This window comes from Dromiciops gliroides, chromosome 1 (genome assembly GCF_019393635.1).
Source record: "Dromiciops gliroides isolate mDroGli1 chromosome 1, mDroGli1.pri, whole genome shotgun sequence".
In the NCBI taxonomy this organism is placed as follows: domain Eukaryota; kingdom Metazoa; phylum Chordata; class Mammalia; order Microbiotheria; family Microbiotheriidae; genus Dromiciops; species Dromiciops gliroides.
In genome coordinates, this window is record NC_057861.1 from 427,369,107 (window position 1) to 427,441,150 (window position 72,044).

At 37.6% G+C, this 72,044-nt stretch overlaps 1 protein-coding gene across 1 annotated transcript; it reads left to right on the forward strand.

The window, feature by feature from the left end:
• Positions 1-3,211: 3,211 nt before the first annotated feature.
• On the forward strand, positions 3,212-53,517 carry SLC30A5 (solute carrier family 30 member 5). The gene is made up of 16 exons (XM_043975651.1): positions 3,212-3,351; positions 19,382-19,504; positions 20,080-20,146; positions 22,303-22,388; positions 23,406-23,493; positions 28,730-28,817; positions 30,478-30,554; positions 31,323-31,493; positions 32,058-32,346; positions 32,768-32,976; positions 36,138-36,295; positions 38,203-38,332; positions 42,114-42,345; positions 44,700-44,926; positions 46,390-46,518; positions 52,644-53,517. Exons 1-16 carry the CDS (start codon positions 3,278-3,280, stop codon positions 52,812-52,814), a joined length of 2,319 nt encoding a protein of 772 aa, XP_043831586.1. The 5' UTR covers positions 3,212-3,277; the 3' UTR covers positions 52,815-53,517.
• The last annotated feature ends 18,527 nt before the right edge of the window (positions 53,518-72,044 follow it).

Genomic DNA, 72,044 nt, shown 5'->3' on the forward strand with positions numbered 1-72,044 from the left:
TAAAAGGCTTTTGTACTAACAGATTTGAACTCAGGTCCTCCCAATTTCAGGGTCAGTGCTCTATCTACTTCAACATCCAGCTGCCCCTGTTTAATTTTTTTTCTAATGTTTTTAGTTGTGAGCTCAATTCATTGTTCTGCTCTTTCTCTATTTTATTGATGTAAGAGTTTAGAGATATAAATTTTTCCAAATACTTCTTTGACTATACCCCATGAATTTTGATATGTTTGTTGTCTCATCGTTGTCATTCTCTTTAATGAAATTATTTCTATGATTTGTTCTTTGACCTACCCATTCTTTAGGATTGTTTAGTTTCCAATTAATTTTTATTCTCTATGATTTGTTCTTTGGACCACTCATTCTATAGGATGTTTCCAATTAATTTTCATTTATCTTTCCACTGTTCTTTATTGAATGTAATTTTTATTACATTATGATCTGAAAAGGATGCATTTAATAATTCTGACTTTTCTGCATTTGATTAATGTCCTAATACATGGTCAATTTTTGCGTAGGTTCCACGTACCACTGAGAAAAAGGTATATTCCTTCCTATTCCCTTAATTTTCTCCAGAGGTCTATCATATCTAACTTTTCTAAAATTCTATTCACTTCTTTAACTTCTTTCTTGTTTATTTTTGTGATTAGTTATATCTAGTTCTGAGAGGGGGAAGTTGAGGTCCCTCACTCATATAATTTTAGTGTCCATTTCCTTCTGTATTTTAATTTCTCCTTTATGAATCTGGATGCTATACCATTTGGTACATATGTTTACCTTATTAAAACAAAACAAAAAAAGATATTATCTTATTGTCTACGGTACCTTTTAGCAAGATGTAGTTTCTTTCCTTATCTCGTTTAGATCTATTTTAGCTATTTCTTTGTCTGAGATGATTGCTACCCCTGCTTTTTTTTCACTTCTGCTGAAGAATAATATTTTCCTCCATCTCCATACCTTTATTTTGTGTCTCTCTGCTTCAAGTGTGTTTCTTCTAAACAACATATTGTAGGATTCTGGTTTGTTTGTTTTTTTAATTTTTTGGTGGGGCAGTGAGGGTTAAGTGACTTGCCCAGGGTCACACAGCTAGAATGTGTCAAGGGTCTGAGGCTGGATTTGAACTCAGGTGCTCCTGCATCCAGGACCGGTGCTTTATCCACTGTGCCATCCAGCTGCCCCCAGGATTCTGGTTTTTAATCCACTCTGCTACCCACTTCTATTTTATGGTTGAGTTTTTACCAATCGCATTCACAGTTATGATTAAATATGTATTTCCTTCCATCCTTTTCCTCCCCCCTGCCCCTGTCATCAGTGGTTTTCTTCTGACCACTGCCTTCCCCAATCTGCCCTCCCTTCTATCAGTCCCCCCTTTTCTGATCTCCCTCCCCTCTTAGTTCTCCATAGGGTAAGATATATTCTATGTCCAGCTGAGTGTGTATGCTATTCCCTCTTTAAACCAATTCTGATGAGAGTAAGGTTCAAGCAATGCCCACCATTCCCATCTTTCTCTCCACAGTAATAGGTCTTTTGCACCTCTTCATGTGAGATAATTTATCCTTCCTCTTCTTCCAGTGTAATCCTCTTTCTCACCCTTTAATTTTGTTAGTTGGGGGGTTTTTTATACCATTCAGTCAAAGTCAAATTATACCTGCACCCTGTGTTTAGGTATACTCCTTTGAATTGCCCTAACAGTGATACAGTTCTTAAGAATTAAAAATATCATCTTCCAGTGTAGGGATGTAAACTGTTTAACTTTATTGAATCCCTTTTGTTTTCTCTTTCCTATTTACTTTTTTATGCTTCTCTTGAGTCTTGTATTTGAAGATCAGATTTTCTGTTTGGCTCTGATCATCAGGGATGTTTGAAAGTCCTGGATAAAGAAAAACAAAAAGCAAAAAAGTCCTGGATAACAAATAAACCTTACCCAAATCCAGAGCACAGGGACCTCCTTAGAGGAGAAAGGAGGTGGCACAATCCCCGAGTCCCTTGAGCTCAGGAGCTATTTTTAATGTTAGAGAAATATCCTTTATCTTATAGTTTTGCACCAATTTCATTCACAAGAGTATCTGAGTTTCAATCTTACCTTCATTTCAGCTAAGCCAATGTTTACATTGCCAGCATTCATCTGATAATTACTGCCTCTATGTTTTGTGTTGTTTTAATTCCCTTACCTGAAATGCTCTTCTACCCCCTTCCATTTTTCTACGGGCGTAACTTCCTCCAGGATTCCGCTCCTTTTTTCTCCTCCACAAAGGGAGGACAAGGAATGGAGGCTAAGAAGTCACTGCACAAATATGGTGTATTAAATTCACCATCCCAGGCTGGGTACAGAGGGAGAGAGGTTGTTTAGTTGTGGCTTGGATTAGATGGCATCTGAAGGGCAGCTATCTAGCACAGCGGCTAGAGTGTTGCACCTGGAATCATCTCAGATACTAGCTGTGTGACCCTGGGCCAAATCACTTAACCTCTATCAGCTCCAGTTTCCTCAAATGTCAAATCGGGATGATAATAGCACGTACCTCCCAGGGCTGTTGTGAAGATCAAATAATATAATAATCGTAAAGTACTTAGAGCAGTGCCTGGCACCTAATAAGCGCTTTATAAATGTTAGCTATAATTATTATCACCATCATTATCATAGAACTGCTAGTCACACCATCATCATAGAAATACTAGCTACTATTGTTGTTATTTTGAAAGTCCTTCCAACTCAGAGATGCGTGATTCTACAGTTCCTCTCCAGTCATCACGTCATCAATCATCCATCGATCCCTCCATCTCTCCCGGTCCTCTGCTCACATATTCCTTGACAAGAACAGAGGGAAAGTAACAGGAGAGAGGCGGGGCGGGGCCGGGAGGGGCGCGGCAGGTAACTAGCTCCTCTCCAAAGAGGGGGAGGGGGGAGGTGTAAGGGGCGGTGAAGGAGGAAGGGCTGAGAGAGACAGCGGGGAAAGTAGATGGTCCTCCGCGCAGACGCACTGGTATGAGGCCGCCCAGGTCGGGCCCGATGACGTGGCTTGGCAACGTTCACGCCGCCGCGGCCTCGGGGTAACCCCGCGCCTCCTGAGCCGGGAGCCGGGAGCCGGAGCCGGAGGCGGATCCACCGCTCGGGGCCTAGCGAGCCCGGCCTCTGAGGGCGCGCGCGGGGAGGGCCTGCCTGCGAGACCTCGGCCTGCTGCCATGGACGAGTAAAGGGCCGGGCCCGGCGGCGGTGCGGCGGGAGATGACGAGAGGCCGCGGCGGGGCCGGCGGCGGCGGCGGCTCCTGAGACACTCGCGCGATGGAGGAGAAATACAGCAGCCACGCGCTCGCCGGCGGCGGGAGCCTCGGGCCGGTGGACGTGCCCAGTGCTCGGTAAGTGCTGCCTCGGCCCGGGCCGCCCCTGGAGACCGTCCAGCTCACCCTGCGGCCGCGGAACCCCTGGGAGGAGAACCCCTCCCCCTCCTTTCCCTGGGCTTTGGCGGCCGCGAATATTAAAACCCGTAGGGAACCCCCTATGCCGCCCCCACCCCCATTCCCGCCTTCCCCCGGAAGCCGCCGTGAGAGCTGTGGACCCCGCCTCTGCCGACCAGGGTTTCACTTTCGTCCCGCCGAGATTTTATTTTGTGATATTACATCTGCACAGCATTATTCCCTCTCCTTGTACCGTGACTCGCTCACCCATTCCCAAACTAGTGGCCATCCCCGCCATTCCCAGAGCCTGGCCACTGCAAAAAACAAAACCAGCATTTAAATTATTCTTGTACGTTTCGACCTTTTCCCCCTCCTTTGATCTCTTTGGGGGTAAAGACCTAATAGTGATATTGCTGGGTCACAGGGTATGTACAGAGTAATAATTTACGGGTCATAGTCCCAAATTGCCTTCCACGTGAGTTAGACACATCCACGACTCTTCTCACAACATTCCCCTCCACCCCCTCCAGCCTTTGGCATTTTCCTTTTTTGGGGTCAGTTGACCAGGCAGGCATTTAACCTGGACACTGGGGCAGCCAATCCACCTGTTAGCATAGTTACTCCTTAAGTACTGTATAATATTTCTGCACTTGCATATCAAAGCGTTACATGGACAAATATTTATATAATCTAATCCTCATAGAACTTCTTGAAAGGAGATTTGGGAAAAGCTATGATTATCCTCATTCAGGTAAACAATTTGATTGACTTCCCCAAGGCCATAAAACCAGGACAGTTTTGGCAACAATTCATTAGTTATAGTCATATGATTATATGGTGGAGTTAGTTTGTGCTGAATCCCTTTTATATAGAACTCTTGCAAAAAAAAAAAAAGCTCTTTGCATAAATTAATCCATTCTCCAGTAGTTTTTATGTATGGTACAAATAATTGCCCCATTAAAGCCCTATTTCCGTGCATCCTTTCAGAATAGAGGTAATCCTAGATTTTCTGAAGCTAAGTGCAAGTTCTTTTAAATCCTATGACGCTTGGAACCAACTTTGAGTCTGTCAGAAGAGCTTCCTACCTAATTTCAGAACTACCAAAAATTGGTGTGAGGAGTGGCACACAGCAACTCATGAAGATGTCTGTAACATTTTTGACAATAAAATTTTTAAGTCATCTCTACTTCATGAGATTTTTAATTCGGTGAGGACTTTGTAACTATTATTATGGAAAATATAGTACAAAATAAGCAAACAAATAATATAGTATGATAAGTACCTGATGTTTACAGTCACCTGTATAAAGGTGTAAATTAAGCCCTTAGACTGCTAAGAAATTGAGTGAGTGTGTGCAAAGAGACAAAGTACTTCGAAACTGCCCAGGAAATGGGAAGAGAGTGAAAAACCAGAGAATGAAACAAAAGGAGTGATTACAAAAAGAGAACCAGGAGTATCTAATAAATCTGAAGTTGAAGGAAAACAGCAGAAATTATCAGAAGTTGCAGCAAAGTCAGTAAGGACTGGGCAAAGGCCATTGGATTTGACTTATAGTTGGGTTTGGTAGAACAATTAAGACAGAAACATAAGAGATTGAACATTAGGGGCATTGAGAAGATAGAGGCATCAAGAATGGAGATATTTTTTCCCAAGAAATGTAACAGCAAAGAAGAGGTTAGGATAGAGATGGGAAGTGGTATGCATGTCATGAATACCTTAGGCATTAGGCTCTGACATACTAACTTTATATGAGAGACAGTAAGAGACATGCCAATCCCAGACAATATTCCCTTCAAAAATCCTACCAAACCTTCAAGCTGGAGCTTCAGCCACAGCCCTTAGCCTATAATCTCTTAAGGGACTTTGGGATCTGCCTACATTCTTACTTCATCTGAAGAACTCCCAGATCTCCCACCATACTAAGTGGCCACAACATATTTGGGGCTATAGGAATCAGGCAGAGGATTCCTGTTATCTCAGGGAGAATGCATTTGGAGGAGGGGGGAACAACTCCACAGTCTTCCCATAAGATTGATGGGAATTGAACATGGTAGATGGTTTAGAGAGGACCATCAATTTGCCTTTCTCCCGTCACCTCCAGATTTTCTTTATTCCATTTCTATCATCCCTCTTCCCAGCCATTTCCAAATTATGCCCATGTTTCCCCTATTTTTACCAAATACTTTATCCATATTTCTCCTACCTTTTGTGGCTAAACTCCTTTGGGCCATCTACAGTAGGAGCCTCTAAACTCCTATTGGCCATATACAGTAGGAACCTTCACTTCCTTTCTTTTCACCCTCTTCTTTAGGCTTTTTATCTGACTTCTGACTTCATTCAACTGAAACTACTGTATCTAGAGTTACCAATGATCTATTAATTTCCAAATCTAATGACCTTTTCTCAATACCCATTCTTCTTGACCTCTATGCAGCCTCTAACAGTCAGTCACCTCCATATTATCTTCTCTCTAAATAATCTTCTCTGTTTGTTCTCCTACCTATCTGACCCACTCAGTCCAGATCTGTACTGGATCTTCATCCAGTCCACTAACCATGAGTGTCCCCCAAGAATCTGTCTTGTGCCTACCTTTTCTACTGTTTTGCTTGATATCATCAACCACCATGAATTCAATTATCTTTATGTAGATGATTCTCAAATCTACTGTTAGCCCTTTTTTCTTGGCCTCAAGTTTTGCATCTCCAGCTTCTTGTTGGACATCGAAAACTGGATGTCCCATAAACATCTTAAACTCATCTTGTTCAAAACTGTACTCATTATCCTTAGCAAACTCTGGAAGTTAGGAAAAGTTAGGAAGGATCCTAACTTTTCTGTTACTGTCATAGGCATCACATATACAGTTGTCAAGTCCATCAGTTTTACATCTCTTACATATACCTTCTTCTCTCCTTTGATACTGCCACCAACACCTTTTTGCCTGCCTGTATCATCTCTTGGCTGGAATATTGTAATTGCTTTCTGGTTGGTCTTCCTGCCTCAAGTCTCTTCCACCCTCAGCTATCAGAATGATGCTGGTCCTGGATAAGAAGGTGGGAACAGAAGGGATCAGGGGAGCCAGGAGGAGGGGATTATTAGACTTACCGAGTAGTGAGGATCTCTCCCTTCACTTTCTCTTCAGTCACAGGTGAGAAAAAATGGGCATGCTCAGAAGTTATATGGAGTGGAAGAGGAGAGCTGTGAAATTCATACAGTCTTTCTTTTTTTGGTTGGGGCAATGAGGGTTAAGTGACTTGCCCAGGGTCACACAGCTAGTAAGTGTCAAGTGTCTGAGGTCGGATTTGAACTCAGGTCCTCCTGAATCCAGGGCCGGTGCTTTATTCACTGCTCCACCTAGCTGCCCCCTCATGCAGTCTTAGTGGTGCAGAAAAGTAGGTAGGTTTTCTATTAGGTGGTAGTACAGGTAGCAAGAGCAAAGACGGGGGAAAATCATTGTTAGGAATGAGATAGTTTAAATGAAATCAATTTGATTTTTTTTTTTCAGCAGTTCTCAGCAACCCAGGGAAAGGAGCAGAGAATTCAAACTGCAGGGTTAGAGTTGCTCCAGAAATAAAAATTTGTGGGTTGATGACAGAGGGATATCAGGCAGAAGATTTTAGAAGGGTAGTGAGTAAAGCGTTAAAATGGCCGGCCACTGTGCTGAAGCCAGTTATGGAGACTAGTGAAGCCAAAGTGAGAAAAGGAAGTGGTGAGAGTGAAGTAACCTGCCCAAGGTCACATAGCAAGTAGGTGGAGAAACTGGGACTTTACTCCAGGTTTGTTTTTTTTACCATAATACTTAAGTGAGTATTGGATCTGAGCTAACAAGGTTCTCATGCCAGTTCTGGTGGTAACTATCTGTGTGACCTTAGGTTCCAGCCTATTTTCCAGATTTATTTCACATCATTCCTCTTCACACAGTCCAGGCCAAACTGGCCTACTTGTTCTCTAAACTCAGCATTCCACCCTTCCACTCAGCATTCAGCCCCTTTGCCTTTGGAAAAACTTGCCATTTGCAAACACTGTCCATCATGTCTGTAATGCATTTCTTCTCTACTTCTGCCTCCTGGAATCTTTAGCTTCCTTTAAAACTCAGCTCTAGAGGCAGCTAGGTGGCCCAGTGGATAAAGCACAGGTCTTGGATTCAGGAGGACCTGAATTCAAATCCAACCTCAGACACTTGACACTTACTAGCTGTGTGACCCTGGGCAAGTCACTTAACCCTCATTGCCCCACAAAAAAACAAACAAAAACCTCAGCTCTAATGCTATCTCCTATTCAAATCCTTTACCAGTTCTCCCTCTCCCCATTTGTTAGTGCTCTCTTCTTGCTTAAATTAGCCTGTTTATGTTTTGTACTTCCTAGTTCCATAAATGCAGTATCATTTTCTTTTTTGACTTTGTTTTTCCAGCATTTCACATTGTGTCTTACACATAATTCAGTGGGGATGTTATCTTATTGATGTATTCCAGACAGAAATGAAGATAATTCACCCATACCATTTCTTCCCATGCAACTGTGACCTGTAAATCCTCCATAGGGATTTCACCCAATGTGCCATGGGCCTTCCTCAAATTCTTTAACATTGCATAGATACCAATGAGCATATAGGTTGTCTTCTAGTTATCCTTCATTCTTGACTCTTTTCCATTCATATCTTTTTTGATGACATTACTTACACCACTACTTTGGTAATATGTTGCAGTGTGCTCAAGCCCACCATTGACATTTCAGTGATCTTCATCTTTAATTCCTCAAAGACTAGTATTCAATGATTCATAGCCATTTAGCATCACAAGAAGAATATATGATTTGGGGAAATGCTTTTTGGGAGAAGAGCCTTTAAGGAAACTTCACGCACCTCAAACAAATAGTCAAATGATAATCACAGTGAGTTCTTGTACCTTCTGCAATGTTAAATTAGTTTTGTGACTGGAAAGATGTCTCCTCCAGAATATAATTTGCCAAAGCTTATGTGTTCCTTTTATCTTCCTCCACTACTCTTTCTAGCCCTTTTACCTAATGTAAACACTTAATAAGTACGTGTGGGACTGCTTAACTGAAATCAGGAAAGTGTGGATGAAATAACTTTGTATTTATGAATTGTATAGTACTCTACTGGTATAGAAGCAGGATGTTACAGAATCCTGAAGGTATAGAAGTATTTAGGGAATAATGGAAAAGGAAGATTCGCTCGTTCATATCATACTTCCTAGAATATAAGGTTAAAGTTAAACCAGGAAAGATGATGTGAACTGACAGAAAATTATTATAGAAATTAGTCTTTTGTAATGGAGTAGAAAAGACTTGAGATAAGCTTGAAGGGCTATTGGATCTAAAAAAAAAAAGAGCTATTGGAGGCTGTCCATCCAGCCCCTCCCTCATTTTAAAGATAAGAGGTGCCCAAAGTCACATAAGTAGTGTCAGGATGGGATTTAAACCCAGTTCCTCTGTCTCTGCACCATACGCTGCAGCTTGCAATCTAGAACTGAATGGAACCTCAAAAGCCATCATTAGACATCTTCATCGTACAAGGGAGGAAGCTGAAGCCCAAGGAGCTACATGACTTGCTCAAGGTCACACAAATAATAAGACAGATTTTTTAATTTTTAAAATTAATTTCTTAGGAATTTGTTGCTGAAAGGGATCTTGGAAGATCATGTATAGAATTCCCCTCATTAGATTGTCAACTCCTTGCAGATGAGGACAATTATTGTTTTATCTTGGTAGCCCTAAAGCACAGTGTTTGTCTAATTAAATTGAAAATGCCTAAGTAATGATAACTTTTTTTCCCTCTGAAGTTTTAAGATCATAGAGTTAGAACTAGTATTGTCCAGTCCAGTCTTCATGTTGTAAAAATGAGGAAACTTGAAACTTACAACCTAGGTCAAAACGGACACCCACTTTGGATCTAGAAACCTTGGACCAATCGTTTTTTGAGTGGGTGTTTGAACCCAAGTCCTCTGACCCCAAATTCAATACTCTTTCCACTGATGAAAAACTCCAATAATAGGACTATTTTTCATCACTCTTGTTATGTATGGCCAGATTGCTCCCCCCCAAAATCCTATCAACTCAGAATATTACCAATAGTATAAGCACTGAGTTAACACTTTGTTATTTTTGCCAATTTGATGGATGGCAGATATTACTTCAAACTTTAACTTGTATTTCTTTGATTTTTAGTGAGAATGGCTATTTTTTCAAGCAACTGATTATGAGGGTCTGATTTTATAAATTACTTTATTCATATACTTTGACTATCCCTTGCCTTTGAATATTTATAAAAGCTTGTAGACTTCAGGTAGTTCATCTGTTATCTCTTATATTTGCTGGAAATAATTTTTTGTACCCATTCTGTGGTTTCTTGATTATATTATAACCAACTGTGTTTTTTGAAATTTAATTGCTATTGTTATAGATATCAGTTTTGGTGGTGCACATATTATTACTTATTATGCATTATTTCTTAATTAATATTTACACTAGCCTTGTAGAATTTTAAAATTTTTATATATATGTAACTAGAAGGTAGATAAGGAGTAGAAAGATTATTTCCCTGGTTTTACAGAATGGAAAATTGAAGTTTAGAGAAGTTAGTGACTTACCTTGATGTCACAGTGAGAGCCTTTCCAAAGGAGCACCCATCATCACTTAATTTTCACTTTATAGTGTGCCTTGGTGAATAGACACATCAATAATTATCACAGAGAAGTGAGAGAAGAGTCAGATGCAAGGATGACTATGAAATTTTGCTATTTATTTGCTTAAGCTTCTTCATTCATAATTATATTTCAAGCAAATTTCTGCAAAAGATTAGTTTAATTTTTAATTGAATCCAGTAATATGCTTAAGCTAAAGACTAAATGAGTGCATGGGACAAAGAGGGACACCAAGTATGTGAATTTTGCAGAATCAGGACTTCCCATTCATAGCTTTTGGAAAAAAATCTCTAAATGTACTAGCTGTGGTGAGAATAGGGGGCTCCACTGTGTGGTATAAAATGTCCACTCAGGTTCCTAATACCCATAAGAAATTTTGAAAAAAGAAAAATTGCATACAGGCTGTCCTTCAGTTATCCTTCATTCTTGCTACATGATTAGCCCATGATTTTTTTTCTAGTCATATATTTCTCTGATGCCATCTCTATGTCACTTTTGCATGATACTTAGTTATATGTTGTAGCCTTGCACCAGCCATACACCTTCTTATTGCCCTTTGAGTGATCCTCAGCTTGACTTATTTGGAGACTGTCATATTCCATAACTTGTATGCATGCAGTATCACCAGGAGCATTTGGGGGTCTTTAAACAGAGAATGAACCTGTAATTTTATTCACATAGAGAATTCCTGGTGAGGAACTTCCTCCACCAAAGCTAATCAGCACTTTGAAGTCACAGCTTTCGAGTTTCTTAGGACGTTAAGTTGAAGTGACTTGCCTAGAATCATAACCAATATGTGTCAGAGGCAGGACTTAAACCCAGCTCTCCTGAATCTTGTTTCAGGAAAGGCTTGTGGTCATTAAAGGTCTGTACAGTTCCTCAAGAGCAATCCAGTCTGCCCTCCAGTATAGTTCTAAGCTCAGCTTATTGTTTAGTGTCTATCCAAGACATACATACTAATGCATCCTACTGAGTGCTGTAGGCTCAACAATAGACATGCTTCATTTGCTTGTTTTTTTCAGGGTAGATAGTTAAGTCAAAGTCTTTTGAGTGAAGAAGAATCTGTAGAGTTCTGGAAATTGATACAGTCAATAAATATAACATCATGGGCCCCCCCCCCCAAAAAAGGAACATCTGGAGGACTTCACCATCTAGAGGAAATTCTTCTTTCAGTTGGACTTTGTGCTAGTCTAGTCTCTATGACAATTATCAAACACCATAGGCAAGCTTACATCTCCCTATTTCATACCTGGCTAAATACCAATAACAATAACTAATGATGAGGGACTATCAGTGTTACCTCTGTTACATCTTTTATGGAATTTTATACATGAGAAATATGCATGAGACACTTTGAAGATAACATCTTTCTCTGCTAAATCAAATGCACTTCTATAGTCAACAAACAGTAAACACATAGGATCTTGTATCTTCTATTCCCTTTCAGTCATTTGTAGGATGATAAACTTATGGTCTGCTGTATTGTTTGTGAAAGCTTTCCAGTTCCCTTCTCATACTTTTATCAAGGAAATCCTCAATACATGTGTAGATTATTCTCATAAAAATCTTGTGTACCGGTTTCTCATTGGTAAAGGCAGTTCCTAACCAGGATAAAATCACAGGTCCAGTCTTTACCTAAAGATCCCCAAGTTCTCCTGGTGTTATTGTATGGATAAAAGTAGGCATGTGGATCGTTAGTCTTTTTATGATGATATTAAAGTCCAAGTTTTTCCCACATCTTTCCTTTCTTCCCATTTTAAAGATACATTGAGAATCAGTAAATCAACACTTTCAGAATTGTCACTGCCAGCATGGACCTACACTGTTTATGATTGGTCTTACCTGTTTTCCCAGGCTTTGTCTTCTTTAGTGCCATTTCCGTGTCCTTATGCAGAACATTCAAGTCTAACAGTTTAGCAACAAAATGTGGTAGCTCCTCTCCCTTTGATGATGTTAAATAAATCTCTATGGGTCTTTTTATAAGTTTTGTTGTCTTTTTCCAATTTTGTCCTTAAATGCCCTTGAGATGACTTGCTTAATTGAATCTCTCACTAAGCTTTCTGTACACTTTTTTCATCCACTGCTTTTTACTGTTTATGTATCAGTACTATTCATAATCTTGCCATCCTCCATATTTTATACATGAATTGATATTGTAAATCGCCTTTAGCTTTCCTTTGCTTCCATTTGGTAAGTAGATTGTGTTTGGTGTTGGACATGGTTCCTGGGCTCTTTTGGCCTTGTTAATGACTGTTGGTGTATATCCATTAAACTTCTTCAGGAAATTATCATAATTGGCATCTGTATTTGTTCCTCCAAACATTTCCCACTTTTTTGGCATCAGCAGCTCATTTAAATAGATCAGATTAGATTTGTTTTACTTTCATGTCATATCTTTTCGTTTTTATTTCTTTAATTGTATATATTTTGATCTTTGTCTCTAATAAGTTAATGGTCTAGCCATATACAGATAGCTTATTCAGGAATGATTCCCACATTAGTAGCAGTAATTTCTTTATCAAATCCTAAAATATAGAAATGGATGTATTTATTGAGTTCCCTTCAACAATGCCAAATGCAACCCATCCATTCCGTCCCTCTCAGTGTGACTCTTGTCTATATTCGGTCACAGAGGTTCCATCTAACATGTTGGCAGCCTTCTCGGTTTTCTTCTGACATCTCAAGGATACCAGTGGAGCAGGCTGGTTGACTGTTATCCCTTGTTCTTGCCGCATGACAAGCTCATCTTTTCATTATCTTGATGTTTTGTAATACCTTTTCCTCAGAATTTTTCATTGTTTTACATCGCAACCCACTTAGAACTACCACGTGTCTCTCCATTGCCTGCTGTTCAATACTCATTTTTCTTATTTAGGGGCAGTTTTATCCCACATCTTTCTGCCATTTAGCATTACCAGTAAACTGTTAATATTAGGAAGATTGACCTTTGCTTTCACAGGAAACTTGGGGTCCGAAAAGAGCTTGGCATTTTCCTAAAAACAAATCATCTTCCTTTTCTGTTCAACTCTGGGCTTAACTTGTCAGTCTGTACTTTCTATCCCAGATATACACACTGATGAGCAAATTTTGTAAGGTAGCTGTGCAAAAGATGTTGAAATCTGAGCAATAAACATCCTTCCTTTATTTGGTTATTCCTGTGTGGATGGATAGGCCAGACTAATTTTGGAGATTTGTTTTTCCTTCCCCTGATGTTCACTGAACAGAGGTATTTCTGCTGTTACATTTTCAAATGAATCCCAAATGAATGTGATGACTGGATGAGGGGCACCTTGTAAAAGAACTTATAAGGTGGTATTTTGTTCTGTAAAATAAATGATTTTTTATAATCACTAAGTGATAAGCACAATGAGATCTTATATTCTCTACATCTTTCAGTTGTTAAATAATCAAACTATGATTCATTGTTAAATATTGTTTGTGAATATGCCCCCTAAATACCCTCATTAAAGATGTCTTCAATTCATGTATATATGACACTTTAAAAGTTTTGTATAAATGAAAGAGTAGGCATATAGATGGGCTATTTCTAATGTTTTCTCAGGTTCTTTTTTGTTGTTATTAATAAGTTCTCAGACTTCTTTGGTGTCTTCACCTCATTCAGATACTTTTTATTTCTGAATATGCTCAAAACTGTCACCTCCAACACAGATCTCCTCTGTATACCTATTGTCCATTACAGATGATTTCTCCATTGTTGTCTCTAGTACCATTTCTAATTCCTATAAGCATATTCACTACTATGGTTTTAGGGTTTAAGTCCATGATGGAGAAAAGAAAATATTAACATCATTTTTATAAATATTTTCCATTTTTATTCTATTTATATAATCCTTTCATTTTTATCCTTGAATGCCCTTGGGTTGGTTTTGTTGAGTTGGATATCTTGCCAAGTTTTCTGTTTTTAATAGTATTTTATTTTTTCCAATTGCATAGTTTTCAACATTTTTTGTTGTAAGGTCTTGAATTCCAAATTTTTCTCGCTCACCAAGTTTTCGTTAAACAAGCTGGAGATGGGGGTACAGGAAGGTACCTGCCATGGGAGTATGATGGAGAAATCCAAAGGCTGTGGCTGGGTGGAAAATGAAGGGATGACTGGCCTGAGCACTCTCCTTAAATAGAGATTTGGGGAACTCTCTACCTTCCAGTCAAAGGGATGAAGGTATCCCCCAGAGGCAGAGGGTATTGGGCATTTGAGTTCCAGGGCTAATTCTGCAGGACAAAGAGGTTTCTGGGGCTTAATGGACAAGTACAAAGGACTGAAGGAAAAAAAGTAGTTTTGTAAAGCTTTGACAAGTAGTAGAAGCAATTACAAAAGATAAAGTAGACAACTTGTATTATATTAAGCTAAAAAAACTTCTGCTCAAACATATTACATAGTCAAATTTCTCTGTTTATCTAAGGTACATAATTTTATTTACACACACACCCCAAAAGCCAATCGATAAGTGGTCAAAGGATATGAACAAAGAGTTCTCAAGAGAATTGTAAACTATTAACAACCAAATGAAAGAATGCTCTGTCACCAATAAGAGAAATGCAAATCAAAATAACCCTGAGGTTTTACCTCATATGCTGCAAATTGGCAAAGATGAGTGGGATTGTTGGTGCATCTGTGTATCACTACAGCTATTTGGAAAGCAGCTGAGAATTATGTAAATACAGTCACTAAAATATGCATACCTTTTGACCAAGAGAGTCCACTACTATAGACCCAAGTAGACCATTGATAAGAAGAAAGTCTGCATATACACTAAAATATTTATAGCCACACTTTTTGTGATAACAAAGTATTAGGGGGAAGAAATAAATGCCTTTTAACTGGGGAGTTGCTGAACAAATTTTGCTACATGATTATAATGGGATTTTACTGTTGTAAAAAATGATGGATATTCAGTCACCTGCTGTGTGGCAAAAACTGTACTAAACAATGAGGATACAGATCATGACCAAAAAACAGTCCCTGCTTTCATGGAACTTACAGTCTAATGGGTTAGACAACATGCAAACATTCTTTCCTACTTCAAAGAAGGCTACCATAAATATTTTAGTATATTTGGGACCTTTTTTTTTTTTTTTTCCCTTCCTCGGGGTATATACCTAGCAATGGAATCACTCGGTATTAAGATTTCAGATATTTTCTACTTATGATTCTAAATTGCTTTCCAAAAACAGAAGGAAATACATACAATCTGTACAGCTTTGAAAGTGTGTTAAATTTATTTAAGAAAAATGCTATTTAAAAAATTTTTAATACTAATGAAGTGGGAATGTCACATGGCCTTAGTGCCAGAGAGAAGGGCCCCACTACCAGCTTTCTAGTACCTACCTCAGTTCTCTGCTTGGTTTTCACTGTCACAACTGATCTTAGCTTTCTGGAATTTCCTAAACCCCAAACCCTGCTGTCCTATCACCACCACCTCCATCATAAGAGGAAGATTAGATTCTTCTTTCACAACATGACTAATGTAGAAATATGTTTAATGTGATTGTACATATTTAACCTATATCAGATTGCTTTCTGTCTTGGGGAGGAAGAAGGGGAGAGAAGGGAGGGAGGGAGAAAAATTTGGAACCAAAAATCTTATGAAAACAAATGTTGCGAACTATCTTTGCATGTAACTAGAAAATAATAAAATACTTTTATGATTTTTTTAAAAAGAGGAAGATCAGAGATTCCTCACCCTTTCCTCACTTAACAGTGCACCAACTTGTTATGTATTTTGATGAGAATTTAAGATTTACTACAAAGGACTATCAAAAAACATGGAGTTTTTATGGGGGTGGGGGCTTGACAAGCATTTATGTCGTATCTACTTTGTGCCTGGCACTGTGCTAAATGCTTTTACAAATAATATTTCATTTGATCTTCACAACAACCTTGCAAGTTAGATGCTGTCATTATTCCCATTTGAAGAAACTGAGGCAAACAGAAGCTAAGTGCCTTGCCCAAGGCCCTAAAGCTAGGAAGTGCGTGGGGTCGAATTTGAACTCAGGTCCTCCTGACCTCTAGTTCCAGTGCAGTTATGGGAAGGAATGGACAATTAGAGTAACAAATGTAAAAAGTAACTAACACAAACCACAAAATTTGCTATAGTTTAATCTTGGTCTTCTGTGACAACTAAAAGCTATTTACTCACTCGTCTAGGCCTATTAAAGAAGGAGCAAAATATAAAGTAGACCCCCTCCTTGCTCAGATTAGCAAATCAAAATGTTCATTTCCCATCTCCCTTCACTGGAGAGATGAGAGACTGTCAGTGAAATACTGTCATATGTGGTTTATGTGTCATTTGGCATTGAGTAATTTATTGTTTCTTGTTTGTTAAACAAGAATAATGCCTGGGAAAGGGGAGGGGAGTTATTCAGAAATTGATATAAAATTAAACAAAATCATCAATAAATTTTTATTTTAAAAAGCAAAAAGCGGTCAAACTATAACCATCTGCGGCTCTTCTCTCAGAAGTAGCTTACTCATTTCAGTACCCTGACTTGGTACTTTGAGTATGTCTGGCCTAATAGCTACCATTAAGTGGCCTTTAATATTCTGAAATCATGTCTGTTTTCTCTGCTTCCCTGTATTGACAAGGTACCACATCTCTCAGGAAACTTCTTGAGAGAAATTTCTAATTTGCTACTGACTTGGACACTAGCCTGTCTTAAATATATGCTGCCCCCCCACCCATGCTTTCCTAACAGCCATCATATTGTTGGTGCTTGTGGCCAGGCTATTATTGACCTGCTCTGTACCCCTCTCAAAGAGGAATGAAAAAGCGGGGCAGCTAGGTGGCACAGTGGATAAAGCACTGGCCCTGGATTCAGGAGGACCTGAGTTCAAGTCCAGCCTCAGACAATTGACACTTCCTAGCTGTGTGACCTTGGGCAGGTCACTTAACCCTTATTGCCCCACAAAAAGTAAAATTTAAAAAAAAAAAAAGAGGAATGAAAAGAGTTTGGATACTGTAGGCCAAGCTAACCCCCGCTTCAAGAGAAAGGTGCTGCCTTTTCATAGTGAGCTTCATTTTCTTATTCTTCTGATTCATCATGGTGATTTCTGTCTCACACATCCCACAATATGGCTTCTCATCTTACAAACCTGCCTTTCGGGACCCAGAATGTACTCGCTTCATCCCCTGGACTAGATTTGCCAGCAGGCTTCTTAACAACCTCCTAAGGTCACCATCTTGCCACTTATGGTTAAAACAGCCTACTCTGCTTAGATTTCTTTTTGTCTATTTTCTTTAGCAGCCTTGGTCTTGATATTAACTTAGTGGTTTCTTTGACATAGATTTTGCTGCCGTATTTCATCCCACCAAAATCTGTTTCTTTATTATAGGTGGTAGGAGTCTGGGATGTTTTCTGTTTTACAGCTCTCTAGCTCAGTGGTTCTCAGAATAGCTCACATTGACTTCCTGAGTATGACCTAGGAGAGTTGCCTACGGTCACCTCAGAGTCCTACTATACTATACTGTACTATACTATACTATACGGTCACCTCAGAGTCCTACTATACTATACTGTACTATTTGTTATATGGGATGGCTCCAGCTGGGGCAGGCAAGGAGAGAAGATGCTGGGGAAAACAATGATGATGTTTTAAAAAGACATGAATAAGAACTTATTTTTTTTTAATCTATTCAAAAAAGAAATGCTCGGGGGCAGCTAGGTGGTGCAGTGGATAGAGCACTGGCCCTGGATTCAGGTGGACCCGAGTTCAAATCCAACCTCGGACACTTGACACTTACTAGTTGTATGACCCTGGGCAAGTCACTTAACCCCAATTGCCTCACCAAAAAAAAAAAAATTTAGTAAGGGGCAGCTAGATGGCGCAGTGGTTAAAGCACCAGCCCTGAATTCAGGAGTATCTGAGTTCAAATCCGGCCTCAGACATTTGACACTTACTAGCTGTGTGACCCTGGGCAAGTCACTTAACCCCCATTGCCTGCAAAAAAGAAAAAAGAAATGCTCTGAACTAGGCCTCAAAGCTACTTCTACCTTAAGTTATGTATGGCTTTGTCCACCTTATCCCTTTGGAATCACTGTTATTATCTGCTTATCTCATCTCCCTTTTGGCTGGTCCTCTCAAGCAAATTCTATATCAAGATTTTTAGATCATTTCACCTCCCTTCTTCCCTACTATCATTCAAAGTGCTTCTTCCATCTAACCCTTGAAAGGATACCTGACTTAGGGCCTCTGTGAACCTGAAACTCTCTGTTCTCAGTGCATGGATCTTGGATCTAGATTAACCCTTGTTTTGAACCCTAAACCTTCCTGCTCCAATTTACCCAATAAAATAGGTTCTTATTATTTAAGTGATTATACTATTGATCCTTTGATAATAGTACCCAGGTTTTCATTTTTAGAATCTTGTTGACAAGGTATTGTTATGGAAATCTCATCTTTTAATGAAATTTTCTCCTTAAAATAGACTGACAAAGACCTAACTTATTAAATGTCATAATATTAAAAACACTTATCTTAGTCTGGTATTCTTTAATTAATGTAAGACAACTAAAGCTTGATTCTCTGGAACTCTTATTTAGTAGAATGGATTTCTGGACTCAATTTAGTCATTTTAGAAGAAAATCTTTCTAAACAGTGTATACACTTTGCTTCCACTTTAAAATATACTAACCTGCAGTTGAATTTGTTCTTAGTGATAAAGGGTCATAAATGCTACAATACAAATGCTACCTATAAATGCCTTAAGGGACAGTTTGGTTTGTTGGGCTATTTGAACCTCTGCTAAATGCCTACAGATTACAGTTTCTGTTTAATTGTTCTTGCTGCGCTTTGTGTACCTGCCCATAACAATCCCTTTGCATCCTTCTGATTTGCAGCTTTTAATTTCTTATGAGGTTGAAAACCTGATACATTGTTTTTGCTGCCTAAAGGCTTTTTAAAAACTCATTTGTTCTCACCTGTGTGTTCTGGATCACTCAAAATCGACCAGCATTTATTAAGTGCCTTTGATATACCTGGCTAGATGATAGGAATACAAGGACAAAAATAAAATTGTCCCTGTCATTAAGGGGCTTACATTCTATCCAATAAATAAGATGCCTCTAATCCCTTTTTTATAATGGGAAGGAATTTGGGATTTTGCTTTTGAAATTTCATATTTTTAAAATATTTAAAAAGATGCTGAGATGAAATAGGTACATTTTTAATGTATCAGAAAATTATGAAATTACATTGCAGCTTTGATTTATTGGCAAAATGCCCTTTTATTGATTTCTCAGAATATCATTCTAAAACTATATATGCTAGTGACTTTAGTAACACTAAAACATATGTATCCCTCATTCTTTTTCAGATTCACTAAATACATTGTATTGCTATGTTTCACTAAGTTTCTAAAGGCTTTGGGACTTTTTGAATCATATGATCTCTTGAAAGTAGTTCACATTGTACAGTTCATCTTTATATTAAAACTTGGGTAAGTATTCAGAGTTTTCTCCATGTTTTTCATTTGATGGGAGATTCAGAATAGACTATATTAGTTTGGTAAACAGTTGGATACCTCTTAAAAAGTAATTGGTAAAATTCAAAAAGTTTTATACCTGAATTAATAATTATAGGTTGAAAAGTCTCTTCCTCTCTCCCCTCCCAAAAAAAAAAAAAACCCACACTATTTTTTTGTTGTTGTTTGAGGAAAAGTGTTATTTGCTAGAGGTCTTGCCAAAATGATTGTCCTTTTGGGGCCTAAATCAAAATGTCAGGTCTATTATTGCTACTGATGATAGAATTCATAAGGGTATGTGGTATTATTATAAAGTAGTGGCTGATTAAACTAGTAGATTGAATAAATTATAAACTTATTTTAAGGCCATTCCAAAAAAAAAATCTTAGAATATTTTAAGCTATAATAACTGCCAGAGTCAACATCGCTTCCCATGATGACAGGTTTGAAGAATAATAATACTTTTATTTATGTTTGTTTAAAACCCATTCTCATTTTTTCTGATACCTTCATATCTACTGTGCTCATTGTTTTCATGTTTGCTTCAATAGGTCTGCATTTTTCATGGTTTTGTTTCAAAAACCATTTTCCTCTGGAAAAACTATTACAAAACACCAGGTGAGTTGCTTACAAAGTCATTTACCCTTGGCTGTGTTGGGAAAGCATTTCTATCTTGTCTCCCTGCCAGGTAAGTCAGAATACAACTGTGTGTTGTTTACCTTGTTTAGGGATTCCTATACCAGATGATTTCAGTGAAAAGGTAAAGATTTTAGGCTCAGCAAAATGTTGACTTATGAAATTTTCTGAGTAAATAAAGCTAAACATTTATTGACACAAAATAAATTTAATGCACTAGACCAAGAGATACTAGAAGTTAAACTGAAGTTAATGTGTAGTGATTTTTGTTGTTTTTTAATTTTCCTAATCTTCCTTTGTGGAGTCAAGTACGGTACAATGGTTGGTGCTAGAAAAAGTAATAAAAAATAGGATATATGAAAATGTAAAAAGGAGTATAAAAGTTTTAATAAGATGTGCAAACTAGCTTATTTTTCAGTTGCAGTATTTATAAATTTAAGACATACATTTGATATTTTAGAGTCCATCATAGAATGTTTTTAACCTCCTGTTATTTTTCGTTGTGTTGTTCTAGTGGAAAAATCATTTTCTTGAGGGTTTTAAAAAATCTAGTTTTAAATCCTGGTTCTTCTCCCACCTGTATGTATAACTTAGGGCAAAGAACTTAACCAGAGTGACCTTTTTTTTTTTTTTAATTTTCAAACAAAAACCATACTTCTTTCTTCCCCCCCCATGCCTCCATCCTCAAGAAAAACAAAACCTGTTACAAACCTGCATAGTCAAGGAAAACCAAGTCTTAATCTGAACTCTGAGTTTATTATCTCTCAGGTTATGTCCTCAGGAATTGTAATTGGTCATTGTGTTGCTCAGAGTTCCCGGGATTTCTGTGTGTTTGTGTGCATGCGCACATGTGCGTGTGCATGTGTGTATTTGATTTAGTCAACATTACAAGTACCTGACCTGGGTTTGGGTCTGGGCAAGAGTAGACTGTTTGAAAAACTCTGTTGGCTCAGAGTGGCAAAATTATAGGGTCCCTTTTGGTCTGAGATTTCTGTTCTGATTATTCCTCTGCAGGCTGGACTAGATGCTGCTACTTTGTTCTTAAGGTCTGAGCCACACTGCTGCTGCTGGCTTCTGAACGTTCTCATTTCTCCATACACATAGCCTCCCTGCCAGGGAATGCCACTTTCCTATGTAGGTCCCTTTCTTTCCCCACCAATAATCTATGGCCCTAGAAGTGGGTAGAGCACAATAAAGATACTAGTTCATATCTGTCCCCATTACAGTAACCCAATATCGGTTTGGCAGTACCCCACGTTGAATCTGGCACTTCCTATTGCCTTGGTAAACAACCTCTCCCTGAATGCTTATGGACTTCATTTTTAAAAAAATAACAGTAACAATAATAGCTAATGCTTATATAGTGTTTACTATATGCCAAGCTCTGTGCTAAGTTCTTTACAATTATTATCTCATTGATCCTCTCAACAGCCTTGGTAGGTAGGTGATATTGTATTATCCTATTTTACAGATGAGAAAACTGAAGCAAACAGATGTTAAGAGGTTTTCCCAAAGTTACACAAGTGTCTGAGGCTGGATTTGATTTCTTAACTTAAGGCCCAAGGATCTTGTTGAACATGCTCTAAATTCTATTAGAATTTTTTATAGGTACCTTCTGCAGCCTAGCTCAGGAGACATTTCCAACTTATAATTCACCATGATTTTAATACCATTCTTGGAATTCTTTCTCCCCTCCCTCTTTTTTCTTTCTTCTCTTCCCTCTTTCTTTTCCTCCCTTCTCCTCTTCCTCCTTCCCTGCCTCCCTTTCCTTCTTCCTCCCCTTCTTTGGACAAAATTATACTAGCATGTAGTAATCAACTAGAAAAGGAAAAAACCCTCTAGTAGAATATTAAATACTGCCACACTAACATTTGAACATTGTGAAAGTTTTAACCATTCAAAATTTATAAGTATTCAAAAGAAAACTTGAAACTAACCAAAAATTATGAAAATGAGACATTACAGAAGGCTATTTTTCCCATCTCTAAAATGTGCTAAGCAGATGATCCTAATATTTTTATTTACTTTGAGAATGTTATATTTCACACTTTTTCATTATTAACGTAAGGTTTTCTGTTATCTTAATGGTTTCTATAACTGGAATTTTTCATTTTCACCTTTTTTTTTTTTTTTTGCAGTGGGTCAAAATATTTAAACATGCTGTTGCTGGGTGTATCATTTCACTTTTATGGTTTTTTGGTCTCACTCTTTGTGGTCCATTAAGGTAAATATAGACTTTCTTTATAAGTTTATTATGTTAAACAACATTAAAACAGTTGTTTTGTGTATCAAGTTTTTGATTGTTTTGGGGGGGGGGTTGGTGAGGCAGTTGGGGTTAAGTGACTTGCCCAGGGTCACACAGCTAGTAAGTGTTAAGCATCTCAGGCTGGATTTGAACTCAGGTCCTCCTGACTCCAGGGCTGCTGCTCTATCCACTGCGCCACCTAGCTGTCCCTGTGTATCAGTTTTAACTGATTTTTATGCTAAGCATTGATAAAGAAGTTTAGTTTTACATAAAAAATTCTGATATTTTTCTTGCAGTGAGTTCAATTCAAGTATGCATGTGTACTTGATAGAGTAATACTTTATATTGGAATCATTGCTCCATTCTTAATCTGTCCATAATTGACTGTTTACCAGTTAGACTAGTTTAAAACAGTCACAAAATGCTTTTAAGCACCTCTGTCCTTACCTTTGCTAAGAAAAGATCTTCGCCACCTAGATGACCCCACCCCTCATTTAATTTTAAAAAACATTTTCCTGGGGCAGCTATGTGGCGCAGTGGATAAAGCACTGGCCTTGGATTCAGGAGGATCTGAGTTCAAATCCAGCCTCAGATACTTGACACTTACTAGCTGTGTGAACCCGGGCAAGTCACTTAACCCCAATTGCCCCGCACAAAAAAAAAAAAGAAAGAAAAAGAAAAAAATTAAATCAGGGGGGCAGCTAGGTGGCACAGTGGATAGAGCACCTGCCCTGGATTCAGGAGGTACCAAGTTAAAATCCAGCCTCAGATATTTGACAATTACTAGCTGTGTGACCCTGGGCAAGTCACTTAACCCCAATTGCCTCACCAAAACAAAAACAAAGAATCTACTTACTAATTAGTTGTGGTTTTTAGTTTTGAAAGATTCCTTTTTCTTACTATTTTATGAAAGCCAAAAAAACTACTTGAGCCCTTTTCGCAATCTAACTCAGTATAGGAAATCCATTTGAATTGCTAATTATTTTGTTTTCATAGGACTTTGCTGCTCTTTGAACACAGTGATATTGTTGTCATCTCGCTACTAAATGTTTTGTTCACTAGTTCTGGAGGAGGACCAGCAAAGGTATTTTTTTTTTCAGCTATCCTTCATTTCAAAATTGAAATGATAAATGTAAATTGTCTCATTCAAGAGTATAGAATTTGCAATCATCTTTTCACCATCTAGAAAAACTAGCATAATTTATTAATGGTTTAAGTAAATAACTGATATACATTATACAGTCACTAATACAAATCTCTCAAAGTTCATATTTTTAAATTTTCATTTTATTTTTGTCTTCAAGTTCCATATTTTCTCCCTCTGCCCCTCCCCCACTCATTGAGAAAGCAAGAAATATGATACCTGTTACACACATACGGTCATGCAAAATATTTCTGTATTAGCCTTGTCTCCCACCCCCAGCAGCCCCAAAAGGCAAGAAAAGTAGAGAAAGAAAAAAAGAGTTTAGCTTTAGTTTGCAGTCTGAATCCATCAGTTCTTTATCTGGTTGTGGATAGCATTTTATGTCTTGAGTCCTTTGGTAGATCATGGTACTTATCAGAGTTACTGAGTCTTTCACAGTTGATTGTCTTTACAGTATTGCTGTTACTGTTGAAGGTTGCATCAGTTCATATAGGTCTTACCAGGTTTTTCTAAAACCAGTCAGTCCTCTTCATCATTTCTTACAAGCACAATATTATTCAGTCACACACATAGCATAAGTTGTTCAGCCATTCCCCATTTAATTATAATTCATGTTTGAAACATATTGATAGCTTTAATACTTCAAACAAATCTAATTTATATGTAAGCAACTCTCTGCTCTCTATCAAGCTGTCATTGGAACATGTTTGTTTATGAAAATATATATCCTCTCAATCTGACAGACTTCCCAGCTCCAACAATATTATATTGTCAGTGTTCAGATTTTACAACTTTGAAGCACTAGAATAAATTCTAGAACACCTTCTAAATCATAAGGGAAATGAAATTATTTATGAAATAAGTTGTATATCATTAATATTATCTCCTTAGAATTTAATGTTTTCAAAATTGTCACTATGGAATCTATTATTTTATTGGTGTAATTCCAGTGCTACAACATAACCTGTCAAATTAAAACCTGCCAATAATCTGAAGGCTTTCTTTTTAGCATCTCAGGATTTACTGATATATTACTAAGGCTGTTGGTTTGTTGCTTCTCGATCCTGTTACTTATTCAATTCATCTCCCTCTCTGATCCTTCCTGGGTAGTGTCATTTTTGCTGCTTCTTGCTCATAGCTCATCAGGTGCTACAGTCAGCTTACACCAACCTTGTAGCTTTTCTTTGACCTTCAGATTACTTTTATCTGCACACTAGGAGAATCACACTTCTTTTGGGTTGTGTACTGGATAGTCTCCGTAACAGTGACAAAGACCTGTCAGAATGGCATCATTGAACAAATTTATCTTGAGTTGCATCTGTGAAAGAGCCTTGTATGATCTAAACATGTGCATGAGAGACACCTTATTTAGAGAAGAGTCCTTAAGTTTGCATTTTGTTTGACTGAATCAAGTGCTTGTTTTACAATTAAACACAATGGGATTTTTTTTTCCTCTGCATGTTTCAGTCATTTGTGTGGCTGAAGATGTTCTGTTGTATTACTTGTGAAATTTTTCCCAGTTCTACTCTTATATTTTCATCAAGTATACTCTCAATATATGTTTAATTTATTTTCCTCAAAATTTTATAGAAATAAAGCAGGAAGTGCTAGTAAATAGTTATTGATGTTCTCTCAGTCACCTTGTTTTAGTGGCCATTGAATATCTCATGCATATGTTAAATCCAAACAAGAGCCTTTTCTAAATGCAACTACAGAGATAGCACCATTTAAAAATCCTTTGATTGTTAACCTTAGTTGAGGCTTAAAACAGGGAAATAAATGTTTGCTTTGGCAAAGGTGAATGTGACATGGAGGATGTCCTGTGGAAAATCCAAATGTAATAACTCTTCACTATAGATATATGAAGCCTTTCAGGTCTTCCTCTTGGCAGATTAATACAGTGCTGATTACATCAAACTCCAGGATATTACAAGGCCTCCTCAGTGAGGTACATGATTATTCTAGAGCTCAACCAAAAATCCATACAGGAAAAAACTAAATGGTTACAAAATGCCTGCTGCCCAGACTTGCATAGACTTGGTACAGGCCCTGAAATTAAATGAAGAATTGGTCTCAGAATTGAATAGGAAGAAGAGCACAATGTAGATTGAATTTTGGAAATTGTACACTGCTTTTAAAACTGCTTTCTAATTCAGAAGTCCCTATTTTAAAATATATGTTCAGTTGATGCCGTGTGTTTACAGCTCTTGAAATACAGCACTCTTCAAAAAATAAATCACAAGGCACTCAAGGGGCAATGGGAAGACACATAATGAACATGGGTTGCAATCCATTTCCTGTAATGATTTACATGCAAAAAGTGGCATAAAGACATCATCCATGAAATGTATGATTGAAGAGGAAATGAGCTGTCACTTTTGTGGCAGGAGCAAAAGCAGACAACCCAAGTGTTATATGTGCACTTTTAACCATGAAATGTAAAAAGGCCTTGAGGAAGGCCTTTAGCTTATCTGTGAGAGAATATAGACCAGTGTTACGAAGACTGAGGAGATGGGGATGAGTTGTGGTCTGCTCTCATGAAGGGAATATCCTCATCAATGAAATCACAGATTTATTAAAGTAATTCTATCCACAGAGCATTTTTTCCTCCTTGTCATTCACTAACTTTTTTCCCTTTAAATATCTCGAGGTTTGACCTTTAGACATAGCAAATACCACATAATGACATTAAAATAACAAAATTGACTATAGAAAGGAAACAACTGTTTTGCTGGTGTGAAAGGAATTGGCTCACTTTTTAGTTGCTATAATTTGTTAAAACAAAAACCAACATCAAATGAAAAGAAAAGGTAAAGATGAGAAAATACATGTAGCGTGTATTTACAACAGTTCCTACTATGTAGTTTATTTTACCAAGTTGATGATGATGCTAAAAGAGGGAGGTGGGAAATGGACAAAGGAAAAAATATCAAGATGAATGACCAATTAGTATTACTGTTAAGAGTTTAGCTGTTTTTGTAGCAGTTTTTTTTTTCGGGGGGGGTGGTCATTGAAACCATTGTACAGTTTCCCAAATGCAATCCAGACCAGTGTCTTCCTCCCCAATTCTGAGTCAGATCATTGTCCATCTTTGGCTAGAGTTATACATATTGATGAACTAACACATCAGGATGCATATCCAGCTGCATGAGAGATTGTGGGCAATAGGCACTTGTCAATTTTGTTTTTCATTGTAGGCAGTTATGACCCCTTCACACTTGATATTTCACTGAGGAGGATTGTAAGTATTCTGGGGTTCAGTGGAAATTAGCACAATGTCATCCACAAACAAGCATTTGGAAAATGTTACCATTAATCAAGACTGGAAGTTTTGGTTGGACTTTACAAAGGACATCTAATCAGACAGTGTCCTTAGGTGAATACACTTCTCCCTGTTTAACACCTTGCTTGGCATCAACATCCAAGAGATCACTAAAGAACGTGGATACCCTATTTTATGATATGATATATGGCTTTGATGGAAAATCTTGTTGAACTCTTCAGAGAATTTTTCTGTTTTCATCCTTTGGATAGTGGTGTGTGTAGGCTGCAATGATCTTCATATTAGTCTGTTTATTTACATTTTTTTGTAAGCATTACAAATTTGGTAAAATTTAGGTTATATATATGGTAACTCTTAATCATATTTACTAGATTAACTTTTTATTAGAATCCAGTTGCTAGAATAATCTTGACCTAGTAGTTGGTCTTCTTGTGGTGGAACTCTAAACTTACCTGTTGGCAGCCTTGTATTGTGGGTAGAATGTTAGACTTAGAGTTAAGAAGAGTTAGATTCTCGTCTGCCTCAACACTTACTGGATTTGTGACCATGGACCAGTCACTTCAGTTCTCTGAGGCTCAGTTTCATTAACTATAAAATGAAAACAATATCTGTAGTACTTATCTTACAGAGTTATCAGGCTCCAAGGAGATAATGCACATAAAGCACTTGACAAACTTTGAAATAAAACATTTGAGAAATGCCTGTTTATAATTATCTCAGCTGGTCCTCAGTCAGACACAGTTGTTTAAGCCTGCACTTCTGAAGCCTTTATATCTCAATAGAACTTGTCTTCATGGCTCTGCTTCTAACTTTCTGGGCTTTGCTACCATGCCTCAGTTGCCATTTCACCTTGCAACTTTACTTATCACCTGGGGTCACCTCATCCTGTAACATCCATCCACCTCTGCAGCCTTTTTATCCCAAAATATCCCTCCCCTTTCTCCAATGGCAAGTTCCTTCCAAGAACTCCATTTTTGTGTAGAGGCCTAGGCCAGCCAACCTTCATTTCCTTCCTGACTCTGCTTTCTACTTTTGGATGCCCCCTTGTCAGTATTTCACCCCACTTTTCAGCTCCTCTTTTTGTATTGTCTTCCCTCTTTAGAATATAAGCTGCTTGAGGGTAGGAACTCTTTTTGCTTCTGTTTCTATCTCTAACACTTAGCACAGTGCCTGGCACATACTTAATAAATGCATCTTGCTTTTTCTTGCTTATGCATCTTTTTTTTTTTTGGCAGGGCAGTGGGGGTTAAGTTTGCCTATGCATCCTTACCATGAGTACCTCCTTGTCAAAATGAGTCTCTAGAACAGGAATAAGGAGCCAAATTATGACTAGTTGTAACTATTTCACCTCCTAATAGATGATTAAAATTGAATTTGCCTCTGAGCGAGCTACATGTTTCTTTGGTCCAGGCTTTGTGAGGAGAAACAATGTTTTTTACTATCCTATCATTATTTAAAATGTTTCAGTTACATCTTTATTTCATTTCTGTTAACTGGACTCCTTCCTTGCTTAGTAACACCTGTTAAAGTTTTTACTGGGTAAGGTAGGATTTCCAATTATCAGCTATATAACAACTAGAAATTTTAACTTATGCTAATTGAAGCATGATAGCATAATGCCATGACAACAAGGAAAAGACAATTCTTATTTTTCAGTATTATGTGTTTTTAAATGTCTCAGTATATTCTTCGGGATCTAATGGGGCCCTTTGCTTTAATAAATTACTGTTGAAGATATAATTTTAAGTCATTATGTACTTCTTTTCTTTTCAGATATTAATTTTACTTTAAAAAGATGATAGCCTCCAGTTTGTGTCTTCAAAATGTTTTTAACATTAAACTTGATAACCTTTGCACAACCTTCTAAAAACAGATAATCTTATTTCTTTTCAGACAAGAGGAGCTGCTTTTTTCATCATTGCTGTGATCTGTTTGTTGTTTTTTGATAATGATGATCTTATGGCTAAAATTGCTGAACACCGTATCCTTTCATAAAAGAGTAAAATCAAGGCTAGATATGTTTAATACCATAGTAGTAGAGTGCCAATAGTAAAGGAAGAATAGAATGTGATTCATATTCAACACATTCACAAATGCAACAGAATAAAATTGCTTAATGTTGAAAGTTGTTTCACAAAACTAATAGATTTATTTTAAAATAAATAATTTTTCCAGGATCATAAAACCTTCCTTAATGGCTAAATATTCTGAAATGGGGTGGGGGGGAGTAGGAAAGTCTATAGAAAAATGGCATTTGTTCTCAAGTAATAGAAGCTGGTAGATCTACAACTAATTGGACCCTCTCAAATTAGGCTTACAAGCACCATGTCTTCAATTTGGCAGACTTATATTAAGTGCATACTTTATCCAGGATACAGTGGGAGCTGACAAAAGCAACAAACACAAAAGCTACACAGTTCTTTCCTTGAATAAGTTTGCATTCCATAAGAAAGGATACAAGAGGTATGCAGATACGTAAAAATAATGTACAAAGTAATTTCCAGGTGTTAAAAGTAGCAATCATTGATATTGTACAGTGGAGAGAGTACTGAATTTTGAGTGAGAAAGCCTAGGTTCAATTCTTGGCTCAGACACTTAGTGGTACTCTTCACCTTGGGCAAGTTACTTAACCTCTTTGGGCCTCTGTTTCTTCAACTGTAAATATATGATCATATGATTTGATTGATAGTAGGGGTGATGTTTTATACTTATATCCTCCAAAGTATCTAGGACATACTTTGCACATGGGTCTGGGGTGTAAAATAGGTACTCATGTTTATTTGTTCTTTGGTTAAATTTTAATCCAGAGCTACATGTCAGTTCCCATAAAATAAATTGCCACATTGGGAAGTGTTAGATTTGGGAAAATTTAGTAGTTGGTAAAACTTATATTAATGAGCTTTAGCTACTGTTGAAGAAAAGATTCTTCAAACTAAATTCATCTGGAATGTGGTTATAATCTCTTCTATTGGGAAGGCTGAGGCTGGTAGACCACTTGAGTTAGGGGAGTTTTAGTGACAATAAAGCTAAAGTCAATCAGATGTCCACACTAAATCTAGCTCTTTAACAAGATGAACCTCCAGGAGTAGAAGGCTACTAGGCTGTTTAAGGAAGAATTAGCCAGCACAACTCAGAAATGGAACAGATCGATGCTGCTAGACGATGTCTGGCCTATGAGGGGCCTCTGCAGTTTATTTGCAACTTAGTTGTTTTCCTCTTAGTAACAGTGCTATAGGTGATGATTAGGTTGCAAGGAAATTTAAAAACAAAAGAAGACCCCCCCCCCAAAAAAAAATTATCAAAACCCTATTTAACTCATAATGCCACTGAGCTACTTACTTACTCCATGCCAAACTTGTTTGCTTTTGCAGACTAGTCTTGGAGTCAAAAGAACCTCCTTCTAGTGCTGATTGCTGTGATTTCTTAGGTGCTATTACCTCCATGTCTTTGACATTTCAAGACCTTTCTGAATCTAAATGTTTGAGAGAAGACTTCATCCCAAGCAGAGTAGTTGGAGAGAAGGAACAAGGTGTCTTCTGTTTCGAAACCCTTCTAGCTAAAAAGCATTAGAGCTACCACTAGTAATGAGTAAACATATGGATCGAAGATGTATTATGTTTTCTTTAACCTGACTTCTTTAGCTGAAGGACATCATGACAGTGCTCTGACACATATGCTTTACACAGTCATTGCTTTCTTAGGTGTTGCAGATCACAAGGTATGCCATTTTTCTTATACCTGAAACACTAGAAATTTTTTTAAAGATTATGGTGTCTTTAAAATGAGTACATATCAGGGCAACTAGGTGGCGCAGTAGATAGAACACCAGCCCTGGATTCAGGAGTACCTGAGTTCAAATCCGGCCTCAGACACTTAACACTTACTAGCTGTGTGACCCTGGGCAAGTCACTTAACCCCAATTGCCTCACTTAAAAAAAAAAAAATGAGTACGTATCTCTCATTGTTAATATCTAGAATTCAGTCTGCCTTTTAGTAATTTGATACCTGTTTAAATGGGTTTCTTAATAGAGATTTAGGCAATTTGATTAATATTGTTTCTCTTTTCCCTTTCATACACTACAGCCATTTCTTTACCTACAAAAGCAAATTGTATAGTCTTCAAAATGACAAAATAAGTTATGTATTGAACAGAGTTCTATATGATTAGACATTTTTAGTTTACATGTCAAGTTTGATGATAATAAATTGCTATGATATTATTAACAAGATTAATGTCCCCAATTCTATATAAGAAAACACAATTCTATTTGAATTTTTCATAAAGAAACTCCTATGCTATGATAATTTAAAACAAGGACAATCTTCTCATTTAAATGAACCTAAGAACATTTTCTTCTAAGCAGAAGATTTGGGATAGTATCCGAGTTTGCAAAAATAGCTTACCATTTCCTTTCAATATAATTGTATATAGATAAGTCTTAGATCCTGTGTACTTCTCTTAAGAATTTTATCATTTTATTAACAGGGTGGAGTTTTATTGCTCGTGTTAGCCTTGTGTTGTAAGGTTGGTTTTCATACAGCTTCCAGGAAGCTCTCTCTTGATGTGGGTGGAGCCAAACGTCTTCAAGCCTTATCTCATCTTGTTTCTGTGCTCCTTTTATGCCCATGGGTCATCATCCTTTCTGTGACAACTGAGGTAATAAAATAAAAAAATTTTAGCAGTAAGTGAAAAACTGAATTGCTATTCACTCATAAATTTGTTGTTTTAATTATATACTAGTAGTTTAAATCTTTGCTTTTCCCTGAAGTCAAGAATGCTCCTACATATAGACTTATAAGGTGCTTCACATGCAATTCTCATCTGTTTACATTATTTTCTTCTCTATACATGCCTATAATGATCAAATTCTTATTTGATTTTGTGTCTTTTTACATTTTCATATTCCTTTTAGATGGTAGGATTCTGTTGTTTTTTTCTATAAATAGAATTTGAAACTATATTCTAGAAAATGCATTAAGAATCAGCTATAGTACTTCTCTATCATATTTCTTTGGCCCAGGGGATTGTGGGATGTACTTAAATCTTGAATTTGGGGGGGAAACAAGCAAATGAGTAATGTGATGTTCATGAGGAAAATGCAAACGCCATGTTTTTTAACATTCACATTCAAGCATCTCTGTACCCAAAGAAGCATTAGCACATTAACAGATATCTGCACAATATATCCTTCAATAGGTGGAATTTCTTTCTTTTTTCTAGAGTAAAGTAGAATCTTGGTCTTCTCTCATCATGCCTTTCACAACGGTTATCTTTTTTGTTGTGGTCCTGGATTTCTATGTGGATTCCATCTGTTCAGTCAAAATGGAAGTTTCCAAGAGTGCCCGCTATGGATCTTTTCTTATTTGTGTTAGTGCTCTGCTTTTTGGAAACTTTTGGACACATCCAATAACAGACCAACTTCGAGCTATGAATAAACCAGCTCATCAAGAGAGCACTGAACATGTCCTTTCTGGAGGAGTGGTAGTGAGTGCTATATTCTTCATTTTATGTAAGCATCTTTTTTTATTCCTTAATTTTCTACTTGTTTAAGATGAGAAAGGTTAATTTGACATTGAGAAAACTAGAAGTGTGATAGCACCAATTAAAAGTATAAATCAAAATTAATAACTACTATGAAGTATTGATTTTTGCCTTTGAAAGCTCTATCAAGTGCCTTATATATAATATTGTTTTGCTTTGTAGTTGACTTTTATTGATTGTGGTGATCAAATTATTTTCTGAAGTTTCAAAAAAACTTCCATTTAGTGTTAGCAGTTGGCTTTTGTAAGCATTAGCCTTTTGAAATTTTTACTGGAGGAAAGTGATGATTAAAGAAAACAAAAAACTTCAATAAAAATTTGTATCAAACAAAGCAAAAAAGAAAATAATTGGAATTCTAAGCTGTTTTGTGATTTTTTTTTCCTTTATAGCTGCTAACATCCTAGCTTCTCCCTCGAAGAAAGGACAGAAGGGTACACTTGTTGGCTATTCTCCTGAAGGAACTCCTCTATATAACTTCATGGGTGATGCTTTACAACACAGCTCTCAATCAGTCCCTAGATTTATTAAAGAATCACTGAAACAAATACTTGAGGAGAGTGATTCTAGACACATCTTCTACTTCTTGTGCCTGAATCTGGTAAGATTTTTAAGTAGAATGATATAATTTGAAAGCTTATTAGTCTTTTAATATTAGCAGCTTTTAATATGAGTTCTTATCAGTTTTAACACATTTATGAATGTGAAGAGAAAAAATTTGATGTAAGAATTCAGTATGTGTAAAGTCTTCTAGCCTCAGTTTGACATTTCTGACTAAAGTGACTTTTATATACTTTAAAAGTTCTATTTTCTCTCACACACAAAAAAAGGCTTGGCTAAGCAGGTGAAAGAATGTAAAGAAGACTGCTGGTATATATTCGGCCTACTTTAGGGATATTCTTTGAGCTTTTTAGAATGTTAATTATAGGGGCAGCTAGGTGGTGCAGTGGATAGAGCACTGGCCCTGGATTCAGGAGTACGTGAGTTCAAATCTGGCCTTAGACACTTAACACTTACTAGCTGTGTGACCCTGGGCAAGTCGCTTAACCCCAATTGCCTCACTTAAAAAAAAAAAGAATGTTAATTATAATTTGATTTGTGTAAAAATTACAAATTATTACATTTATAACTATTCTTTAAGACAGATCACTATGACTTTCTATTTCTTTGCACTTTATTAGCCTTATCCTAAATTATATAGAATCATTGAATTTCACAACTAAAAAGCACTTGAAGCTAAATGCTTCAAGTAGAAAACCAGAAGACTTTTATTAGATACTTAGTATTTTTATTGTCTTCGAAAAGTCCCTTTTCTGAATCTGTTTGCTCATCTGTAAAATATAGTTAGTGATGTAAAAAAATAACTTCACAAGTACCTTAGTGGTCTCCTAACTCCAAGTCTTAACACTCCTTCCACTATACCAAGTTACTAATTTTGTATAATGGATTTTCTTCTCTGTGACAAGCTCTTCATTGAAATGAATATCATAAGCAAAATTTACTTCTCTTGGAATTTTTTTATACTTTTATCTTTGTCAAATAAAATCTAAATTATGCAGCACAATACTACTGCTGAGAATAATTAATTTTTATAGCACTCCAAGATTGGAAAGTGCTTTACATTATCTTATTTCATTCAACATTTTAGTATTGTGTCCTCACAAATTCAGTAAACTTTTCACTTACTCAGATTAATGAGAGGTAGGAAGAAGTCATTGTGAATTTGTGGAAGTTTGATTCATTTAATATTTTTAATTCCATTCTATTACATACAAATACATCTAGTCACACAAAATATTGACAGAGATTGTTTCAGATTAGTATCAATGTAGATGGTAAACCAAAGTGCTTAAAGAATTTGTTCTCTTAACAAAGGCTTAGACATTCTCTCTAGAATTTTTTTTCCCCATTACTTGCTAAAGAAACTCTTTTACTGGTATTGTGTAATAAGATGGTTTCATCAGAAATACTGTGTTAGCATTGATAGAGGACATCTTCTCATTTGGCAGTTCCCTATACCACCAAAACCAAAGGTCCAGTCCCAATGCCCTATCCTTATTGAATTATCAAAGTTCATATGTCCTTGGTGACCGGATTAATGTTCCATAGTGCTCAACTTTGTGCCTTGCACAGGGTAGATAGCTGAACAAATAGCATATGGACTTAGGATCATCTCCTTTTAAAATAGAGTTCATAATGCTTTGATTGAGCTTCCTTTTTTATCTTTCTGAATTAGTGAATTATACAATTATTATTGTTAGGTATGACGTACATAAGAGCGATTTAATAATAACAGTCAAATGCCTCTATGAGTACACTGATTTGTATGTTCCCTTTAATGATGGAGCTCAAAACCAATTCTGGCCTCCCTATCCTGTGCAGTTTTCATATATGTCCTTCTGTAAGTCAAAACATAGGGACATGCCCAACTTTTAGGAGTCCTGGCCTCACTTTCCCTAATCAGGTGAAGATGCTGGTGAAACAATCAGGTGGTCTACCTATTTATTACACCTTCTCACCATGTGATGAATCCCGCTTCTTTTTCAATCATTTATTTCCCTGATAACATCCTTGACTCCAGTTATTCTAGTTCATCTGTTCACACTCAGCTGTTCATTTATAATGTTACATGTTTCACAGCCATACAACAGTATTGGTAGAATTTTTAAACAGATAAGCTTTTGTTTATTTATTTGCAGTTTAAGATTTAAAGCCTAGTGGATAGAGAACTGACCCCAGAACCAAGAAGGAAGAACCAAGTTCAAGTTCTGCCTCTAATATATTATCTTGTGACCATGGACAAGTCACTTAACTGCTTGGTGTTCTGAATAACTCTTTAAGTCTATAAGCTGCAGGAAAGGTGCCAGTTTCCATTAGTAGAGGGAGTTTCCTCATTTAGAAGTCCATTATACCTATGAAATCACAAGTCCAGTTTCTATCCTTACATACTATGAGATCCTATTTGAACCTAACAAAAATCCTGTAAGATATCAGAGGGATTGTTATCCATCCCTATTTTGTTTTTTGTTTTAGTGAGGCAATTGGGGTTAAGTGACTTGCCCAGGGTCACACAGCCAGTAAGTGTTAAGTGTCTGAGGCCGGATCCAAACTCAGGTACTCCTGACTCCAGGGCCGGTGCTCCATCCACTGCGCCATCTAGCTGCCCCCATCCCTATTTTACAAATGGAAATGGGCAGCTATGCGGCACAGTAGATAAAGCACCAGCCCTGGAATCAGGAGGATGTGAGTTCAAATCCGGCCTCAGACACTTGAAATTTACTAGCTGAGTGACACTGGGCTGGTCATTTAACCCTGATTGCCTCAAGTATCCAGGGCCATCTCCAGTTGTCCTGATTCTTGCCACTGGACCCAGATACCTCTGGAGGAGAGAGTGAGGCTGGTAATTTTGCCCAGCCCTGCCTCACTTAAATCCAATTCATGCAAGTCATGACATCACCTCTGAATGTCATGTTCCTTTTCAAGAATGATAGATAAACAACAAATGAGAAAACTGACTCCTAAAGTCACACAGCTAGTAAGTGTCAGAGGTGAGGTTTGAACCTAGGTCTTTTCCTGACTCTTAAGTCCACTATACTTTACACTGTATTATGCTGCCACACATTTAAAGAAGCAAAGTTAGATCATGCTAGATAGTATCTTAAAGTAAGGGTTTTATAACTAGTCTGAAAATGCATTTCTTAATTCTAAAGAAATTACATAAAACTAATATTTTACTAACATACTCCAAATTGTTGTTTTTAGGTTTTTACCTTTGTGGAATTATTCTACGGAGTACTGACCAATAGCCTAGGTCTAATATCAGATGGATTCCATATGCTCTTTGATTGTTCTGCTTTAGTTATGGGACTTTTTGCAGCCCTCATGAGTAGGTGGAAAGCAACCCGTATTTTCTCCTATGGGTAAGTACTTTAATTTGCATTATCAGTACATTACTGAATTCAGATGAAATGATTTGGGTTTTTTTGTTGTTGTTGTTTTTTAGTGAGGCAATTGGGATTAAGTGACTTGCCCAGGGTCACACAGCTAGTAAATGTTAAGTGTCTGAGGCCAGATTTGAACTCGGGCACTCCTGACTCCAGGGCCGGTGTTCTATCCACTGCGCCACCTAGCTACCCAACATAATTGATTTTAAACACAAAATCCATCATAAAAAATGATTTTATATATCTGAGAATAAAGTAGTGATGTTTTCAGATAGCTTTTTTCTTTCACCAAAAAATAGAAGGCCATAGAATTTAAATTTTAACTGGTTGCTTTACTCTAGTTTTTAAGGGTTGCCCTATAAAGAAAGGAATGTCAGAGTGACTGTATGGAAGCATAGTAAAATAGTTTTCTTGGGTTTTTGTGGTTTTTTTTTTTAAATCAAGCATTTGTGATAGGGAAAAATGCTTAATTTTCTGGCTGCTTAAACTACTTTTAACTAATGTGTTTTCTGGAAAGTTTTTGTCTTACCTGGACATGTTAGGTCCCTCAGTAGGACCTCAGAATAGTTTTTGTGTATAGCTCCTAGTTTTACAGAATTAGTATCAATCTAAATGATGGAATCACACACACACACACAAATATGGTGGTACATAAAGGTAAAAAAATAATTGTTTTAAGCATTAAGGCAAATTTTAGAATTCTCACATAAAGTATGTACTTCTAAACAAAGAATTTGCTCTGTTGTGGCTACTGGGAGAGGATGTTTGAAATTATAACAGAGAAGGTAGGAACACCACCAGTAATTTGACCATTTTACTTTATTCCCTTTCAATGCTAAACTTTTCACCAGCATGAGAATATGAATCTGAAAAATCTCAGACTATCTTCCTCCAAATCATCTCAAATCTTATTATTCGGAAACTTGAGGATTGCTTTGGATGACCTCTGGTTTAGAGCTCACCTAAATGAAAATGAAATATGGTACTAATATTATATGTTTGACCTACTTTTGACAGGTCTGCAAAGTATTTTAATTTCTACATAGATTACACCTCAAATTGTAGACCTGTTTCATGTCTGGTGACATCTCAAACTCAACATGTCTTAATCTAAACTGTACCCATGTCTTAATCAAAATCCTCCTCATCTCTTCTCCAAAGCCTTCCCGAGCCACCCAAGTTCAAATGATTCTTCCAGAACTTGGTAAATGTGAACATTTGGACAGGAGTCTTAGTAACTCGGCAGATCTAGTTGTCTATTCCTTAAATAAGGAAATAGAAAATGAAAAAGAAAATCCTTATTGGTCAGGAGATGATAGGTTTCAAACTGCTACCCACTTTGTACCCACTTAAGAATTGGTGACTTTAGAATACAGGGTGGGTTTTTTGCCCCTTTCTCTCCCTTGGGGATCCCCGGGGTCCAGTGTTAAAACTAACTAGATATGACTTATGACAGTGATATCGTGTTTATGGTTGAATATGTTATTATGCTTGAATGCCAGTCGTCAAGTGTTTGCAATTTTACTTATTGTGTTAAAGAAGATTAAGTATTAAGCAAGAGAAAGTGCACTTGAGAGTTTGGATAGACAGGAGGACAGTCTTGATTTCCTAAGTAAATAAGAACTAGATTAGATCATCAGAAGACACTGGAATCATCCACAGAGAGTACTGAAAATAGGATCTATAACCATAACAGAAATTTGTATAAACCTGATAGTCTCCATTTTAGTTTATACATTTGTCAAAACAAGAATATTTTTATTAAAGCCTTAAAAGAAAAGTACATTAAAATGTGTTGCCATTTATTTGCATTGTTAAAATTTGTCTATCTTGTTTTTTAGTCCTTTCCTTTTTTAAAAAAGAAATGCACTATTCTCTTTCAGGTATGGAAGAATAGAAATTCTCTCTGGTTTTATTAATGGACTTTTTCTGATGGTAATAGCTTTTTTTTTGTTTGTGGAGTCAGTGGCTAGATTGATAGATCCTCCAGAATTAGACACATACATGTTAGCGGTAAGTGTTTTTAATTTATATCTGAATTCCTGTTTGTATAATCATTAATGTTTTTCCATGCTGAAGTGAAAACTTAATTAATTGATGTGAGAGTGGTGTATTTTTATTGATGTGATTTTCTGTGTTAGCATATATTCATGATTTTTTAAAGTAATCTTTCTTTGCTAAAGTATTTGAGCTGATAAAATAGTAAAAATAAATGAATCTGTAGGCAGTTCCCTATTCTCCTAACTTATCAGATCTCTATTTAAATATATTTTCAGTTTAATAATCCGTTGATCCATGATTTAATTTGAGTAAATATTCACTAGTCCCAGACATATTATTTTTGTGTCCCTCCCCATTAGTTTTCCAAAGAGAATCTAGCCAAAGATCTATCAGCTTTCCTATAGATCTTTATAACATTTTATGCTCACTAGTGCATCTTTGAGAGTATTTCTTTCTAAATCATCCAAGGAATGAGAGATAAAGAGTTTGAGTGTCATGGTGGGAAATTAAGGAATTTTGTATGACCCTCACATATGTATTAGGAGACACCTTATTGGAAGAGTATTGAAAGGCTCCATTTTACTCCTTAATCATCTGGTAAGCAACAAGCAGTAAACATTGGGGTCTTGTATTTTCTGTACCTTTCAGTCACTTATGTGACTTCGAAGATGTAGCTTTCATGAAGGATACTTTTTTTTTTTGAAGGATACTTTTAATACACTATTCTCACACAGATTTTAGAAAGACAAAAAAGCAGGCATATATGGGTTAATAATACACAGTGGTTTCTCTGAAGCTGTTGTTATAAGTGGTGTTATGGGAAGTAATGTTATATAGATCCCCCCCCCCCTGCCTTGGGGGGAGTATTTTTCCTTTCTTTGAGCTCTCTTAAAAATCACTCCCACATTATTACATATTATATATTATGTATTATATCATTATTTATTATAATTATATATTATATCATTTCTAGGACAGGTTTCTTCTGCAGATACTTGCTCAGGTTCAGTTATTTTTCCCAGTTTCATGTCCTTAAGTTTCATTCCCTCTACAAATGTTAGAGGACAAATATGGTGGGTTCCACTCTCACTAATGCTTATATTATCACTGATCATTTACCAGCTATAAAAACATTTTGCATCTACTTATCCTCCAAGTTTTATCTGTAGATGCTTTTGGAATGATCTAGCTAAGTTGAATCTTGTGTCAACCTTTCTATAGATGTCTTCAACTCTAGTGCTTTTCATCATTTTGTAAGGTAATGCCATTTGCGATCTTCTGCCAACATTTTCTACAGTGTTTTGCAAATAAACTCCTATAACTTTAAAATAAACTTTAAAAAGTGGTATTACCCTTCCGTACCAAGCCTTTCTGCTTGACATGGAGATCAGGTTTTGCTGCCTCAGGTAATTTCTGGGTTCCTTTGGCCTTCTCATTGCAACAAATATTTTCTATCTCTCAAGATTTTCTTATAAACAGTGACCCTGAGCACATAATCATTTTTTGTTTGTTTGTTTGTTTTTTAGTGAGGTAGTTGGGGTTAAGTGACTTGCCCAGGGTCACACTTGCACAGGGTCTGAGGCCGGATTTGAGCCCAGGTACTCCTGACTCCAGGGCCAGTGCTCTATCCACTGGGCCACCCAGCTGCCCCTTGCACATAATCATTTTAACCTTAGGTATCCCTAAGAATCTAAGATACAGAACAGTTGTTGATCTGCTTTGTTAGAGGGAGTTTTCTAATTAAGAGGACCCTAAATCTAACAAATTACAGGTCTAGTTTTTTAAAAAAAATTTTTTTTCAATGTCAGTATCTACTTCAATAGTGTCCAGTTCCATCTGTAGGTACCATGTTGTTGAATTGATCTGACTTAGTGAGATCTCACTCCAAGCTTTCTGTAGGCTCTCTTCTAATTTGATATTGATTTTGACCTATATGTAAGTCTGTGACTGAATTGACTGTCACTGACTGAATAGAGCTGATTCTGAAATGACTCTCATGTTAGTAATGAATCATTTACTTTCTGTTAGGGTATGGTCAATTTTGGGCTTTGTGGTAGAGTTTGATGTTCAATATATACAACACCTTTAACCCCCTTTTTTTAAAAAACATTCATGATATATAGGCATAAGGCTTCCAATAGTCTTCTAGTCTTTTCTGTCATTTTTTCTTTTTACTGGAACCATATTTTCTAATATGTTTTGCTGACCTACTCTGAACCTGCTTTCACATTGAGTTCACACTATAGCAAAGCCCATGTTTTCTTGGTTTGGAGAATATTTTCAATTCCATGGAGAACTTCTTTATTTCTTCATCCTTTATGATATATGTTAGCATGTAAATTGTGGCTACTTCTTTAATGGTCTTTTTACTCATGTTTATCATGAGTACTGTAGGACATGATGTCGAAGTGTCCCATAAAATTATTTTCTTATTTCTTTTCTCCCCCCACTTTTCCAAGAAGAACCCATGAGCCATCTTTCTCTCTTTTCTATCTTTCCATCTTTGTCTTCTTGTTTTATTTATAACAAGAAACTTGATATTGGTATAAATAATTTCTTCCTGAGGTATATTAACTCAGTGGTTATTGGACAAAGAGCTAACATTTAGAATTCTACAGTTAATGTTTGTGGATGGTTTAAAAACTATATTTTTCTGCCATCATCATTTCAAAGGAATGCTACACAGTATTAAAGCCCTTATTTAGAAATATAATTTATGTGTAAATAAATATAAGGATATTTTCCTTATTTCATGGGTTTCTATAACCCAAGAACCCATCACTTGGTAGACAGGCTGCTGGTGCTGAGCCTTCTCATGCTCAGCATTTGTCCCACCCTCTCATCATCTCTTAGCTGACAGCTCCTGAAACTGCTGCTGCTGTGGCTGCTGTTGCCACTACCACCGTGTGTGGGCTCCAGAAAGACTTTCACCCTAGTGTTACAGACTTGTCCTGTCTCCTTAAGTTTTATTAGACTGGAAAAATATTTCCCACTGACTTTTTGTTGTCTCTGCCACTCCAAAATTTGATTTGAGGCATTGTTTTAAAGTTGTTTAAAGGGGAATGTTGGGAAGAGTTCGGCTGGATGGCCGCCCCTAATCCTCCACCTCACCTCTACCCTCTACAACAAGTTTTCTAATGAATGTACAAGAAAATTTAAACAGTTCGGATTATTTATTATTCAGATACATATTTTGTTTGTTTAGAAAATAGCATAAATGACATTGCAGCAGGAAGATGTAATGTAGTTTAGGAAGCAGTATTTTAGGTCCTTTTTAGGACCGATTTAATAGCATTTATTTGTATATAAAACACTGCCAAATGTGAATTCTTTTTACCTATTCATTAAAACAGGTTCAGCAGGAGCTCTCTTCTATGACACTTTTGGGATCATTACCTTGTTACCTTATGTACTTGAAAGTAATAAAATAACATTTCATTAAAAATATTCTAGGGGCAGCTAGGTGGCACAGTGGATACAGCACCGGCCCTGGAGTCAGGAGTACCTGAGTTCAAATCCAGCCTCAGACACTTAACACTTACTAGCTGTGTGACCCTGGGCAAGCCACTTAACCCCAATTGCCTCACCAAAAAAAAAAAAAAATTCTAAAATTTAGACTTCTTGCTAATTTAGGTTAACCATCTCCAAAGTGGATTTTAGTGAGATTTTGCTGTAAATATTTTTTAAACTGTTAACCAAAAAATTGTGCATATGATAATTTTATAGTAAGATGTTTAACCATGTATGATAGGAAAAATAGTGAAGTTAGATTTTCTTTTCTCCCTTTTAATAGCCTGTCTCAATTGGAGGGCTGATAGTAAACCTTGTTGGTGTCTGTGCCTTTAGCCATGCCCATAGCCATGTCCATGGAGCTTCTCAAGGAGGCTGTCACTCACATGATCATAGCCATTCACATCATGGACACAGTCATGGACACAATCATTCTCACAGCGATCACGGGCACAGTCACGGCCATGGACACTCCCATGGATCTTCAGGAGGAGGCATGAATGCTAACATGAGAGGTAAGTTGTGGCTAGATATTATATAAATATGATGTTTTGTAATTAAGTGAATTAATTGTAGAAATGAAGGATATCTTGGGGCAGCTAGGTGGCGCAGTGGATAAAGGATCGGCCCTGGATTCAGGAGGACCTGAGTTCAAATCCGGCCTCAGACACTTGACACTTACTAGCTGTATGACCCTGGGCAAGTCACTTAACCCTCATTGCCCTGCAAAAAATAAGAAACAACAAAAAAGAAGAGAAAAGAAATAAAAGATATCTTCTAATATGCCCACCAAAACTCCCTATTCAAAAACAATGCACATTCTACCAGGAGAGAAATTCCAGACAAAGAACACAGAGGCTCTATAACTCTTTACATTGAAAAGTCCTAGTAATGACATGCAAAGTCTTTTTTTTCCTTCTTTTTTTTTTTTTTAAGTGAGGCAGTTGGGGTTAAGTGACTTGCCCAGGGTCACACAGCTAGTATGTGTTAAGTGTGTGAGGCCAGATCTGAACTCAGGTACCCCTGACTCCAGGGCCGGTGCTCTAACCACTTCTCCACCTAGCTGCCCCTTTCCTTCTTTTTTTTAATCATAAAAGTAATTTATTATTTTCCAGTTTCATGTAAAGATAGTTTTCAACATTTGTTTTCATAGAATTTTTGGTTCCAGATTTTTCTCCCACCCTCCCCAAGACAGAAAGCAATCTGATATAGGTTATATATGTACAATCACATTAAACATTTCTGCATTAGAATGACATGCGAAGTCTTGAAGCTCTTTATGAGAGATGGGTTGAAAACTTATGCTGTGCAAGATTACAAAATAATGCCCTCCTTTTCACAGGAGGAAAGAGATCATTATGCTTTCAGTAACTTTTTAAAAAAAGAGATGCCACTGTATTGGAAGTCCAATAAAAACATTAGCTATATTGAGTTAATCAGGGTATGTTATAACAAGATTCCAGTGTCTAAGAAATGTGAATAGATGTGTTTTCAAAGGAAGGGGAGGAATTTTTATTTAGCACCCATGTGCCAGGCCCTGTGCTAAGCACTTTGAACAACTTTGGGAGGAAGGTGCTGTTATTATCCCCATTTTATAGATAAGGGAAACTGAGGCAGCAACTGTTAAGTGGCTTACCCAGGGATACACAGCTATTAAACGTGGAGGGAGGGGGAGCTAGGTGGCTAAGTAGATAAAGCACTGGCCCTGCATTCAAGAGAACCTGAGTTCAAATGTGGCCTCAAACACTTGACACTAGCTGTATGACCCAGGACAAGTCACTTAATCCCCATTGCTCCCCCCACCCCACCCAAAAAAAAACAACCAAAACCCATTAGGGGGTCAGATATGAACTTAAGGCTTCCTGACTCTAAGCCTAGTACTCTATCCACTTAGCCACCTGGCTGCCTCTACAGAGGCAGAGTAGTAAGGACAAAGGCACATTTAGGGGATGGAATAAGAGAAAAAAAATGACAAAAGAATCATAGTCTTATGTCAGGGATGCCAGAGGAGAATTTCAAATTGGTTGGCCAGTGTCAGACATTGCAGAGAGGTCAAGGAGAGAACATTAAAATCAGTGTAGCTTGGAGCAGAATTTCTCAAGCCATTCCATGTGACTCTTAGTGTAATATGATTAGGAGGAATTCCATGACAGAATTATTGCTCCAAAATAACAAGAGAAATAGCTTGGTGTGTAATGGATAGAGGGCTAGCCTTGGAGTCAAGAACACCTAGGTTTAATTCCTTCTTCTGACACATAGTAGCTATGTGACCATAGACAAGTCATTTAACCTCTCCATATGCCACTCTTTAAGACTTTGAAATCATAAATGCTTTTTTCTGCTTTGTAAAGAGTTTCTGCCCTGGGAATTCATAACACCAATGAAATCACAGATGTATGTGTCTGTGATGAAGTACTTATATGGCGCTTTAAAAGTATCATAATAGACTTAATTGCCTCAGTTTTCCTTCAGGATATTTACAAGCCCTTTTTGATCCTAAGAATAATATGTGCCCTTGTCCCACATCCCACCCCCAGCATCTATATATTCTGGCATTTTATTTCAAGCATCAGAATATTCAGTGACCACCTTAGTGTAGGAAAACTATTTCTGTTAGGCTATTTTTCTGTTGTTAGATATGTGCAATTAAACTCGTAATCACATTTTGGAATTAATAAACAATTTAAGGGTAGGGGGTTTTTCCCCTCAGAGCAGTGAAATTAGGGAATCGTATAGAGAAAAAAAATGATATGGTTATTTGGGGTTTAGATGAATATATAACAGGATTGGGGAGAAGAAAGAAGTATATAAGTACATAGGTATCAGGAGATAAGTAGGAAAAATAAAGTTATTTCTGTTTTATTTGCAGGTGTGTTTTTACATATATTGGCAGACACACTTGGCAGTATTGGTGTGATCGTATCCACAATTCTTATAGAGCAATTCGGATGGTTCTTTGCTGATCCTCTCTGCTCTCTTTTTATTGCTGTATTAATTTTTCTCAGTGTTATTCCACTGATTAAAGATGCCTGTCAGGTGCTACTTCTGAGACTGCCACCAGAGAATGAGAAAGAGATAAACATTGCATTAGAAAAGGTGGGCTTTGACTTTCTACATATTGTGTGTGATTTTACTCAAATTTTTCTTTTTATTTTAACAAGGAGTACTTAAAACTGAATAAATCCTCTCTCAGTTGGAATTTTTAAAACACTGTGGTTTGTAAAAATTTGACTAAGGAATTTGATCCATATGGAAAAAACTGCTTTTTTGGATATATGTTTTTATTTCACATTTTTTTTCAAGCATTTGTCTTCTCTCCCTCTCTCCCTCCTCCTTCTCCCTAATTGGAAAGGATAGTAGGGTGAGGAGCCATTGTGATAAATATTCATAATCAAGCAAAATGCATCCCCATATTGGTTGTATCCAGTCATTCTGCATCTTGAGTCCATCACCTCTCTGTCAAGTAATAGAGAACATTTATCATTTGTTTTCTAGAATCATTATTGTTCATTGTATTGATCAGAATTCTTTAGCCTTTCAGTGGTTTTTATTTAGACTGTTGTTTTTATGTAAATTATTCTTCTAGTTTAACTCATTTCACTCTGTCTTAATCCATACAAGTCTTCCCAGGTTTCTCTGAAACTATTCCTTTAGTAGTTTTTTATGCCTCAAAGTGTTTAATCACATTCATATACCACATTCAACCATCCCCCATTTAATGAGTATCCCCTTATTTTTGTGCATAAGGTTTCTCTTCTTTCTTTGATCTGTTTGGATTATAGGTTAATAGTGGCATAGCTGAGTCAAAGAATATGCACAGTTTAGTCATTTGGGGGGCATAGTTCTAAATTGCTTTCCAGAACGCTTGGACCAATTCACAGCTCCACCAACAGTATTCTCCTTTTGCTTGGATATATAAACCAGAGCAACTTATAGTTGTGAAGTTCACTTCTGAAAGCAGAATACTTTCTCAATTTTTCTTCTTATCCAACAATCAGTGAATCTTCTACCACCATAATCTTTTGATTTGTGGATATTTGTATGTATTTAAATTTTGGGTTTTGCCTGTGTGTGCTTATATCAGAAGTGTAAAAACTGTAGATGAATGATGAATATTCCTAAATGTTTATATTATTTGCATGGAATAGTAAAGGGTGTGTGTTTGCATGTCCATATATCATTTTATATAACCGAATCTAAAGAAGGGTATGGAGGCATTAATTAGATGGAAATATATTCGCATATCCCAGTGTTTAGGACTTATGTTGGAATTTATCTTGTTGTAGGGTCTATCTTATTACCAGTATTGTGTGTTATGTTTCATGAGATAGATGCCATTGTGTGTGTGCCATCAGTGCCTCAGAAGCTTGAATGTGACAGCCCCTAAAACCCATTTTCCAATCAGAACTGTTTTCAGTGTTCTGACATTATTTATATGTAAGGATGAAGTTATGGTTTTTACATTTGGACCACCTTTCTCTCTCGCTGGCTATCCCCTTTGTTCTTTCCATTTCTAACAGATGAAAAATATGTATCACTACCTTTTTTCAATTTGGCAGATTCAGAAAATTGAAGGTTTAATATCCTACAGAGATCCTCATTTTTGGCGCCATTCTGCCAATGTTGTTGCTGGTACAATTCATATACAGGTGATGTCAGATGTACTGGAACAGCGGATTGTACAGCAGGTAAGACATTTTAAGAACTTGTAACCCTATTCAGAAACATAAAAATAGCTTTCCAATGGAGTCACTTGGCCTAAACTTATTTCTGGGTATCTGTAATTAGCTAATACATTTTTTCAGAGCATTCCAAATTTACCAGTTTTAATTTAAGCAGAATTTGCCAGTCCTCATTGACATCAAAAGACATTTTCAGGAGGGAGCAAAGAAAAACCTATGAACTACTTCTGACTATACGGCTACACAGTCAAGAAGCTACTGGCAGTCCCTCCTCTGAGAGCCTTAGTGAGGAAGTGTGCTGCATGCATTTTCAGAGAATTTTTGGCATCCTATGTAAACCCAGATATACTAAAAATGTGTGGTCCCTCTTTGTTGAAAGTAGAGTGACGGGGCAGTGGATAAAGCACCGGCCCTGGATTCAGGAGTACCTGAGTTCAAATCCGGCCTCTGACACTTAACACTTACTAGCTGTGTGACCCTGGGTAAGTCACTTAACCCCAATTGCCTCACTTAAAAAAAAAAAAAGAAAGAAAGTAGAGTGACATGAATCATGTGCAACTTCTAGGAGGTGAAAAGAAGTTGTGCCTATCTAGAGTACTACACACAAGCTTCTAGACTGTCATTGGGCTCTGCAATTTGACTTTTTAATTTGTTTTAATACCCTTTGCATAGAAATTGTTAGGCTGAATGACAATTGCAGCAAGGGCGTAGGTATTGAGGCTAGACTCTCAGCAAGCTTATCTGCTATGGGCCATCAAAATCAGGCTGTCACTTAGTTGTTTATTTATGAATATACTATTGTCTGGTGACAATCATAAGCACAAATTCTTAACATTTAAAACAGTTGTTTTAATCTGAGAAATAGATTAGAACTATTAGGGTTTTTGCACATTTTAATCAACAAATACATTTTTGATGTTCAGTTAACTGTGAAAGGTATTTTCCCACACTTACCCTACTCACCTCCCCTACTCCCAAGTAAAGTATCCAGAGTTGTCCTTTTGATAATAAATTTCCATTTGCTATGTCAGTTATTCATCAGAACATATTCTGTTAAATTAGTAGTAGTAGTGGTGGTAAAGTCTATATAACTCCTTTACATAAACTCAAAAAATACCAAAATCTTCTCTTCTCCCTACTTCTTTAGAAGTAAAGTTATGGGGGCAGCCAGGTGGCACAGTGGATAAAGCGCCTGCCCTGGATTCAGGAGGATCTGATTTCAAATTCGGCCTCAGACATTTGACACTTAATAGCTGGGCAAGTCACTTAACCCTCATTGCCCTGTAAAAAATAAAAATTAGTAAAAATTTAAAAATAGAAGTGAAGTTACTCTACCATCAATAAAACTTTCAAGTGGAGTGAGGCTATATTTGTACTGATCCATTCTTCTAGTCTCACTCATTCCCTGTTGATTTTATGGGCCAATTTGTTAGATGATAAGCCAGAGTCAGGGATACAATTAATGGTTGAAAAGTAGACTGGAATTATCTCAATGTTATTCTTATTGTTCTAAGGAACAACCGGCCCTACAGACAAAACAGTGGAAGTGGGCACCCCGCCACTCTTTCCCTCCCATACGCCTTCAACCTGCCTTCTGTCCTCAAAACTACCAGTGGATGGCCATGTCTGAGACTAGTCACTGCTATACTTTCCATGCCAGTGAAACTTACCTGTCCTGTATCTTATCTCAGGGTCAGACTTTGTGTCCCCCAAGATGACACTTGGGTAATTTGGCATGCTGATGCTTTTAAGACAAAGCTAGAGGCCCTTCCAGTGTTCCTCTCTTTTCCATCTAATCCAAAGGAGTGATTCTAGTGATTAAAGTTTCAGACCAGGTAGGAGGGGAGAAGGGGGGGCGCTCTGACTTTTTTGCATGGTAGGTTATTCAGTAGTTGAACCTTTGGCCTTCTCCAAAACACCTTGTTAGCCATCTATTTTGACTCTGCCCCTGCTTTAGTAAACTCTGCCTTATTAACAAAATGTGGGTTATAACTAATTGAATAGCCAGTTAACTTAGTGTCAGTCAGTCACAGTAAACATTTATTAAGCACTTCCATTATTCCAGACACTGCGCTAAGTGCTGGGGATACCAGGAATGGCAGAAAATAGTTCCTACTCTCAAAGAGCTCAGAGTTTATTATGAGACAACATGCAAACAGCTACGTATGGACAAGCTATCTACAGAAGAAATTGGAGCTAATAGAAGGAAGACACTAGAATTAAGGCTTCTTGTAAAAGGTGGGATTTTAGCTGAATGCTGAAGGAAACCATGGCAGCCACAATGGCAGAGGTGAAGGGGGAGAAAATTCTAGGTAGGGAGAGACAGCCAGTGAAAATACCCATTCAGGAGATGGAGGATCTTCTGCAAGGAACAGCAAGCAGGCTAGTGCCACAGGGTGATAGACCATGGGGGTGGGGAGATGGCAGGTGTTAGAAGCCTGGAAAGGTTGGGGGGTGGGGACTAGGTTATAAAGAGCTCCGAATCCCAAGCAAAGGCTATCATATTTGGTCTTGAATATGATCAGGATCCACTAGAGGTTATTAATTAGGGGCGTGACATTGTCAGACCTGTGCTTTAAGAAGATCCCTTTGATGCTGAGTAGAAGAGGGACTGGAGTTGGGAGAGATTTATGGCATGGAGGCCAACCAGCAACTTTTGCAGGAGGCAAGGCATGATATAATGGGCCTTCACCACAGAGTCAGAGTAGAGAAAGGTATATATGAGAAATATTATGAAAATAAAATCGACCAGCCTTCAGAACAAATTGGTTATGGATGGAGGGTGAGTGAGCAAGAAAAGTCAAGGCTGACAACTAAGGTGTAAGCCTGGGTGCCTGAGAGAGTAGTGGTGCCCTTGGAAATAATAGAGAAGAGGGGAGAAAAATTTGGGACATGTTGAGTTCAAGATGTCTGTAAAACACCCAGTTTGAGATGTGCAGTAGACAGTTGGAGAGTGAGTAGAGAGGTTAGGGCGAGATAAGGAGATTTGAACATCATCAGCATAATTGAATTCGTTAAAACTTCGAGATCACCAAGTGAAATTGTATGGAGAGGTCGATGGGCTCAACACTGAAAGACATGGGGAAAAACTAAAGAAGCCCCTGTTTAAAGAAATGCACTGCCTTGTTGGAAGGATGAGAATTAGATACATAAAAGAATCAGAAAGCAGTATGTTAACGTAGCAGGAAAAAAACGCCATCTCAGGAAGCTCAGGTTTGCCTTCTGGCCTTACCACTAGCTGACTGGGTGACTTTGGGCAAGTTGTGTCATGTCTGAACCTCATTTTCCTAGTCTACGAATGAGAGAGTTAGGCTTATCCAAAGACTCCTCCATTTTTACATTCTGAGCTGATAGGTGGTACACAGTAACAACCCACTCAGATATAGGTCAAATTTCTTCTAGCTTTAGCTTTCTAAAACAGTCACAGACCTAGAAATAAATTAAATTTTAAAGGGCCTTTTAAACATTGCTAAAGTAAAGTTGCCCTCCAAAGTGACAAAAAAAGTAGTCACTTTACTTCACAGGAAGTCCATTTTTACATGTAATTCAAATGATTTTGGTTACCTAACTTTCTAAGAGATTAAAAACAAATGGAGGGGCAGCTAGATGGCGCAGTGGATAGAGCACCGGCCCTGGATTCAGGAGGACCTGAGTTCAAATCCGGCCTTAGACACTTAACACTTATTAGCTGTGTGACCCTGGGCAAGTCACTTAACCCCAATTGCCCCGCAAAAAAAAAACAAAACCAAATGGGGTGGGGGGTAGCTAGGTGGTACAGTGGATAAAGCACTGGCCTTGGATTCAGGAGGACCTGAGTTCAAATCCAGCCTCAGACACTTGACACTTACTAGCTGTGTGACCCTGGGCAAGTCACTTAAACCTCATTGCCCTGCAAACAAACAAAAAAAAGCAAATTAGAAGGTGATATAATAGCAAGAAGTGACAGTTCACAACGGAGGGATAACACAGAATATTAATGTAGACATAAGAACTGAAACTCCTGAGGTGCACTTAGCATAGAGATGAGGACTTCATAGTCAGTTGATGTTTATATTGTTAATGTTGTTGTCAAATTAAAAGTTTAAATTCTATATTAATGTGGTTAGAATATTTCAGAAGTTAACATGTACAGGGACAAAATTTCATTTACCTCTCCATCTATCATCTCCATCACTCCAATGACATGAGATAAGTAAGACATGACAGTGACAGAATGCTGAGTTTATTATGAATTAATATAATGTCATTGTACTGTATAGAAAGTCTTTGTCTTGAGAATGAGTGAGTCATGGTTCTTGCTGTGTGCCTGTTCCAGGTTTGCACCATTAAAGTTCATAACAGACTCCCCTCCTCTTTAAAAGTCAGAGTGTCATTGGGATTTCTTCTTATGCGTGAACCTAGATGGTCTGCTTGAATTGATATTAACTCTAGCCAACTACATTTTGACTAGGCAGTTGTTTTTTTCACCCTTGAGTTCACCAGACACTTATTAAGAAGGGAGAGAGGGGCAGCTAGTTGGCACAGTGGATAGAGCACAGGCCCTGGATTCAGGAGTACCTGAGTTCAAATTTGGCCCCAGACACTTAACACTTACTAGCTGTGTGACCCTTGGCAAGTCACTTAACCCTGATTGCCTCACTGAAAAAAAAGAAGGGAGAGAGAGTGAACTAATTGCACTGTTGATAGGAAGATATTTAACTTTCATTTGTTGTTATTTACATTTGATTTTTTTTTTACGTATGGGCAATATAATATTCTCACAGACCTTTTACAGATCTTACTGTAGCTTTTTCCATATGAATAAAATGCTTTTTCGAGGGAGGGGGTGTTGGGGGAGGGGACTGTGAGACTGACTGTGCTGAGCAGTGGGGGGGGGGGGCAGTGGGGGTTAAGTGACTTGCCCAGGGTCACCCAGCTAGTAAATGTCAAGTGTCTGAGGCCAGATTTGAACTCAGGTCCTCCTGACTCCAGGGCCGGTGCTTTATCCACTGTGCCACCTAGCTTCCCCTGTGCTGAGCATTTAAACAAGATACCTTTCCTGGGACTTTACTTGAGGGATCCATAAGTAGTAGGCAGAAACAGGAGCAAAGGCATGAATGAAAGTGGGCTAATGTCGGGCATCTACTGGAACTAGTGAGATATCCAGTTAAGATGGAAGGGAAGTATATGAAGGGGAATAGTAAGAGTCTTTTTTGCCAGGAGTTTGAACTTAATTCAGCTGAAAGCCAGTGAAGTGTTTTGAGCAGAGGAGTCACGCAACCAGACATTACATAAGAAAAGTTAATCATTTAGTAGTGTGAAGGATAGATTTGGAGTTGGAGAGAGTGAAGGTGAAGAGGAAGTTAGGAGTGTGGTCCTGTAAAAGATGAAGCAGGGTGGTATTAAGGGCTCAGGTAGACCAAGTAGCCTTAATACCTCATCTTTTGAGATAGGAAAGATAGAATAGGTATGATACTAAGAAGTTTTAAGGAATTCTAGTCTTATCACCCATTCTTTTATATTTAAATAATTTTATTGATATATTTAAATTTTACATCATCTACATTTCCCACTGCATATTTCCCCCTTTTGCCTCTCAAAGAGCTGTCTCTTATAAGAAAAGAAGGGGAAGGGGGAAAGCTCCAGAATACTAATCAGTTTGACCCCCAGACTCTGGAGTGGTAGAAAGTCTGATCATATCTCTTCTTTGGGGCCAAGCTTAGTCATAATTTCACAGCATTCAGTTCCAGTTGTTTTTTGTCTGTTTGTTTACATTGTTGTAGTCATTGTGTATATTGTTTTCTTTCTGCTTATTTGACTGCATCAATTCACCAATTTTCTAAATATAAGCTACCTGTCTGTACTGTTATCTCACCACGAAAAGTTACTTTTTTGTAATTTAGACTGAAGTTCCTAAGTAGTTTTAGCTCTAGGCAGGGAAGGAGGGGAGGGAGTCGGGGAAGAACCCCACTGAATTTCAAAACAACTACCATAGTGCAAAAGATACTAACAGACTTAACCATGACTTGATTTGGTTTATTAAACTTTATTGGTGGCCTTAGAAAACTATATCAAACAACCAGGATATAATGCTGACATCCTGATGTATCATCTAATTTTAAACTTTTACAATTTCTTGTAATCATAATCAGGTTACGGGAGTACTTAAAGATGCTGGAGTGAACAATTTGACAGTCCAGGTGGAAAAAGAAGCTTACTTTCAACACATGTCTGGCCTAAGTACAGGATTTCATGATGTCCTTGCTATGACAAAACAGATGGAATCCATGAAGTACTACAAAGATGGCACCTACATTATGTGACAAGAAATATGATATACCTGTTGGCTATGAATAATGAAGAGTAAATGACTCAGTATTGGTAATATTGAGGGGAAATGCACATAAATGTACAGAAACAATATACCATATTTGAATTTTTTAAAGCTTAGTCCTGCTGGATCAAGGTGTTTTTCTAAAGGAATTTTTGAAATGAACTGATTGTATATGTGAAACATTGATTGTATATGTGAATAATGACAATTTGAATTACTATACTTTGTGTTTATTAAAAAGAAATCTTGGGGCAGCTAGATGGCGCAGTGGATAGAGCACCGGCCCTGAATTCAGGAGTACCTGAGTTCAAATCCGGCCTCAGACACTTAACACTTACTAGCTGTGTGACCCTGGGCAAGTCACTTAACTCCAATTGCCCTGCAAAAAAGAAATCTTACTTTGTGTGTCAGCACATATCATATATTCTTGGGGGTGTACAAACACATTTTTTTGCATTCAATTAAGGGAGAATACAAATGATGTGTTATAGTAGGAAGACTGAAATTGCTTCAGTGTGCTTATTTTTCTGTCATTGTCCTTTTGTAAATATGTATTTACGCATTTATTACAAGGATTCAAATGAAAGTTTGAACTTTGACTTGGTGTTGTTTTGTTTTTGGTGTGTGTGGTGTGTTTTTTTTTCAATGTCTAAGCAAAACATAAAAGGAATTAAAGTTCTTATATTTATGAATTTAATGTGCATAACACTTCTTTCTAAATATACCTTTTTTTACATCCAGCAAATTTTGTGTTACCATTTTAAACCTATGTCCAAATTGCCCAATTTGAGAGATATTTACTAGCTAGCAATTCAAGACAAGAAGTGAGAATTAGGAAATTAATACAGTTATAGAATTTTTATTTTTATTTTTATTTTCTTGGTGAGGCGATTGGGGTTAAGTGACTTGCCCAGGGTCACACAGTTAGTAAGTGTTGAGTGTCTGAGGCCGGATTTGAACTCAGGTACTCCTGAATCCAGGACCAGTGCTTTATCCACTGCACCATCTAGCTGCCCCCTAGAATTTTTTTTTTAATTAGTTACTTTTAAAGAAACTGGAAAACAAAGAAACCAATATAAAAACAGTTTTTCTTTTAGCAATATTTGCAAATCAATACTTAAGATATAAAACTGGCTCTGTGTGTGTGTGTGTGTTATCCATTAATCCCTCCCACAGTAGAATGTTCCATTTCTTGTTAGGCAGATAAAGTGTCAGTAAAGTGTCAGGTTTCTCCTGAGTGGCTAAGAAATATTTACTGTAGCTAACACGTATGCACATTAGCTGTTAGTATAATTTTGTTTTGTTGTTCAGTTGTGTCCAACTCTCCTGTAACCCCATTTGGGGTTTCCTTGGCAAAGATGGTTTGTCATTTCCTTCTCCAGCTCATTTTACAGATGAAGAAACTGAGGAAAACGGGGTTCGGCTATTAAGTGTCTGAGGCTGGTTTTGAACTTGGATCTTCCTGACTCCAGTCATGTTGCTCTATCTACTGCACCACCTGCCTGCCCTTAAGAAAGGGAATGAGAAGAGAGAGGATGGAAATTAGGAGGATAGATAAGGAAAGATTGTTGTTATTCAGTCATGTCCAACTCTTCGTGATCCTGTGAACCATCATATGTCAGTATCGTCCATGGGGTTTGCTTGGCGAGAATACTGGAGTAGTTTGCCATTTCCTTCTCCAGTGGTTAAAGGCAGACAAGTTAGGTGATTTCCCAAGGTCACACAGCTGGTGAGTGTGGGAGATCCAATTTTAATTCAGCTCTATCCACTAAGCCACATAGCTGACCATAATTCTGTACAGCAAACCAAAAAGACTGATTTGCTCTTTACTATTGTCAGTTCACTTTGATGACTCAATCTGATAACTCAGTTCTTTCAGTAACATTCAGACTTTTTCCTATGATTCAAGACTGGAAAAAAGCAACTTTAAAAATCATCCATCCCAAGCCCCTCATGTTAGAGAGAAGGGAACCAAGGTCCTGAGAAGTTAGTGCTTTCTTTGCCCAGGGTTATGCAAGCAACAAGAAGCAGAGCCTTGGGTCCTGTGACTCCGACCGATTCTAGTACTCTTTTCCACTACTTGGAAGTTTAAAGTCGTCCATTCATAAAACATGCCCATGGAGTTAAATCATTTTATTGTTATCTATATTTACCTCCTAGACTAATTCTTCTTAATTTTGTTTTTCATATTTCTCTTAAATTGAGAAACCTCTGCAAGTTATTCTTGGAAATCAAAAGATAAAATTATATGAAAACCAAAGAAAATTGCAAAAAAGATTTTTACTAGCTATCATTCCACCCCTTTTTTTCCCCTTATCAAAGAAAAGATTGGATTTTGAACAATGAATTGGCTTAGCTCCTTATACTGGTAAGTGCAATACATTGACTTTTGCACGTTTGAAATTAGAGTAAATATAATTCAATTTGTTAGTCTTGCTAGGTAAGTAATAAGTTTTTTTTCCTGCCATCTTTGGCAACCAAAATAGTTTTTATAATTTCTAGGACTTTCTTAATATGTAATGAATTATGTAATTTAAAGAAAATTCAACAAGATAGCATAGCAAACTAGACATGGGCTTCTTAAACTTTTTCCACTCACAACCCTTTTTTTTTGTTTTTTTGGGTTTTTTTAGTGAGACAGTTGGGGTTAAGTGACTTGCCCAGGGTCACACAGCTAGTAAGTGTTAAGTGTCTGAGGCCGGATTTGAACCTAGGTACTCCTGACTCCAGGGCCGGTGCTCTATCCACTGTGCCACTTAGCTGCCCTCACAACCCTTTTTTGCCCAAGAAATTTTTACCTGACCCTGGGTATATAGGTGTATATATATAAAATAGGTATACATAACATTTTTTTAAATCAGTAAATACTCCTTTATTTAAAGTTTTGAGTTCTAAATTTTATCCCTCATTCCCTCCCTCCCTGAGGCAATAAGCAATCAGATATAGGTTATACATTATACATAACCTTTTACTGTTGATAAATTTTTTGTGCCTTCCCTCCCCCCAATCTGAGGTTTCAACACACAGTTTAAGAAGCTTTGAACTAGACTATACACCTGAAGTTTCTTTGACTATTTCTTATATTTCAGTACTTATTTTGTCAGTGTGAATACCCTATCTACTGACCCAGACTGCAGTTCCTTTATAACTCAGGCAGTTTTTGAATGTAGCTGTATACAAAAAAGTAAAGGAGGTAGCAGAATTGGTTTTATTATGTGCCCAAAGACAACAAGAAACATAGGGTATTTATGTGATCATCTTGTACTGAGCTGTTCAAAATGAGTATTTGTAAAAAGAGCAACCTAAAAGTAATTGTAGCGTATACACTTAAATCTTTTGCAAAGGATGAAGAGGTAGAATTTTTTTTGAACTCAGAAGACCCTTCTGATCACTTTAGCGTACTTGGATACTCAGTACCCTCAGTGAAAAAGTAGAAATTAGTGAGGAATGCATTGGGAAAATTGATCAGAAATGAAGAATTACATGTATTTTTTTTAATTAAGGATTATATTCTCCAAACTGCCATGACCATTTTAATAAATAATTTCAATTATTTGTAATAGTTTTTTGGTTTGGGGTTTTTTTTTTTTGAGAATAAGGAATGAGAGGCTACTACACAAAAGACTTGTGTCCATATAACATTAATACTTTATTTGAGAAAAGGATCAGGAGATACTTGACATTTAACAGAAAAGATGTTACTGTTGTAAGAGTTCTTGAATCACCTCTCTGTATGTGATCGGACTACTGACTTATTAGTCCAAAGGTCAAAATTAGTACAAAGCTAAAAGAGAAGAAAAAGGATAAAGATATGGCATGCAATTAAAACCAACTCCATCTTGCCCTAGTCATACAAATTATTGATCAAAATGGATAAAACAAGTATGAATTATTCACTTCAAATAATAAAGAATTTTACAACATGTAAATCAGTTTCCTTAACAAAGAGATCAAAAGCCTAAAAACACAGCCAGTAAACACTCGATTTACAATATGGAGAGATGGCCGCAAAAGTCAACAATGGTTTAGAATACAAACTTCTTTGTAAAATGTTACAGAGAGGATTGTGGAAGCTTATGAACATTACTGACGCATAAAACAGAAGCAGTGTAAGGTAAAGTCTAGGCCCAAATTTGTCAAGTCATCCTGAGGACATTTAAGGATGAAAGTGGGAGGACAGAATATGCAAAAATGGAAAAGATTTACAAAAAAATTTTTCACTATCACAGTAAAGTTGCCGCACTTGAATTCTTAACATCCCAATAATGGATATGCTTTTATAGGAGATAGAAAATGCACTAATGAGAACAAAGTTGGGAAACAGCTGGATTAGACCAAGTATACTAAGATGAAATCTAGTTAACAACTGATTGTTATAGCATCAAATGAGATATAAAATAGAAAAATGCTCACCAGATGTCCACCACTGTCACTGAGGAGATCCCACATAGAATCCAAGTTGAAAAGATTCCCCACTGGTAATGAGATTCTCGAAGTACTCCTATTTAGGAATGACATCCTGCTGGTTACATCAAGCCCTAAAGTCTCTGAAAGAGATCCATAATCATACTACTGTCCACACTTGAAAACTGAAGTGAGGGGCAGCTAGGTGGTGAAGTGAATTGAGCACCAGCCCTGGAGCCAGGAGGACCTGAGTTCAATCCGGCCTCAGACACTCAACACTTACTAGCTGTGTGACCCTGGGCAAGTCACTTAACCTCACCAAAAAAAAAAAAAAAGAAAGGAAACTGAAGTGAATGAAGAATTGTTGATAGACCAGATTATCACATGCAGTTAGAACTTGACTTACACTGATGGTCATCCTGCAGTACATGGACAACTGCCTTTATTTATTTGTATTTACTTGTAATGTACATGTCTTTCCCAATGGAATATAAGTTCCTCATGGACAGGGATCCTTTCTTTATAACCTCTGTACCAGCCATATAGTAGGTACTTATTAGTGTTGCTTGATCCATAAAAATCGTACAACATTCATTGAATTCAGCTTCAAAGAATACCAAAAAAGCATGCTGCTCAAAACTACTAGCTTATAGAACTCATTCAAGAGTACTTTCCACATGGTAAGGAACTCCAAGCCTATTTAGTCTTACTTTACAAATAACAAGCTTGATTATCTTGTTTCCTTCCACGCAGAGAATTAGGAGGAGGAGAAAGAGATACCACTATAAACAAGCACACAGCAAAAAGTTATGACAGACATTGAAGAGTGTGACGACAACAACGACAAAAAGCACAGGTCTGGCCATGTCACTTCTCTACAGTCTCAGAAAGCTTGACTAGCTCCCTCTTCCACCTAGGATCAAAATAAATTCCTTTGGCTTTGAAACCGTTCACACTCTGACTTCACCCTACCCTTCCAGGCTTAATAAATACTGTTACCCTTTAGGTACTCCACATTCAAGTCAAACCTTATTTGCTGCTCCTCATACATAGCATTCCACATGTCTCTGTGATGTTGCTCTTCCTATCTACCCTTCCCCCATGCCTGGAATACAGTCCACAATCCTAGTTCCCTTCAAAGCTCAAAGGCTAGCTCCTATATGAAACTTTTCCTGCTCCCCCCAGATGCTACTCTTCTTTCCCTTGAGACAGAACTTTTTACCTGTTTTATATTTGTTCTTATGTGTACATATTTCCTCCAACAGCATGTATTATAAACTTCTTGAGGAGAGAGATTATTTATTTTTTTATCTTGGTATATTGTTTGAGTATTGTTGTTGTTTGGGGGTAGAGAGGATAAAACCACCTCTTAATCTTGCTTATTCTCTCTGCCAAAATGACTAATATTTGAATTAGAAAAGAAAACAATAATGGCTAAAAGGAAATTGAAATTGAAATTGAAATCCAAGATAAATAAGCACCTAGATGCCTTTGATGAGTTCAAGTAACAGGTTCAATTAACTGTGTCACAGAGTGTTGAGAGAACTAGTAGATGTGGTTTCTGAGCTACTGTCAATGAGTTTTGAAAAATTAACAACATGACTATTGTGGTAATATGTTTAATATGATTGCACCTATATAACCTATACTAAATTGCTTGCTGTCTTGGGGAAGGGTGAAGGAAGGAAGGGAGGGAGAAAAATTTGAAACTCAAAATCTTTTTTTTTTTTTTTTTGGTGAGGCAATTGGGGTTAAGTGACTTGCCCAAGGTCACACAGCTAGTAAGTGTCAAGTGTCTGAGGTCAGATTTGAACTCAGGTCCTCCTGATCCCAGGGCCGGTATTCTATCCACTGCTCCACCTAGCTGCCCGAACTCAAAATCTTATAAAAACTAATGTGGGGCAGCTAGGTGGAGCAGTGGATAGAATACCGGCCCTGGGATCAGGAGGACCTGAGTTCAAATCTGACCTCAGACACTGGACACTTACTAGCTGTGTGACCTTGGGCAAGTCACTTAACCCCAATTGCCTCACCAAAACAAACAAATGTTGAAAACTTTCTTTACATGTAACTGAAAATAAAGAAAATACTATTAAAATTGGGGAAAAAAAAAAAAGACTGAAGAGCCAGAGAGAAACTGCTAGACCAGAGAAGGGCAGAAGTTGTCCTGATGTTCAAAATAGGGGAAGAAATGAGTAAAAACTACAAATTTAAAAAAAATTTTAAACAAACAAAAAAACTGTAAATAATAAGCTTGACTACAATTCCCAGCAAGATGATAGAACATATTATTAAAGGGATAGTTAGTGAATACCTAGAAAAGAAAAAAATGATCAGGTATGGTGTTGGTAGAGTTCTCAATTGGTCAAACCATTCTGGAAAACAATTTTTAAGGTTGTCCAAGAGTCATGACCTTTGACCTAACAATAGCACTATTGGCCAGTATATTAGAGAAAAGACCCATGAACAAAAACATAGCAACTCTTTTTCTTGTAGCAAAGAACTGGAAACAAAGGAGGTGCCATCAATTGGCTGAACAAATTATGATATGTTAATATAATAGAATATTATTTCTCTATAAGAAAAGATGAAAGGGATGGTTTCAGAGAAACCTGGGAAAACTTGTATGAACTGATGCAGAGTAAAGTGATTAGAGCCAGAAATTTATAAAGTAGCAACAACACTGTACAGGAAACTTTTGGGGGGGGGTGGAGAATGAGGGTTAAGTGACTTGTCCAGGGTCACACAGCTAGTAAGTGTCAAGTGTCTGAGGCCAGATTTGAACTCAGGTCCTCCTGAATTTAGGGCCAGGGCTTTATCCACTGCACTACCTAGCTGCCCCTGTACAGGAAACTTTTAAAGGCTTAACAACTCTAATCAATGCATTCTAGAGGACTGATGATGAAGCAGGCTACCTATTTCCTGAAAGAAAGGGATGATGGCCTCAAGGTGCAGAATTATACATATACTTTAAAATATAACAAATGTGTTGATATTTTTTGCTTGACTGCTTATAACAAGGATTGTATTGTTTGGGGTTTTTTTCCGTTTGGAAAGAGAATTTGTATGAGAAGGAGGAGATACCTATAGAGTTGCCCCTCCCAAAAAAGGATCATTCAAACTTTTTTTTTAACACACAAAAGGTAACAGAAATCAATAATTGATCTTCAAGAGATGCATAATGGTACAGAGTAAAGAACTTTGGCTAGAGATTCAGAGAATCTGAGTTCAAATCCTGCTTCTGTCATTTATTATCTGGAAGACCTTGGGAAAGTCATTAGAACTCTCTAAAGTTCATTTTCTTGATCTCCTCTGCACTGCATGAAGATAACATGATCAATTTTTTCTCTATAAATACAGAATGCAATGAAGGGGAAGAAATGATGAGAAGTGATAAATAAATCTCCAATAAACAATTTTAAAATCTCCAATAAATCCCAAAAAAATAACTTACTGTCTTTGGGGATCCAAAGAAAGGGACAATCAGTCCTGCCCTTTAAGGAGCTCATATTATAATAGAAAGAAAATTAAATACAAAATACATTCAAAGTTGATGCCAAGTAATTTCTAGAGGTTAGGTAGCCCATATCATTTTATATGGAAATAATTAGTGGTATGAAGGTAAAATGTTAACCAACTCTTTTAAAAAAAAATTTAAAGTATGCCAGACACATTTTTGGCTTTAATCTGCTTTAGTAATATTTCTTTATCACTTAAGACTAGACAATCCTGATTTTTATGATTTCTGAGGCATAAATTACACTGAAATTTTAACAATTGGTTGCCATAAACAAGTTCCAGCTAGCTCTACAATAATCTTGGAGACAAAGAGTTTTTCTTTATTAATAGACTACCTTAGAGGAGGGGAATGGATAAATGTGAAGACTATAGACCAAATAAACCTCTAAGTAATTTATTAACTTGTCAAAAACTACCAAGGTTCTTCCTTTCATTTTTTCCCTCTAATAATAACCCTTGATCTTGCCACTACCCACAAGTATTCCATTTCCCTGTTCATGAACTCTGAAATTCCACTAATAATCTTTTGTTATTCCCTCTGCTTTCTTGTGCCTAACCCTGTTCTTCATTCTCACCTTGACTTCTGTGGTAAAAATTATTTGTGGTATAGGCAGCTTTTGAAGGACCTCCCCTTTTGGGGAAGAAAAGATTGAACGCTCTCTGAAGGGAGGTTAGAGGGCACTTCCAGAACAATAGTTCTTGAGTCACTTACAGAACGCTCGTTCACTCTCTCCAGGGCAACTGCTGTCCTGGTGGCACGTGCTGGTTCTCAGTCTGGTGGGCTGTTCAGGTGTTTGGTGAGGTAATGATGTAAAACCCTAAATTCCTTTGAACTAGCTTAATTGGAAAACAGTCTGGGGATTGCATAGGCTAAGTTTAGAGTTAAGAATATCTATCTGTATTTCTATTTTCTTATTTCCTTATCTTTGATTTTTATTAGTTTCACCTTTGTTGTTTAATTAATTCCCAAGTAATAAAATCTGATCCTTTTGTGAACTAAAGCTTAGAGCCTCCTTTCTTATTGGCCTGGGAGAAATATCTAAAAAGGGCAGTTCAGAGGAGAGGGTTAAACCAAAAAGTCCCTCATATTTCCAGGACCCCAATATTAAGACGAGTCAGACAAATAACGCTTGGGGGCAGCTAGGTAGCACAGTGGATAAAGCACCAGCCCTGGATTCAGGACGACCTGAGTTCAAATCCAGCCTTAGACAGTTGAGACTTACTAGCTGTGTGACCCTGGGCAAGTCACTTAACCCCCATTGCCCCTCAGGAAAAAAAAAAAAACAACAGACAAATAACGCTCCGTATATCAAATTTTGGCCCTCACACTTCCATCTCTCTATCATTTCCCAGGCCATTGCTCTGCACTGGCTATCCTCTCCTCCTTCCCCATCTTGACTCTTTAGTGAGCCAGTCTGACTCTATACTCTCTTCTCTTGAGTCTCTTGCTCCCTTATTCTATATATGATCTTGACCTTCCAAGCCGCAGCTTTGGATCACTCCTACCATCTGCTGCCCTCATTGCAATTGTGTGGATGAATGAAGATAGATAGGATCATAGAACTGTTACACAATTTCAACTGGGTCTTCAACATGGCAGGAGGATCTTTTTACATCTCTCTATCTGAACCAAATCACAGCTTTTCTTAACATTTTCATCTCTCTTCAAACCTCCCATGGTTCCCGTTATCCATACCTCCTCAGCTGAGAACCTTGCCTGATATTCCACTGAAAAATTTCAGACCATTCACTAAGAACTCCTTTCTCCCTCTTCATCTCACATCAGTTGGACACCCTCTGCCATGTTCTACTTCTTCATTCCTGTCTCACACAGAGATGGTTCTTTTCCTTGCCACGGCAAACCGCTCTAACATGCACTCATCTCCAGCAGATTGCTGCCACTATTATCCCCACTTTCTCATTAATCTTCAATCTCTCCCTGTTGAATGGCTGTTTCTCTGTTTCCTATGTCCATCTTCCATTCTCCAAACATCTTCTCTTGATATATCTACCTCCAAAAGCTATTGTCCTATATCTCTCTACCCTTTTGTAACTAAAATTGAGAAAGCCATCTACAATCAGTGCCTCCTTTTCCTTTCTCTTCTTAACTTTGTGCAGTCTGGCTTCTGACTGAATCATTCAAATGAAGCTACTCTCTTTAAAGTTACCAGAGATCAACAAAACCAGTGCAACCAAGATTGGAAGGAAAGTAGAAAGCGAGGAAGCAACTTTTACAGTGTTTCTAATAAGGGCCTCAGTTCTCAAATATATAGAGAACTTAAAAAAAAAAAAAAAAGCAAACAAAAACCAGAGGCAGCTAGGTGGCACAGTGGATACAGCACTGGCCCTGGAGTCAGGAGTACCTGAGTTCAAATCTGACCTCAGACACTTAACACTTACTAGCTGTGTGACCCTGGGCAAGTCACTTAAACCCAATTGCCTCACTAAAAAAAAAAAAAAAGCAAACAAATATAAACAATAGAAAACTGAGTCAAATGTACAATTGACAAATGGTCAAAGGAAATGAACAGACAGTTTTCAAATAAAAAAATTAAAGCTACTATAGTCATGTGGAAAAAATGCTCTAAATCACTATTAGAGAAATGCAAATCACACCTATCAGTTTGGATGATATGACAGAAAGAGAAAATGATAAATGTTGGAGAAGATGTAGGAAAATTGGGACACTAATGCATTATTGGTGAAGTTGTGAACTGATCCAAACCATTCAGGAGAGCAATTTGGAGCTATGCCTAAAGGACTATAAAACTGCATTCAGGCCTATATCCCAAAGAGATCACAAAACAAAAAAGGGGGAAAGGATCCACATGCATGCAAATATTTATAGCAACTCTTTTTGTGGAGGCAAAGAATTGGAAATTGAGGGAATGCCCATCAATTGGGGAATGGATGAACAAATTGTGGTATATCAATGTAAGGGAATATTATTTTGCTATAAGAAATGATGAGCAGTCAGATTTCAGAAAACCAGGAAAGGCTTACATGAACTGTTGCTGAGTGAAATGAGCAGAACCAGATCATTGTACACAGTAACAGCAACATTGTGCAATGATCAACTATGACAGAATTATCTCTTCTCAGCAATACAGTAGTACAAGACAATTCCAAAAGATTCACTATGAGGGGCAGCTAGGTGGCACAGTGGATTCAGGAGGATCTGAGTTCAAATCCAGCCTCAGACACTTAGCACTTACTATCTGTGTGACCCTAGGCAAGTCACTTAACCCCAATTGCCTCACAAAAAAAAAAAAAAAAGATTCACTAAGGAAAATGCTCTCCACATCCAGAGAAAGAACTAGGTAGTCTGAAAGCAGATCAAAGCATAATATTTTCACTATGGTTTTTTTTTTCTTTCTCGTGGTTTTCCCCTTTTGTTCTGATTCTTCTTTCACAACATGACTAATGTGGAAATATATTTAACATGATTGTACATGTATAACCTATATCATATTACTTAATGTCTTAGGGAAGGGGAAGAAGGGAGGGAGAAAAATTTGGAACTCAAAATTTTATAAAATGAATGTTAAAAACTATCTTTATGTGTAATTTAGAAAAAGAATACTATTGAGAAAAAATAAAGTTACCAGTGATCTAACTGCCAAATCAAATGGTCTCTTCTTCATTTTCCTCCTTATTTTCCTCCTCTCTGCATCCTTTGATGCTGTCAATCTCTATGTCTGTCTCTTTCTCTGTTTGTCTCCCCCGTGCTCCCCTGTTTTTGCCATACTGTTTTTTCCTGGTTCTCCTATCTGTCTAACCCCTCAGTCTCCTTTACCACATCTTCATACAGGTCCACCCTATTACCATGAGTGACCACTGAGGTTGTATACTAAACCCTGTTCTCTTCTCCCTCTACAGTATTTCACTTGAACATCTCAACATTCAAGAATTCAATTATTCTCTCTATGTACTAGGTGGTACAATGGACAGAGCACTGAGCCAGAAATCAGGAATACTCATTTTCCAGAGTTCAATTCTGGCCTCAAAAAATTCCTAGCTATGTGACCCTGGGCAAGTCACTTAACCCTATGGACCTCAGTTCCCTCACCGTTAAATGGCCTGGAGAAGGAAATGACAAACTAATGTAGGAGGTGAAAAAGGGGTTAATAGAAAAACCTAAGACCCAATCTTTAATTTAGATATTAGCTCTAGAAGGGAGTCAGACCCCAGTTAATGGATAACTTACAAGTCAAAATGCTAGGTTCTCGTTCCCACAGTGATCAGCATCCATAAGGGACAAAAAACAGGCCAGGTCAAAGAACAATAAGGGAAAAGACAAGGCCATAGAAATTCTCAGGAAAAATGATTATATTTTGAAACTAGCCATGGGAATCAGAAAGAGACATACGTAGAAAAAGCCAAATTTGTCCCCAGATTCACCTTATGACATGTAAACCCCAAAAACACAGCTCCACTGAAAAAGATACCTGCCTCAGGGGTTTGTTTAGGACCCCAAGGAACTCCAAATTAGAATAAGCCCTCCTCTGAAACACCCCAAGGTGGAGATTATTATAATGACTGATAATCAATTTATCCATACTATAAATACAACTGTCTTTCCTTATTGGAGAGATACCTTTCCAATATTCTGGTTCTCTCCCTGCGCCACCTAGCTGCCCCTGGGTCCCTGTGGTCATCACGGTATTGCAATAAAACTTGGGAAACTGAGTCACTGAGTCTTGTATTTCTTTTGGGACGACTCACTATTAATTTGACCCTAAATTCCAGCCCACATCAAAACCACTCCAGTATCTCTGTCAAGAAAACCCTAAATGGGGTGAAGAAAGAGTCAGACAAGACTGAACAACAACAAATGCACATGATTATCAGGTCTGTTTATATAGCCCTATTTCCAACTGTCTATTGTACATCTTGAATATCTGTAGATATCTTAAACTCAATGTATATAAAACCTTCTTTTCCCAACTTCCCTATCACAGTCCAGAATACCACCGTGTTTCCAGTCATCCAGGCTGAAAAATGTAGGTATCAAAATCAACTCACCACTGCCCCTCTCCCATATGTAATTTGATGTAAAGTCCTGTAAATTCTACCTTAGAATCTCCTGGATTTCCCCTTCTGCCCTCTGACACAGCTACCACCCTGGCTTGGGCTCTTATCACTTTATGGCTGGGACTATTACAATAGCCTGCTGATTGGTCTCCCAGCCTTAAGTCTCTCCTGCATTCAATCTATCCCCCAGTCAGCTATCAAAGTGATCTTCCTAAAGAGCAGCTCTGACAACATCTCTGCCTGTAGATTGCAAGCACCTTGAAGACAAGACTGTTTTTGCCTTACTTTGTTTCCCCACAACTTAGCAAAGTACCTGGCACTTAGTAGTAGGTAGTAGTAGTAGGCTTCTGCCAGTCACGGATGACCATGGATCAGCACCTTGAAGAGCCACAGGCCACAGTGCGGCTGTGCAGTCCAATACGGAGCCGCAGCTCCTGCCGCAACGAGGACATCGGAAAACTGCTCTCTGTTGCCCGTAGGTTCCTGCGTCTCATTCGTTTTTCTTCCTCCATCAGCTGCGGGCAAGCTGCTCCTGAGTACTGAACTCCATCAGGGGAGGTCCTTGGCCATCTCTTCCCAGCTGCCAGTGTCTATTCCCAGAGCCCTCAAGTCTCACTGCATTTAATAAATGTTGGTTGACTTGATTTATAACTAGCTGGTCCGTTAGAGTTTACAAAGCATTTTCCATATGCTGTCTCAGTGGATCTTTACAATAATCCTATAAGGTAAATGCTATTATTATTCCAATTTTACAGATAAGCAGATTAGAAAACTAAGGCTGAGAGCTGAAGTGATTTACTCAGGTTTACACAGCTAGCTAATAAGTATTTAAGTCAGGATGTCAATTTTGGCTTTTTCGGTTTGGGGTGGGGGTTAGAAAAAGAGGATAGGGCAGTATGGGAGATGGGAGAGGGCTGGAAGTGGGATGGTTCAGTGTAAAATAAAAACCATTTTAAACTTCAAAAGTGCAGTCATTTCTTGATCTAGATCACTGGCCTTTGATTTCCCCTTTCCCCCTTCCAAAAAAAATGGCTGGGAGAAGGGAAATCCTAAACTATGAGTAGAGTCTCCATAAAAGAGGAACTCATTTTTGAAGACTTTGTTTCTGTCAGTGTGTAGTGCATGAATGCACAGTATTGTGTTGTATTCGTTATAACTATTTCCATTAAAAATAGGGACCCAGGGGCAGCTAGGTGGCGCAGTGGATAGAGCACCGGCCCTGGATTCAGGAGGACCTGAGTTCAAATCCAACCTCAGACACTTAACACTAGCTGTGTGACCCTGGGCAAGTCACTTAACCCCAGTTGCCTCACTAAAAAAACAAAAAACAAAAATAGGGACCTGTGATTTCACAAGTGTGAGAAACTCTAGATTCCTTTTCCAGTGATACTGATTGGTTTCTGATTTATCTTCTTAATATTAAAGAGTTGTCTTGAGGAACTGAGAAGGGAAGTCAATCAACACTTATTAAGCACTTAGTCTCAGAAGCCTCAGGGTTAGTAGCTGGGGATACAAAGACACAAATGAAACAGACCCTCCCTTCAAGGAGCTTATGATGTTGTCTTTCCTGCTAGTTTGTAGTTTTTATCCAGTTGTCCTACTTTTCCTGACCTTTCTGGGTGGTTTTCTTGGCAAAGAGACTGGAGGGGTTTGCCATTTCCTTCTCCAGGTCTATTTTATAGATGAGGAAACTGAGGCTTAAGTGACTCACACAGGATCACACAGCTAGTAAGTGTCTGAAGTCAAATTTGAACTCAGGAAAACAAGTCTTTGACTTTGGGGGTGGTACTCTGTCCACTGTGCCATCTAGCTGCCCTCCCCTGGTATAACATGTATATAAAAATAATACATACCATATAAAAAAATACATACTAAATAAATCCAAGGCAATTTTGTTTTGTTTTGTTTTTTTAGTGAGGCAATTGGGGTTAAGTGACTCGCCCAGGGTCACACAGCTAGTAAGTGTTAAGTGTCTGAGGCCGGATTTGAACTCAGGTACTCCTGACTCCTGGGCCGGTGGCTCTATCCACTGTGCCACCCAGCTGCCCCAATCCAAGGCGATTTTGGGAAAAAAAGACACTAGGGTAAGAAAGGTCCAGGTTCAGAAAAGACTTCAGGTAGAAAGTGATGCTTGAACTGAATCTTTTCTTTTTTTTTTAAATTTAGAATTTTTCCCCCCAATTACATGTGAAAACAATTTTAATGTCCATTTTTAAAACTTTGTTTTCCAAATTCTCTTCCTCCCTCCCCCAGCCAAGAACAAAAACAATTCAATAAAAATTATACATGTGTAGGGGGCAGCTAGGTGGAGCAGTGGATAGAGCACCAGCCCTGGATTCAGGAGGACCTGAGTTCAAATCCAGCCTCAGACACTTAGTAGCTGTGTGACCCTGGGCAAGTCACTTAGCCCTCATTGCCCCGCAAAAAAAAAAAAAAAAAAAAAAAAAGGAAGGAAGAAAGAAAGAAAGAAGGAAAGAAAGACAGAAAAAGAAAAGAAAAGAAAATTATACATATGTAGTCATGCAAAACGTTTCCACATTAGTCAGGTTGTGAAAGAAAAGACAAAAAAAAACTTAAGAAAAAGAAACTAAAAAAATATGCTTTGATCTGTATTCAGACACAATTCTTTTTCTGGAGCTGGACTACATTTCTTATAAGTCCTTCAGAGTTATCTTGGGTCATTGAATTGCTAAGAATAGCCAAATCATTAACAGCTGATCATTTTACAATATTGCTGTTACTTTGTATACAGAACATCTCACTTTGCGTCAACACATGTAAGTCTTTCCAGGTTTTTCTGAGAGCAACCCACTCAACATTTCTTATAGCACAATAGTGTTCCATCATAATTTCTTCCCACAATTTGTTCAGTCATTCCCCAATTGATGAGCATCTCCTCAATTTCATTCTTTGCACCAGAAAAGAGCTGCCATAAATATTTTTGGTTCATATAGGTCCTTTAACTTTTTGTTTCTTATCTCTTTTTGGATATTGACCTAGTAGTGCTATTTTACCTCTTTTTGGATATCAAACTAGTCTGATGCAGCTTGGCATGGCAGCGTCGTTTTTAGTGGTCTGGGTCTCAGCGTGGCACTGGAAAACTGCATATTGACCCTGGGGTCGGTGAGTCACTTATGGAAAACCCTAAAGTCCTTTGAACTAGCTTAATTGGCAACTGTTTGGGAGTGAATAGGCTAAGTTTAGAATATTTCTTTGTATTTCTATTTTCCTATTTCCTTATCTTTGATTTTTATTAGTTTCCCTTTTGTTGTTTAATTAATTCCCAAGTAATAAAACCTGATCCTTTATGAACTAAAGCTCAGAGGCTCCATTTCTTATTGGCCTGGGAAGAATATATAAAAAGAAAAGTTCAAAGTCCCTCATATTTCCAGGACCCCAATATTAAGGCGAGTCACCCTAATAACACTCTGTATATCAAATTTTGGCCCTCACAGTTTGGCATTATTAGGTCAGAGAGTATGCATAGTTTTATAGCCCTTTGGCCATAGTTACAAATTGCTCTACAGAACGTTTGAATCAGTTTACAACTCCACCAACAGTGAATTAATGTCTCATTTTCCCCATATCCCCTACAACATTTATCATTTTCCAGTGCTGTTCTATTATCCAATCCAATAGGTATGAGGTAGTATCCCAGAATTGTTTTGACTTGCATCTTTCTAATCAATAGTTAGAGCATTTTTTTTCATATTCCTTGCCACCACAAAAAGAACAGCTATAAATATTTTTGTACATGTGGGTCCTTTTCCCTTTTTTATGATCTCTTTGGGGAAGAGACCCAAAAGTGGTAATGCTGGGTCAAAGGGTCTACACAGCTTTATAGCCATTTGGGCATAATTCCAAATTGCTCTCCAGAATGGTTGGATCAGTTGAACTGAGACTTTAAGGGAATCAGGGATTCTAAGAAGTGAAGGTAGGGAGGTATTGTACTCCAAGTGTTGGGGGACAAAAATTGGCAAGATACAGAAAGAGAAAAAAGAGTGCTGTGTGTGGATACATATTTTTGTGAGGAATCAGAAGGCCAGTCTGAAGAGAAGAGAGTATTCAAGGGGAAATCTTGGTCTAGTGTCAGATGTTGCAGAGAGATCAAGATGAAGATTGTAAAAAGATAATTAGATTTGGCAATTAAGAGGCCATTAGTAACTTTATAGAAAGCAGTTTTGGTTGAGTGAGGAGTGCAAAGAGGAGAAGTGAGAGGAAGTGGAAATTGTCAGCCTGCATATATAACTTTCCTTAGCAATTTGCTGAAACTATAGGGTGACAACTTGAGAGGAAGGGCAGGATGACTTCCTTTTGTGTTTAAATGACACATGTTCTGGACAGAATAATCTAGATTTTATTAAAACCAATTTAAGTCTTAATTTTGACAGCTGCATGCAGCTAGCTGAGCTAGTATATCACAAGCAGTATGTGAATCTTGTGAATGCTTTACCCCAAAGCCAACCCTTTGCTTCCTCTTCTTAATATAAAATAGCATAGTTAAAATATCAACATAGCAAATTAATGGCTTAAGAAGGAAGTAGAAAGTTAGGAAGTTAAGGATCTTCAATTAAAGAGGTCATCTTGCAGGGTTAAGGGTTGATATAATTCTTTTTTTTTTTTTGGTTGATATAATTCTTGCTGGGTGTGGGGGGCAGACAATACTGATGGCTCTCTGTGTATTTAATTCACAGGGCCTTGGACTATTCCGAGTTAGCACTTGACTTTTTTTTTTTTTATCAATTATACTCTTAAGGGGGGCAGCTAGGTGGCGCAGTGGATAAAGCACCGGCCTTGGATTCAGGAGTACCTGAGTTCAAATCTGACCTTAGACACTTAACACTTACTAGCTGAGTGACCCTAGGCAAATCACTTAACCCCAATTGCTGAAGAAGAAGAAGAAGAAGAAGAAGAAGAAGAAGAAGAAGAAGAAGAAGAAGAAGAAGAAGAAGAAGAAGAAGAAGAAGAAGAAGAAGAAGAAGAAGAAGAAGAAGAAGAAGAAGAAGAAGAAGAAGAAGAAGAAGAAGAAGAAGAAGAAGAAGAAGAAGAAGAAGAAGAAGAAGAGAGTTTTGGGGGAGGGAGAGAGAGAGAGAGAGAGAAGCCTTCCCTCAGCAGAATGGGCAGATGAAAGCAATTTGTTCCAACGGCAGTATGGAGCACTTAGAGCTTGGTCAGGAAAACATTGAAGATGCCAAGGTCATCCACTGCATTCTGGGGTGTCTTGACTTTTCTCCTGCCACTGGACTTTGATAACTCTGGAAGAAAGAATGAGGCTGACACCTTTGTTCAACTGTGCCTCACTTAAAACCAGTTCACTCAGAAGTCATTATTCTGTGATGTCATTGGTTGTCTTTTTTAAAACAAAGGTCAAACAACATTTAAAACCAGGAAATATACATGTATACACATATAGTATATGTGTATATACACATACAATATACATGTACACACATATAGTATATGTTTATATACACATACATGTGTGTGCATACACACTCACATACATGCCAGGAAAATACATGTGCATATACATATAAGTTATAATACATATTTTATAGCTATAACCTGGAAATAGGGGTGTGATATGGGTATGCGTGTATGTGTGTGCGTATATACACACGGAAATGTAAGTGCATATATTAAACCTAGAAAAAAATATGCACACATATATTTGTTATATACACACTCCACAGGAATGATTCTTCTCTCCCTTAGAAATGACTTGTGAAAAAAAAAAAAAAGAAATGACTTGTGGTAGGGGGGGTGGCTAGGTGGCTAGGTGGTGCAGTGGATAAAACACCAGCCCTGGATTCAGGAGGACCTGAGTTCAAATCTGGCCTCAGACACTTGATACTTACTAGCTGTGTGACCCTGGGCAAGTGACTTAACCCCCATTGCCCCACAAAAAAACAAAAAAAAAGTTTGCAAAGCACTTTATGAATATTATTGGAGCAGCTAGGTGGCGCAGTGGATAGAGCACCGGCCCTGGAGTTAGGAGTACCTGAGTTCAAGTCCGGCCTCAGACACTTAACACTTTGGCACTCAGCCTGATAAAGAGCAAAAGCTTTACAAAGGTTTATTGAGACTCAGGCATCTAGATGCTGGCCGCGCCTCTTATAACCCCGCCAAGCTCTCGGGTAGCCCCAAAACGCGCCAGGGAAGAATGACTCTCGAGGCCACTGAAGCAGCAGCGTCGCGGCTCTTAGGTCTCCAGGTGCGAGATCCAATTGCCTGGGAGCCAGTGGGGAGGGAGCCAGTGGGG

Coding starts and splice junctions, on each gene's coding strand:
- SLC30A5 (XM_043975651.1), top strand. CDS start 3,278: ATGGAGGAGAAATACAGCAGCCACGCGCTCGCCGGCGGCGGGAGCCTC. Junction 19,505..20,079: donor ATCTTTATATTAAAACTTGG/GTAAGTATTCAG, acceptor TTGCTTCAATAG/GTCTGCATTTTTCATGGTTT. Junction 30,555..31,322: donor TAGGTGTTGCAGATCACAAG/GTATGCCATTTT, acceptor TTTTATTAACAG/GGTGGAGTTTTATTGCTCGT.